At 34.2% G+C, this 71670-nt stretch overlaps 9 protein-coding genes, 1 long non-coding RNA gene and 1 other non-coding gene across 11 annotated transcripts; 10 read left to right on the top strand and 1 right to left on the bottom strand.

The window, feature by feature from the left end:
- Nucleotides 1–434: 434 nt before the first annotated feature.
- On the top strand, nucleotides 435–2020 carry LOC117127134 (uncharacterized protein K02A2.6-like). The gene has a single exon (XM_033276528.1). The coding sequence runs from the start codon at nucleotides 512–514 to the stop codon at nucleotides 1271–1273; it is 762 nt and encodes a 253-aa protein (XP_033132419.1). The 5' UTR covers nucleotides 435–511; the 3' UTR covers nucleotides 1274–2020.
- Nucleotides 2021–9870: 7850 nt separating this feature from the next.
- Nucleotides 9871–23362, top strand: LOC117125730 (myrosinase 4). Its single transcript, XM_033277475.1, has 13 exons — nucleotides 9871–10059; nucleotides 10186–10246; nucleotides 10364–10422; nucleotides 10520–10595; nucleotides 10717–10794; nucleotides 10883–10970; nucleotides 11095–11338; nucleotides 11446–11564; nucleotides 11702–11919; nucleotides 12002–12033; nucleotides 12151–12247; nucleotides 12338–12440; nucleotides 12525–23362. Exons 1-13 carry the CDS (start codon nucleotides 9871–9873, stop codon nucleotides 12691–12693), a joined length of 1533 nt encoding a protein of 510 aa, XP_033133366.1. The 3' UTR covers nucleotides 12694–23362.
- Nucleotides 14702–23362, top strand: LOC117127354 (myrosinase 4-like). Its single transcript, XM_033277476.1, has 13 exons — nucleotides 14702–14890; nucleotides 15019–15079; nucleotides 15197–15255; nucleotides 15353–15428; nucleotides 15550–15627; nucleotides 15716–15803; nucleotides 15928–16171; nucleotides 16279–16397; nucleotides 16535–16752; nucleotides 16835–16866; nucleotides 16984–17080; nucleotides 17171–17273; nucleotides 17358–23362. The coding sequence occupies exons 1-13, from the start codon at nucleotides 14702–14704 to the stop codon at nucleotides 17524–17526; spliced, it is 1533 nt and encodes a 510-aa protein (XP_033133367.1). The 3' UTR covers nucleotides 17527–23362.
- LOC117127355 (myrosinase 4-like) lies at nucleotides 19527–27384 on the top strand. Its single transcript, XM_033277477.1, has 8 exons — nucleotides 19527–19715; nucleotides 19843–19903; nucleotides 20021–20079; nucleotides 20176–20251; nucleotides 20373–20450; nucleotides 20539–20626; nucleotides 20751–20994; nucleotides 21102–27384. The coding sequence occupies exons 1-8, from the start codon at nucleotides 19527–19529 to the stop codon at nucleotides 21246–21248; spliced, it is 942 nt and encodes a 313-aa protein (XP_033133368.1). The 3' UTR covers nucleotides 21249–27384.
- LOC117127356 (myrosinase 4-like) lies at nucleotides 21398–22351 on the top strand. Its single transcript, XM_033277478.1, has 5 exons — nucleotides 21398–21575; nucleotides 21658–21689; nucleotides 21809–21905; nucleotides 21996–22098; nucleotides 22183–22351. Exons 1-5 carry the CDS (start codon nucleotides 21398–21400, stop codon nucleotides 22349–22351), a joined length of 579 nt encoding a protein of 192 aa, XP_033133369.1.
- A 2375-nt stretch (nucleotides 27385–29759) lies between the features above and the next one.
- LOC103832842 (probable histone H2A.1) lies at nucleotides 29760–30519 on the top strand. Its single transcript, XM_009108934.3, has 2 exons — nucleotides 29760–30018; nucleotides 30109–30519. Exons 1-2 carry the CDS (start codon nucleotides 29830–29832, stop codon nucleotides 30319–30321), a joined length of 402 nt encoding a protein of 133 aa, XP_009107182.1. The 5' UTR covers nucleotides 29760–29829; the 3' UTR covers nucleotides 30322–30519.
- A 5278-nt stretch (nucleotides 30520–35797) lies between these two features.
- Nucleotides 35798–39231, top strand: LOC103832844. Its single transcript, XR_004449948.1, has 2 exons — nucleotides 35798–36854; nucleotides 36965–39231. It is a non-coding gene; the product is annotated as an uncharacterized LOC103832844 (long non-coding RNA).
- Nucleotides 39232–45563: 6332 nt separating this feature from the next.
- LOC103832845 (protein PYRICULARIA ORYZAE RESISTANCE 21) lies at nucleotides 45564–46802 on the top strand. The gene is made up of 3 exons (XM_009108935.3): nucleotides 45564–45817; nucleotides 45979–46060; nucleotides 46162–46802. The coding sequence occupies exons 1-3, from the start codon at nucleotides 45806–45808 to the stop codon at nucleotides 46590–46592; spliced, it is 525 nt and encodes a 174-aa protein (XP_009107183.1). The 5' UTR covers nucleotides 45564–45805; the 3' UTR covers nucleotides 46593–46802.
- A 9689-nt stretch (nucleotides 46803–56491) lies between these two features.
- On the top strand, nucleotides 56492–59718 carry LOC103833213 (AP2/ERF and B3 domain-containing transcription factor At1g51120). Its single transcript, XM_033276522.1, has one exon. It carries the CDS (start codon nucleotides 57182–57184, stop codon nucleotides 58199–58201), a length of 1020 nt encoding a protein of 339 aa, XP_033132413.1. The 5' UTR covers nucleotides 56492–57181; the 3' UTR covers nucleotides 58202–59718.
- A 1749-nt stretch (nucleotides 59719–61467) lies between these two features.
- LOC117127611 lies at nucleotides 61468–61584 on the top strand. The gene has a single exon (XR_004450631.1). It is a non-coding gene; the product is annotated as a U5 spliceosomal RNA (small nuclear RNA).
- A 1854-nt stretch (nucleotides 61585–63438) lies between these two features.
- LOC103832846 (ETHYLENE INSENSITIVE 3-like 1 protein) lies at nucleotides 63439–64419 on the bottom strand. The gene has a single exon (XM_033277479.1). The coding sequence runs from the start codon at nucleotides 64417–64419 to the stop codon at nucleotides 63439–63441; it is 981 nt and encodes a 326-aa protein (XP_033133370.1).
- Between the last annotated feature and the right edge of the window lie 7251 nt (nucleotides 64420–71670).

Consider the following 71670-nt stretch of genomic DNA (forward strand, 5'->3'; position numbering starts at 1 on the left):
TGAACTACCTAGCCACAGGAAGAGAACCTTTGAATCTTGTAGGGTATGCCAAGAAGAAGTTCTACAAGGATGTGAAAAGATATTACTGGGACGAACCCTACCTCTACATTCTCTGCAAAGATCAGCTTTATAGGAGAGTGGTTGCAAATGAGGAGATTGATGGGATCCTTGCACAATGTCATGGATCATCCTATGGAGGTCACTTCGCCACTTTCAAGACAGTTGCAAAAGTATTACAAGCTGGATTCTGGTGGCCACACATGTTCAAGGATACACAAGACTTCGTTTCAAAGTGTGATTCTTGCCAAAGGAGAGGAAACATCACCAAGAGGAATGAGATGCCTCAAAATCCAATCCTTGAAGTTGAAGTGTTTGATGTCTGGGGTATTGACTTCATGGGACCATTTCCATCATCTTTGGCAACAAATATATCCTTGTGGCTGTTGATTATGTCTCCAAATGGGTGGAAGCCATTGCAAGCCCCACCAATGATGCTAGAGTTGTAATCAAGATGTTCAAGAGCATCATCTTCCCAAGGTTTGGAGTTCCAAGAGTTGTAATCAGTGATGGAGGTTCCCACTTCATTAACAAACTGCTTGAGGGACTTCTCAAGAAGAACGGTGTGAAGCACAAGGTGGCAACTCCTTATCATCCCCAAACAAGTGGCCAAGTTGAGATTTCTAACAGGGAGATCAAATCTATCCTGGAGAAGATTGTGGGGATTACAAGGAAGGATTGGTCTAATAAGCTTGACGATGCACTTTGGGCTTATAGGACAGCGTACAAGACACCACTGGGTACCACACCTTTCAACCTAGTGTATGGGAAAGCTTGCCATTTGCCAGTGGAGCTTGAGTACAAGGCACTATGGGCAATAAAGTTGCTGAACTTTGACATCAAGAGTGCCAAGGAGAAAAGGCTCTTTCAGCTACATGAGCTTGATGAGATAAGATTGGATGCTTTCGAGAACTCAAGAATCTACAAGGAGAAGACTAAGGCTTTCCATGACAAGAACATCCTGAAGAGAGAGTTTAAAGAAGGAGACCAAGTTCTTCTCTACAACTCTAGGCTGAAGTTGTTTCCAGGAAAGCTTAAGTCAAGGTGGTCCGGTCCTTTCAAGGTCAAGGAGGTTAGACCATATGGAGCAATAGTTTTGTGGAGCACTGATGGAAGAGACTTCACAGTCAATGGACAAAGGGTTAAGCTCTACATGGCTACTGCACCAGAGGAAGATGGGGTTTCAACTCCACTGTCTGATCCTACCCCGGCCTAATCTAAAAGGAGGCAAAGTCAAGCTCGAGACTTAAAACAAGCTCACTTGGGAGGAAGTCCCATGCGTATCCTTGTATATATTGCATTGGTGTTTTCACTTTTTCATCTTATTGCATAAAAAAAAAAAAAAAGAGAGAAAAGTTGCATGCAGGTACCTGATCGATTCATTTTTGGAGCAGGAGTCGTGTGTGGGAGCGAGGTCTCACAGCGACACCTCAAAGTCGCTCCAGCTGGGAGCGAGGTTATGGGAGCGACACCTAGAAGTCGCTCGCGGTTTCGTCGTTGGCTCGAGAAAAAAAATCATCTCGGAGCGAGGTCTCGGAGCGAGGTCGAAGGGTCGCTCCAGCTGGGAGCGACGTTATGGGAGCGACACCTCGGAGTCGCTCGTGTTTTCGTCGAAACGGACGCTCAAAAACTGACGCGGAGCGACATCCTAGAGCGACACCTTCAAGTCGCTCCAGCTCAGAGCGAGCTTTCCAGAGCGACACTCCAAGGTCGCTCGCGATTTCATCGACTCACGACGCGAGGAAACGACGCGGGAGCGACCTCTCCCAGCGACACCCTCACGTCGCTCCCGACCCGGTCCAGGTAAGTTTCCTAACTCTAAACCCCGGTTTGATTCAAGTAAACCGACCCTAGACCACCCTAAACCGAACCGGACGACCCTAAACCTACCCCAACCCTGCGACTCCAACTCTATCCCTCTCCCCTCCTCTCACAAACTCACAAACTCTCTCAAACTCATCCACACCAAAATCCCAAAACTTTCTCAATTCTCACCCAAATCAACTGCTTCTTGTTTCTAAATCCAAGCTTTCGCCCCTGTAGTCTATTCCTCACCACCCATTCACCATTTCCTTTCATCCAGAGCAAGGTATTGAGTTTTAAAATTCAAATTCGTAGGTCCATGAACCCTAGAATTTGAAAGTCGAAATTTGGTCCTGTTCTTGCTAGATTGTGGTGAAATAGACTAGGGAAAGTTTATCTATCATGTTGGGTTGTTGAATTAACTGTGAAATTGAGTTTAATTTGCACTTTGGCAAAATTAGGGTTCATGGATTTGGGGGTTTTTCGAATTTGACCTTAATTGGGTGTGTTTGCGGGTGCACTAGATGTGTTAAGATGTTACATTGTTGCATTGTGTTGAACTTGAGTTTAAACTGAAAAATTCATCTGTTAAGTTCACTCTTGCAAAATGTTCGCTTGCATTTTTTTTTTCACTTCCATCTACTTATCCCTTTCCAAGTTTGTAACTTTTCAGGTGAAAATGGTCAAGAAGACAAAGGGCAGGTTGGAAGCTGAGAGGCAAGAAGCCGAAAGTCAAGAGTTTGCACTAAGAGGAAAAGCGTTAACCAGCGAGCCAACTGGCTCAGGGACGCAGAGGACTGTGCGACAGCAGACGTTGGCTGCAAGGAAATCGAAAGAACAAGAGAAGAGGGCAGGGAAAAGTGTAGCAGTTCCCACCCATGAGGAAGGTGAAACTGAGAGTGATGATGAGCCAGCACCTACGAAGAAAGCCAAGATGTCAAAGGGCAAAGGGGTTGCTGTTGATCGAGACAGGGCAAAAACTCCATCTGTGGAGGAACTGTATGATCACTTGAAGAATGAGGTCACTTGGGCTCCAACCAGGTTCGCCGACCTCGATTTGCTGAAACAGCTGGGCCTAGAATCTGATATTGAGGCGATGCTGGGACATTTGAAGATGCCAAAACTCCTCACCATGGCTCATCCTTTCTACAAGGATGTCACTTGTCAGTTCTTATCCTCTCTTGTGGTCACCTACCACGACACGGCGCATGTGAGGCAAGGATGGGGAAAAATCACGTTCAAGGTCAATGGAAGGGAATACAACATGAACTTCAAGGACATTGGGAGGGTCATGGGGTTCCAAGACCTAGAAGACCACTCACTTCCCAAGTGTGAGAACCTCCCCACAGAGCTTTGGAAGTTGATCACTGGAAACAGGCACTCTACCGGGGCTGACAAGAACTCACACATCCGACACCCGTCTGTACGCTACCTCCACAGATTGCTAGTCCATGCTTTCTACCCACGGAAGCAAGCTGGTAATGTTACTGAGGAAGACATGCGACTGCTCTGTCCGGCTATCCGTCCTTACGCTCAACCTGGAGTGTTACCCCTTCCCAGCACTGATATCTATGCTACCTTTGGGATGGTCAGTTTCTTTGTGGGCCGTCTCGAACACTACAGAGACTGGGCGTGGTACACCACTGATTCGCGCCCAAAGATGGGGATAGGCGGAATGATCACACCACTGCTCCAATTTCTGAATGTTCCCTTGGGAAAGGACGCAGCGGGGCCTAGGTTCATTGATGGCACCTACTTGAGGATTGCCACCTTTTTCAGTGGGATGTATGGGAAGGACTACGTCTACCACTACTACTTGCAGGGCAAGCCAGTCGAGGTGGTTCTTCCAAACCGGAACCTGACGAGTTTAGAGATACCAGGAGCTGTCAGCTTCAACATTCCCCAGGAGTACTTTCTCGGAGAACACGGGCCTCTCGATCCAATTCAAGCAGCTTCGTCAAGGAGAAGGAGTGTCCCTACGCAACCTGACCCGCCTGTTGCAGACACGTCTGAGCATATCTATGGACCTCCGCGCTACTACTTCAAGCCCCATGACGGAGTCCTTCCCCCTGGAGCTCTCCGTGATGCTCATGACCACATTGGTCGTCTCCAGAGGTGGAACAAAGCTCAGGACAGAACGATAACAAAGCTGAACGATAAGTGCAAGGCGCTCAGCAAGACTGTGAAGAAGCAGGCAAAGACTTCAGCCAAGTTCATGAAGAAAGTAGCTGATGTCTTAACTAGGGGAGGAATAGCTGGATGTAGCTCAGCCGATTTCGCTTTCGCGAACACCTCAAACCCCCAGCCCCCACCCCCGCCTGATGCTCTTGGCTTCCCCCTCACTGCTGCGCAGCTTCAGCGTAAGTGGAGGAACCCACCCACTCAGCCTTCCACTTCCGGCAACAAATCCCCATCCCTCGCTTCTTCTGACAGTGAGCACGAGACTGTGTAATTATCCATAGGAGGTACTTCTTTCTCTCCCTTGTATATACCATCTCATTTTTTTTTTGCATATTAGTTTTCTTCTCGGTATCTCCTTCTTTCTTTGACAACACAGAGACTGTGTAACTCAAGTTTGGGAGAGGTACCAAGCATTTGATCATGTTTGCTTTGATTGTGTTTCATTTGAGTCATGCATTGCCACACCTATTTGCATTTAAAAAAAAAAAAAAAAAAGATTTTTCATTTAGTTTGCATCATTTGCACCATTAGGAGAGTCTAGAGCATATAGGTTGCATTCACTTGCATTGGGAGCAATGATTTTAAATGCCTTGTAAAGAACACTACGTTGCACCATTGAGTAGCCATGCACCTCTCGAAAAGACTTGTATGTTTCGAGCCTTGAAAACTCTTCTTGAAACTTGTTGATTGCTGAAACTCAGTCTTTGAAGCCAACTACAACCTTATTAGAAATGAATGAACTTAATGCTTCTTGCTTAGGGTCCCTTGTGTACTGAGTCATGGCTATACACACTGGAGTTGTCACATCTTTTATGCCAATCTTTTTGACAAACTCTAGTGGTAGACCACTCCCAAAACCTTTCCTTCCTTTTAAGCTTTCATTGTTTGATGAGTGAGGCCTTCTTCGGAAAGTCTTACATGCGCATAATGTTGAGAGTATCGGGAACGACAATGCTTGATCTTCATTTTTGCTAGTTTGGACACTCTTTTGTCTAGCTATAGGTGGGAGGGTGAGTGTTGTGATCATGATTTGGGAGAAATGAAAAATAAAAAGGATAGACTCTTTGTGCTTAAGTGAATTGATTTTCTGGGATAAGTAGAGAACCTCTAGCTCTAGTTTTGAAAAGTCTTGGCCCCCAACCTAAAAAAAATATATAAAAAAAAAAAAAAGAAATCGAAAAAAAAAAAAGAAAAGAAAGAAAAGGGGGCTAGCAAAGTTGTTAGGAGCTAAGAAATGTTTTGAGGTTGTAGAAAAATCCCTTGTAGATTTCAAAAAGAAAGAGTTAAAGCTCTTAGGATCTTTTGGTGAGAGATGTGAGTTGGGTTTGACATTTGGGAATGATCGTGTAATTGTATGTTTGGGAAAAGGGTAGAACAATGGAGATTGAGCATTGTATGCATGAGTTGGTCCCTTTCTTAGATATATTATGTGCAATGTCAAGGCTACTTGTTTTGAGAGTAAACCACCTTAAAGATCATATGTTTTGAACCTCTTGAATCACTTGAATAAAAGCCTTCCCTTACCCAACCAAATGACTTGGACCAACGGACCATTTGCAAGAATTCACCTGATGTTTTGTGCTTAATGAATGTGAGAGTTGGTTGATTTGAATGTGTGGATGCTTGATGATGAGTGTAGGGACAAAAGGAGTTGAGATAGGCCTAGAGAAGCTAGAGTGTAATAAGAGAGTGTGCTAATTATATTTGCTAGTGGTGTTTCTTTTGGCTATGAGCTCCCACCTTCAAATCTCTCTCCCTATGAGTTCTAGAAAGTTCACTTGTGGACAAGCAAAGAACAAGTTTGGGGGAGTTGATATCTTGCATATTTACATTGTTTTATCCATTTATTCATATGCATTTTCATCATATAGATTAGGACTTAGCCATGTCTAGGCTGCATTTTGCATGCATATGTCTCTATCAGGTATTTGAGTACCACATGGAGTTTCTGGAGACATTTGGGTGCATTTGGAGCTCAAAAGGAGGTGATTAGAGTGATCTTTGGACGAGCACTGCCGGAGCGACCTCTCGGAGCGACGGCATGAGGTCGCTGTGCACCACATCCCGGAGCGACTCATCCAGAGCGACTGCACAAGGTCGCTCGCGTTTTCACGTCTGGAGACACACATTTACACCTCGGAGCGACCTTCCAGAGCGACGTGCTGAAGTCGCTCCCGAAGCTCAGAGCGACCATACCAGAGCGACAGGGAGAAGTCGCTCGCGTTTTCATCACCCGGAGACGCGAGAACGAGCCCGGAGCGACCTCTCGCAGCGACACAGCGAGGTCGCTCCCGAAGCCTGGAGCGACTTGTCGGAGCGATGGGCTGAGGTCGCTCCGTGTTTTGTTTCTGCTCGAACTTGTGATTTCTCAAGGGCATTTTGGTCATTTCATTATGCACGTTTTTATTTCTAAACCTATGTTTTATTACTCTGTAAGCCACCAGGAGGCAGATCATCTTTGTTCTTAGAAAAACCACCAAAAACCTTTGGAAAGTGATCTCTTTGAATCAATTGATCCATTTTGTTATTGAAATTCTGTGTTCCTTTTATTTCCTGTATTTCTCTACATGATTAATCTGAAATCCAACATGGGTTTAAGAGGGATCATGGAGATTAGTGAGTAATCACCTTTTGAATTCATGGGTTAGGGAGATTAAGGGTGATTAGGTTAGAACTAGGATGTTTTAGTGTAGATCATTCATATTTCCTTGCTAGTAGAGTGAACATAAAGCATCTTCTGAGTTGGCCACTCAATTGTTGATCCTTAGGCATTTCTCACCCGAAAGGTGTTCGATGAAATGCCCGAGACAACTCTCCTAGGCTTTTAGCATGCTCTGCCAAAGACATTTGTTGTTAGAGATGCTAAGATAGCTAATAGACTTGTTAGTAATGATTGCTTTCATATATTCAACCAAAGACATTTGATGTTTGAATTGTGTTTAGTAAATGAACATTCATCTAGACATAGAGTTTGTTTAGGATTGCGTCTAAGCTTAAGGTTAATAGATTGATTGATCGTTTGCCATTTTTAGTTCGAAACTTGATCACCCGAGGTCTAATCCCTATATCCATGAGTTCTCTTTTCCAATAGTTAAGAAAGTATCATTTAGTTATTCCTTTTAATTAGTCATAGTTTAAGAACCCATCTAAATCATTGGTTGCACTTAGATTAAGTGATTACTTGCATTCTCGGTGCTTTGATATCTCTCAGAACTGGTTCGACAATCATTTATACTACAACATTTGTCTTAGGAGCCTTGAAAACTCCTAACATCACAGTCTCCAAGCTTTGTCTACTATCCTCCAGGGTTTCGTCAGATTCTAAATCATATCAAAGACAACTACCAAAACCCACTTACCTACATCACCGAAAACGGTATCTACATACATACCAATATAAACATGCTTAACCATGAGAATCCTACGTGCGTGTTCTTATTATATAATCTTTGTGTTAAAATTTCAGGAGTTGCTGATTATGGAAACTTAACGGTATCAAATGCTCTTGCCGATAACGGACGAATTCAAAATCATTGCAGCCATCTTTCATGTCTCAAATGCTCCATCGAGTGAGTTACAATTATTCCTACTTTATCATATATATACATACTACATATATCTTGATACGTTAACATTATTTAAATATATTACAGGGATGGTTGCAACGTAGCAGGTTATTTTGCTTGGTCATTGATGGACAATTATGAATTTGGAAATGGTTACACTCTCCGGTTTGGTATGAATTGGGTCAATTTCACTAATCCTGCTGATCGAAGAGAAAAAGATTCTGGGAAATGGTATTCTAGGTTCGTCGCAAAATAAGGGGAATTGATAGACAAAAATCAACCCCATATGTATCCAACCTTTAATCCACTAAGTACTGGACAATATAAATTATGTTCTTCAACTTATAAAAGCTTATGTGCTGTGTGTTGTTAATAATGTTGTAATAATTGGACCTTAACTCTTGGCCAAATCATAAATATATAAAAACATTTATATGACGTGCGTTGTACTTATAGCTTGTACTTTGTTTTATTTACCTTTCCCAAGCATAACATCTCATCATCTAGGACATGCATGCTCTCTTTTTTTGTTTTGGTAAAAACTACGAGATGCTCTTATTTGATCATTACCGCTTTTTTTTAACAAAATAGCCAAACCAAGGATATGCTGTCTAATTTAAGTGCCAAATCATATCATTTTGTGTTATTTTACTCCTCTCGTTTATTTTCAATTTCTAAAAAATGTTATTTTACCCGACCACAGAAACGCCACACATAGCTTCTCTATTATTTCCAGACATGAAATATGGAGGTGAAACAGTGTACCAAAATTTTGTCATGATAATAATAATTGATTGTATAAGATGCATCTGTCCTGAAATACTAGCGACTAGTAAGTTTCTTCATGCTTCTTATTGCAATTGGGAGTCCTAAATATCTGAGCGGGAGTTAGTCAATAAGAATTTCAAGTGAGGTTGCTATTTCTGGCATGAAGATCATTATGTGTCTTCCCAGCCATGTGTATAAATTATTTTATTCATGCTTATGGCTAAATTAACCTCAAACACTTGTGAAGAAACATTTTCAAAGAGACGACGGCATCCTTCTATGAGGCAGTCTAATTGTTTAAAACTTTCATTTATATATATATGTGTATATATAAATGTCTTTTTATAGATTTCAGCCGACCAAATTAATGAACTTTCATTTCACCTATTCAAACTAATACATATATATTATATGTGGTATATCATATGAGAATTTATTATAACATATATTGTGCAATTATTCTTATAGCACATTAGTTTAAATAATAAGTAAAATTATCTAAAATTTATTCAACCTATTTATACGTGATATTAAGTTTTAAAGCTATTTTGAATACACTATTGATTTTAGCTTATATCAAATCAATAATTTACTCAATTATTTATCATTCGACTGCTATGTATATGCAAAAACAATAGTTATTAAATATTGTGTTCCAAAAAAAAGAAGATTAAATATAAACCTGAACAATTTTTTTCCTAATGTAATTGTATACCTTGATCGATGATTAAAATAGATGGTGCAAAATTTTGAAATTTACTTTCAAAATAATCAAAATTAAGTTTACATTTGAATTAACTTATTCCTATTGAAACTTACTTTAAAACAAAACTAACTTCAACATAATACGAGCAATAAACTTGATTTAGGTATTTATTTACTATAAAACCAGAATATCATGTTCGTAGATGTTATAATAATAGTTAAACGTTAATTATACTAATACAGTCCCTTAGAATAGGGTTTGAAGTTTTGTATTCGACAAATCATATTTTGCTTAGGAAACAAAGATTGGGGCATTAATTATGAGTAGTATACATTACACTAACGTAACCTGAATCAGAACTTCGTTAAGAAATCTTGTAAATCGAATTGCACAATAGATGATACGTAGTCTTAGATCCGATTAAAAAATTACAATATTAACTATAGCTAAGAAACATATATTCTGAAGCATATATCTACAGGTACGTATCTTGTGGAGCTCTGTATGCGTATTATACACATAAGGGAAATATGATGAGCATGCCGTAGAACTCCATTAGTTATCTATTTGTTTATTAGGGATATGTTATTATTTTTATTAGAAAACAAGACAGCGTGAGGTGGAGACATGCATGCAAGATCAAATTGAAGTCATATATATTTACGTAACAAGTTTACTTGAACCCCATGCAAGTCCCATGCACTCAAACCCTTCTATATAAACCCCTCCAAGTTCATCATCCAGTCATAATCAAATTAGCCATTACACAAACTACAAAGTCTCTCAACCATGGCAGTTCCAAAAGCTCACTACTCTCTAGCCATCCTTGTCATTCTCTTTGTCGTTTCAAATTGCCAAAATGCCTGCAATCCAGAATGCAAGGCTAAAGAACCCTTCAACTGCGATAATTCTCTTACCTTCAACCGAACTGGATTTCCAAAGAACTTTACTTTCGGTGCAGCTACTTCCGCGTACCAGGTATAAATTTATATATCTTCCTCATGACCGTTCTTGGGCATACTGTTTTCTTATTTTTGTAGATAAAAGAATATTTTCGAAAAGAAAAAAATTTCCAATACAATCGCTTTTTATTTGTTCAACCAGATTGAGGGTGCTGCACATAGAGCCCTTAATGGATGGGACTACTACACTCATAGATATCCAGGTTATAAACCAATTAATTACCCTATTGATCAACATTCATTTGGACATATGGGAGAGTGTATATATAAATATTAGAAAGACTGGACATGCTCACATTTTTCTGTTTGTTATGGTACAGAAAGGGTTCCAGATCGCAGCTCCGGAGACGTTGCTTGTGATTCGTATGATCTTTACAAGGTGAGAGGCTATATATCTGTGTATACATATAGGAGACAGTTGTTCCAATTTGGAAATATTATTTAACTCTGGAAAAATTCATATATAATTTGAACAGGAGGATGTCAAATTACTGAAAAGATTGAAAGTTCAAGCATACCGACTCTCCATAGCCTGGTCAAGGGTCTTACCAAGTAAATACAGAAACACAAACATACGTCGCTTTTTCAGTCATGAATTTATATAATTGGCAAAATTAAGAGTTTTACGTTCTATATATATTTGACTCGTGAAATTTGTGATTATAAATTTTAGAGGGAAGACTGACTGGAGGAGTGGACGAGAACGGGATAGCATACTACAACAATCTCATTAACGAGTTAAAAGCTAATGGTAAATTGAAAATATAAATACTACTCAATCATTTGATTATATCTGTGGTATATATGGACGTTTAACTAACTTTCGTACGTGATTACAGGCATAGAGCCATTTGTGACTATATTTCATTGGGATGTTCCCCAAACTCTAGAAGACGAGTACGGAGGCTTCTTAAGCCCGCGTATAGTGTAAGTGCAATAACTAGTTTTTCTTCTTCCAAACTTGTCTTTCTTTCACTTAATTAGGTTCTATATATATGTACATTGCATGATCAGATCTATCTATAATTTAATATGTATGATACATGGACAGAGAGGACTTCAAGAACTATGCGGAGCTTCTATTCCAAAGATTCGGAGACAGAGTCAAGTTTTGGATCACTCTAAACCAGCCTTACTCTCTCTCATCCAAAGGTTATGGAGATGGATCATATCCACCGGGAAGGTGCACTGGCTGTGAATTTGGAGGTGATTCTGGAACCGAACCTTATATAGTCACGCATCACCAACTTCTAGCCCATGCAGAAGCTGTATCTTTATACCGAAAAAGATATCAGGTTCATCTAAAATAAATCTATTATGAATCTCTTTTTATTTTCCTTGATTAGTTCAATTTTTTTTGTGTGGTATATTCTTATTCTATAATCTTAAAAATATTATGCAGAAATTTCAAGGTGGTAAGATAGGAACGACCTTGATCGGGAGATGGTTTGCCCCGCTAAACGAAACTAGCGATCTCGACCAGGCTGCTGCAAGACGAGCATTCCAATTCTTCGTTGGATGGTACGTATATATATTCTCAATGAATTGACTCTCAAGACGCACACATATGTAGCAACTTAAAGCCTCTGTCACGATCATATAGACTTTTAAAAATATTGCATCACTAAGTTACAAAATTTCTTCTTGCATATATGAAGGTTCTTGGATCCATTGGTGTACGGAGAATATCCAACGATAATGAGAGAACTCGTTGGAGACAGATTGCCAAAATTCACACCGCAAGAATCAGATTTAGTTAAGGGATCACTTGATTTTCTAGGGCTGAACTATTATGTTACACAATATGCAAGCGACGCATCTCCTCCTCCTCAGACACACCCTAGCGTCTTAACCGATCCACGAGTTACTCTTGGATGTATGTGAAACCTTTTTCGTATTTAGTTTTATACATATGTTTCGGTTCATAGATCAATCATTATTCTCTTATTGTGTTTCAGATTATCGCAATGGAGTACCTATCGGTGTTGAGGCTAGTATCATTTTTAATTCGGAATAACATGTTTATATATATGTATCTACTTTAAGAGATTGCCACATTTATATAGTAACTAATGAGTCTCTCCTTTTTTGCTTTTTTCTTCTCCAGTCTCCAAGCTTTGTCTACTATCCTCCAGGGTTTCGTCAGATTCTAAATCATATCAAAGACAACTACCAAAACCCACTTACCTACATCACCGAAAACGGTATCTACATACATACCAATATAAACATGCTTAACCATGAGAATCCTACGTACGTGTTCTTATTATATAATCTTTGTGTTAAAATTTCAGGAGTTGCTGATTATGGAAACTTAACGGTATCAAATGCTCTTGCCGATAACGGACGAATTCAAAATCATTGCAGCCATCTTTCATGTCTCAAATGCTCCATCGAGTGAGTTACAATTATTCCTACTTTATCATATATATACATACTACATATATCTTGATACGTTAACATTATTTAAATATATTACAGGGATGGTTGCAACGTAGCAGGTTATTTTGCTTGGTCATTGATGGACAATTATGAATTTGGAAATGGTTACACTCTCCGGTTTGGTATGAATTGGGTCAATTTCACTAATCCTGCTGATCGAAGAGAAAAAGATTCTGGGAAATGGTATTCTAGGTTCGTCGCAAAATAAGGGGAATTGATAGACAAAAATCAACCCCATATGTATCCAACCTTTAATCCACTAAGTACTGGACAATATAAATTATGTTCTTCAACTTATAAAAGCTTATGTGCTGTGTGTTGTTAATAATGTTGTAATAATTGGACCTTAACTCTTGGCCAAATCATAAATATATAAAAACATTTATATGACGTGCGTTGTACTTATAGCTTGTACTTTGTTTTATTTACCTTTCCCAAGCATAACATCTCATCATCTAGGACATGCATGCTCTCTTTTTTTGTTTTGGTAAAAACTACGAGATGCTCTTATTTGATCATTACCACTTTTTTTTAACAAAATAGCCAAACCAAGGATATGCTGTCTAATTTAAGTGCCAAATCATATCATTTTGTGTTATTTTACTCCTCTCGTTTATTTTCAATTTCTAGAAAATGTTATTTTACCCGACCACAGAAACGCCACACATAGCTTCTCTATTATTTCCAGACATGAAATATGGAGGTGAAACAGTGTACCAAAATTTTGTCATGCTAATAATAATTGATTGTATAAGATGCATCCGTCCTGAAATACTAGCGACTAGTAAGTTTCTTCATGCTTCTTATTGCAATTGGGAGTCCTAAATATCTGAGCGGGAGTTAGTCAATAAGAATTTCAAGTGAGGTTGCTATTTCTGGCATGAAGATCATTATGTGTCTTCCCAGCCATGTGTATAAAATATTTTATTCATGCTTATGGCTAAATTAACCCCAAACACTTGTGAAGAAACATTTTCAAAGAGAAGACGGCATCCTTCTATGAGGCAGTCTAATTGTTTAAAACTTTCATTTATATATATATGTGTATATATAAATGTTTTTTTATAGATTTCAGCCGACCAAATTAATGAACTTTCATTTCACCTATTCAAACTAATACATATATATTATATGTGGTATATCATATGAGAATTTATTATAACATATATTGTGCAAATTATTCTTATAGCACATTAGTTTAAATAATAAGTAAAATTATCTAAAATTTATTCAACCTATTTATACGTGATATTAAGTTTTAAAGCTATTTTGAATACACTATTGATTTTAGCTTATATCAAATCAATAATTTACTCAATTATTTATCATTCGACTGCTATGTATATGCAAAAACAATAGTTATTAAATATTGTGTTCCAAAAAAAAGACGATTAAATATAAACCTGAACAATTTTTTTCCTAATGTAATTGTATACCTTGATCGATGATTAAAATAGATGGTGCAAAATTTTGAAATTTACTTTCAAAATAATCAAAATTAAGTTTACATTTGAATTAACTTATTCCTATTGAAACTTACTTTAAAACAAAACTAACTTCAACATAATACGAGCAATAAACTTGATTTAGGTATTTATTTACTATAAAACCAGAATATCATGTTCGTAGATGTTATAATAATAGTTAAACGTTAATTATACTAATACAGTCCCTTAGAATAGGGTTTGAAGTTTTGTATTCGACAAATCATATTTTGCTTAGGAAACAAAGATTGGGGCATTAATTATGAGTAGTATACATTACACTAACGTAACCTGAATCAGAACTTCGTTAAGAAATCTTGTAAATCGAATTGCACAATAGATGATACGTAGTCTTAGATCCGATTAAAAAATTACAATATTAACTATAGCTAAGAAACATATATTCTGAAGCATATATCTACAGGTACATATCTTGTGGAGCTCTGTATGCGTATTATACACATAAGGGAAATATGATGAGCATGCCGTAGAACTCCATTAGTTATCTATTTGTTTATTAGGGATATGTTATTATTTTTATTAGAAAACAAGACAGCGTGAGGTGGAGACATGCATGCAAGATCAAATTGAAGTCATATATATTTACGTAACAAGTTTACTTGAACCCCATGCAAGTCCCATGCACTCAAACCCTTCTATATAAACCCCTCCAAGTTCATCATCCAGTCATAATCAAATTAGCCATTACACAAACTACAAAGTCTCTCAACCATGGCAGTTCCAAAAGCTCACTACTCTCTAGCCATCCTTGTCATTCTCTTTGTCGTTTCAAATTGCCAAAATGCCTGCAATCCAGAATGCAAGGCTAAAGAACCCTTCAACTGCGATAATTCTCTTACCTTCAACCGAACTGGATTTCCAAAGAACTTTACTTTCGGTGCAGCTACTTCCGCGTACCAGGTATAAATTTATATATCTTCCTCATGACCGTTCTTGGGCATACTGTTTTCTTATTTTTGTAGATAAAAGAATATTTTCAAAAAGAAAAAAAAATTTCCAATACAATCGCTTTTTATTTGTTCAACCAGATTGAGGGTGCTGCACATAGAGCCCTTAATGGATGGGACTACTACACTCATAGATATCCAGGTTATAAACCAATTAATTACCCTATTGATCAACATTCATTTGGACATATGGGAGAGTGTATATATAAATATTAGAAAGACTGGACATGCTCACATTTTTCTGTTTGTTATGGTACAGAAAGGGTTCCAGATCGCAGCTCCGGAGACGTTGCTTGTGATTCGTATGATCTTTACAAGGTGAGAGGCTATATATCTGTGTATACATATAGGAGACAGTTGTTCCAATTTGGAAATATTATTTAACTCTGGAAAAATTCATATATAATTTGAACAGGAGGATGTCAAATTACTGAAAAGATTGAAAGTTCAAGCATACCGACTCTCCATAGCCTGGTCAAGGGTCTTACCAAGTAAATACAGAAACACAAACATACGTCGCTTTTTCAGTCATGAATTTATATAATTGGCAAAATTAAGAGTTTTACGTTCTATATATATTTGACTCGTGAAATTTGTGATTATAAATTTTAGAGGGAAGACTGACTGAAGGAGTGGACGAGAACGGGATAGCATACTACAACAATCTCATTAACGAGTTAAAAGCTAATGGTAAATTGAAAATATAAATACTACTCAATCATTTGATTATATCTGTGGTATATATGGACGTTTAACTAACTTTCGTACGTGATTACAGGCATAGAGCCATTTGTGACTATATTTCATTGGGATGTTCCCCAAACTCTAGAAGACGAGTACGGAGGCTTCTTAAGCCCGCGTATAGTGTAAGTGCAATAACTAGTTTTTCTTCTTCCAAACTTGTCTTTCTTTCACTTAATTAGGTTCTATATATATGTACATTGCATGATCAGATCTATCTATAATTTAATATGTATGATACATGGACAGAGAGGACTTCAAGAACTATGCGGAGCTTCTATTCCAAAGATTCGGAGACAGAGTCAAGTTTTGGATCACTCTAAACCAGCCTTACTCTCTCTCATCCAAAGGTTATGGAGATGGATCATATCCACCGGGAAGGTGCACTGGCTGTGAATTTGGAGGTGATTCTGGAACCGAACCTTATATAGTCACGCATCACCAACTTCTAGCCCATGCAGAAGCTGTATCTTTATACCGAAAAAGATATCAGGTTCATCTAAAATAAATCTATTATGAATCTCTTTTTATTTTCCTTGATTAGTTCAATTTTTTTTGTGTGGTATATTCTTATTCTATAATCTTAAAAATATTATGCAGAAATTTCAAGGTGGTAAGATAGGAACGACCTTGATCGGGAGATGGTTTGCCCCGCTAAACGAAACTAGCGATCTCGACCAGGCTGCTGCAAGACGAGCATTCCAATTCTTCGTTGGATGGTACGTATATATATTCTCAATGAATTGACTCTCAAGACGCACACATATGTAGCAACTTAAAGCCTCTGTCACGATCATATAGACTTTTAAAAATATTGCATCACTAAGTTACAAAATTTCTTCTTGCATATATGAAGGTTCTTGGATCCATTGGTGTACGGAGAATATCCAACGATAATGAGAGAACTCGTTGGAGACAGATTGCCAAAATTCACACCGCAAGAATCAGATTTAGTTAAGGGATCACTTGATTTTCTAGGGCTGAACTATTATGTTACACAATATGCAAGCGACGCATCTCCTCCTCCTCAGACACACCCTAGCGTCTTAACCGATCCACGAGTTACTCTTGGATGTATGTGAAACCTTTTTCGTATTTAGTTTTATACATATGTTTCGGTTCATAGATCAATCATTATTCTCTTATTGTGTTTCAGATTATCGCAATGGAGTACCTATCGGTGTTGAGGCTAGTATCATTTTTAATTCGGAATAACATGTTTATATATATGTATCTACTTTAAGAGATTGCCACATTTATATAGTAACTAATGAGTCTCTCCTTTTTTGCTTTTTTCTTCTCCAGTCTCCAAGCTTTGTCTACTATCCTCCAGGGTTTCGTCAGATTCTAAATCATATCAAAGACAACTACCAAAACCCACTTACCTACATCACCGAAAACGGTATCTACATACATACCAATATAAACATGCTTAACCATGAGAATCCTACGTACGTGTTCTTATTATATAATCTTTGTGTTAAAATTTCAGGAGTTGCTGATTATGGAAACTTAACGGTATCAAATGCTCTTGCCGATAACGGACGAATTCAAAATCATTGCAGCCATCTTTCATGTCTCAAATGCTCCATCGAGTGAGTTACAATTATTCCTACTTTATCATATATATACATACTACATATATCTTGATACGTTAACATTATTTAAATATATTACAGGGATGGTTGCAACGTAGCAGGTTATTTTGCTTGGTCATTGATGGACAATTATGAATTTGGAAATGGTTACACTCTCCGGTTTGGTATGAATTGGGTCAATTTCACTAATCCTGCTGATCGAAGAGAAAAAGATTCTGGGAAATGGTATTCTAGGTTCGTCGCAAAATAAGGGGAATTGATAGACAAAAATCAACCCCATATGTATCCAACCTTTAATCCACTAAGTACTGGACAATATAAATTATGTTCTTCAACTTATAAAAGCTTATGTGCTGTGTGTTGTTAATAATGTTGTAATAATTGGACCTTAACTCTTGGCCAAATCATAAATATATAAAAACATTTATATGACGTGCGTTGTACTTATAGCTTGTACTTTGTTTTATTTACCTTTCCCAAGCATAACATCTCATCATCTAGGACATGCATGCTCTCTTTTTTTGTTTTGGTAAAAACTACGAGATGCTCTTATTTGATCATTACCACTTTTTTTTAACAAAATAGCCAAACCAAGGATATGCTGTCTAATTTAAGTGCCAAATCATATCATTTTGTGTTATTTTACTCCTCTCGTTTATTTTCAATTTCTAGAAAATGTTATTTTACCCGACCACAGAAACGCCACACATAGCTTCTCTATTATTTCCAGACATGAAATATGGAGGTGAAACAGTGTACCAAAATTTTGTCATGCTAATAATAATTGATTGTATAAGATGCATCCGTCCTGAAATACTAGCGACTAGTAAGTTTCTTCATGCTTCTTATTGCAATTGGGAGTCCTAAATATCTGAGCGGGAGTTAGTCAATAAGAATTTCAAGTGAGGTTGCTATTTCTGGCATGAAGATCATTATGTGTCTTCCCAGCCATGTGTATAAAATATTTTATTCATGCTTATGGCTAAATTAACCCCAAACACTTGTGAAGAAACATTTTCAAAGAGAAGACGGCATCCTTCTATGAGGCAGTCTAATTGTTTAAAACTTTCATTTATATATATATGTGTATATATAAATGTTTTTTTATAGATTTCAGCCGACCAAATTAATGAACTTTCATTTCACCTATTCAAACTAATACATATATATTATATGTGGTATATCATATGAGAATTTATTATAACATATATTGTGCAAATTATTCTTATAGCACATTAGTTTAAATAATAAGTAAAATTATCTAAAATTTATTCAACCTATTTATACGTGATATTAAGTTTTAAAGCTATTTTGAATACACTATTGATTTTAGCTTATATCAAATCAATAATTTACTCAATTATTTATCATTCGACTGCTATGTATATGCAAAAACAATAGTTATTAAATATTGTGTTCCAAAAAAAAAGACGATTAAATATAAACCTGAACAATTTTTTTCCTAATGTAATTGTATACCTTGATCGATGATTAAAATAGATGGTGCAAAATTTTGAAATTTACTTTCAAAATAATCAAAATTAAGTTTACATTTGAATTAACTTATTCCTATTGAAACTTACTTTAAAACAAAACTAACTTACGAGCAATAAACTTGATTTAGGTATTTATTTACAATAAAACCAGAATATTATGTTCGTAGATGTTATAATAATAGTTAAACGTTAATTATACTAATACAGTCCCTTAGAATAGGGTTTGAAGTTTTGTATTCGACAAATCATATTTTGCTTAGGAAACAAAGATTGGGGCATTAATTATGAGTAGTATACATTACACTAACGTAACCTGAATCAGAACTTCGTTAAGAAATCTTGTAAATCGAATTGCACAATAGATGATACGTAGTCTTAGATCCGATTAAAAAATTACAATATTAACTATAGCTAAGAAACATATATTCTGAAGCATATATCTACAGGTACGTATCTTGTGGAGCTCTGTATGCGTATTATACACATAAGGGAAATATGATGAGCATGCCGTAGAACTCCATTAGTTATCTATTTGTTTATTAGGGATATGTTATTATTTTTATTAGAAAACAAGACAGCGTGAGGTGGAGACATGCATGCAAGATCAAATTGAAGTCATATATATTTACGTAACAAGTTTACTTGAACCCCATGCAAGTCCCATGCACTCAAACCCTTCTATATAAACCCCTCCAAGTTCATCATCCAGTCATAATCAAATTAGCCATTACACAAACTACAAAGTCTCTCAACCATGGCAGTTCCAAAAGCTCACTACTCTCTAGCCATCCTTGTCATTCTCTTTGTCGTTTCAAATTGCCAAAATGCCTGCAATCCAGAATGCAAGGCTAAAGAACCCTTCAACTGCGATAATTCTCTTACCTTCAACCGAACTGGATTTCCAAAGAACTTTACTTTCGGTGCAGCTACTTCCGCGTACCAGGTATAAATTTATATATCTTCCTCATGACCGTTCTTGGGCATACTGTTTTCTTATTTTTGTAGATAAAAGAATATTTTCAAAAAGAAAAAAAATTTCCAATACAATCGCTTTTTATTTGTTCAACCAGATTGAGGGTGCTGCACATAGAGCCCTTAATGGATGGGACTACTACACTCATAGATATCCAGGTTATAAACCAATTAATTACCCTATTGATCAACATTCATTTGGACATATGGGAGAGTGTATATATAAATATTAGAAAGACTGGACATGCTCACATTTTTCTGTTTGTTATGGTACAGAAAGGGTTCCAGATCGCAGCTCCGGAGACGTTGCTTGTGATTCGTATGATCTTTACAAGGTGAGAGGCTATATATCTGTGTATACATATAGGAGACAGTTGTTCCAATTTGGAAATATTATTTAACTCTGGAAAAATCATATATAATTTGAACAGGAGGATGTCAAATTACTGAAAAGATTGAAAGTTCAAGCATACCGACTCTCCATAGCCTGGTCAAGGGTCTTACCAAGTAAATACAGAAACACAAACATACGTCGCTTTTTCAGTCATGAATTTATATAATTGGCAAAATTAAGAGTTTTACGTTCTATATATATTTGACTCGTGAAATTTGTGATTATAAATTTTAGAGGGAAGACTGACTGGAGGAGTGGACGAGAACGGGATAGCATACTACAACAATCTCATTAACGAGTTAAAAGCTAATGGTAAATTGAAAATATAAATACTACTCAATCATTTGATTATATCTGTGGTATATATGGACGTTTAACTAACTTTCGTACGTGATTACAGGCATAGAGCCATTTGTGACTATATTTCATTGGGATGTTCCCCAAACTCTAGAAGACGAGTACGGAGGCTTCTTAAGCCCGCGTATAGTGTAAGTGCAATAACTAGTTTTTCTTCTTCCAAACTTGTCTTTCTTTCACTTAATTAGGTTCTATATATATGTACATTGCATGATCAGATCTATCTATAATTTAATATGTATGATACATGGACAGAGAGGACTTCAAGAACTATGCGGAGCTTCTATTCCAAAGATTCGGAGACAGAGTCAAGTTTTGGATCACTCTAAACCAGCCTTACTCTCTCTCATCCAAAGGTTATGGAGATGGATCATATCCACCGGGAAGGTGCACTGGCTGTGAATTTGGAGGTGATTCTGGAACCGAACCTTATATAGTCACGCATCACCAACTTCTAGCCCATGCAGAAGCTGTATCTTTATACCGAAAAAGATATCAGGTTCATCTAAAATAAATCTATTATGAATCTCTTTTTATTTTCCTTGATTAGTTCAATTTTTTTTGTGTGGTATATTCTTATTCTATAATCTTAAAAATATTATGCAGAAATTTCAAGGTGGTAAGATAGGAACGACCTTGATCGGGAGATGGTTTGCCCCGCTAAACGAAACTAGCGATCTCGACCAGGCTGCTGCAAGACGAGCATTCCAATTCTTCGTTGGATGGTACGTATATATATTCTCAATGAATTGACTCTCAAGACGCACACATATGTAGCAACTTAAAGCCTCTGTCACGATCATATAGACTTTTAAAAATATTGCATCACTAAGTTACAAAATTTCTTCTTGCATATATGAAGGTTCTTGGATCCATTGGTGTACGGAGAATATCCAACGATAATGAGAGAACTCGTTGGAGACAGATTGCCAAAATTCACACCGCAAGAATCAGATTTAGTTAAGGGATCACTTGATTTTCTAGGGCTGAACTATTATGTTACACAATATGCAAGCGACGCATCTCCTCCTCCTCAGACACACCCTAGCGTCTTAACCGATCCACGAGTTACTCTTGGATGTATGTGAAACCTTTTTCGTATTTAGTTTTATACATATGTTTCGGTTCATAGATCAATCATTATTCTCTTATTGTGTTTCAGATTATCGCAATGGAGTACCTATCGGTGTTGAGGCTAGTATCGTTTTTAATTCGGAATAACATGTTTATATATATATGTATCTACTTTAAGAGATTACCACATTTATATAGTAACTAATGAGTCTCTCCTTTTTTGCTTTTTTCTTCTCCAGTCTCCAAGCTTTGTCTACTATCCTCCAGGGTTCCGTCAGATTCTAAATCATATCAAAGACAACTACCAAAACCCACTTACCTACATCACCGAAAACGGTATCTACATACATACCAATATAAACATGCTTAACCATGAGAATCCTACGTACGTGTTCTTATTATATAATCTTTGTGTTAAAATTTCAGGAGTTGCTGATTATGGAAACTTAACGGTAGCAAATGCTCTTGCCGATAACGGAAGAATTCAAAATCATTGCAGCCATCTTTCATGTCTCAAATGCTCCATCGAGTGAGTTACAATTATTCCTTCTTTATCATATATATACATACTATATATATCTTGATACGCTAAAATTATTTAAACATATTACAGGGATGGTTGCAATGTAGCAGGTTATTTTGCTTGGTCATTGATGGACAATTATGAATTTGGAAATGGTTACACTCTCCGGTTTGGTATGAATTGGGTCAATTTCACTAATCCTGCTGATCGAAGAGAAAAAGATTCTGGGAAATGGTATTCTAGGTTCGTCGCAAAATAAGGGGAATTGATAGACAAATATCAACCCCATATGTATCCAACCTTTAATCCATTAAGTACTGGACAATATAAATTATTTTCTTCAACTTATAAAAGCTTATGTGCTGTGTATTGTTAATAATGTTGTAATAATTGGACCTTAACTCTTGGCCAAATCATAAATAAATAAAAACATTTATATGACGTGCTTTGTACTTATAGCTTGTACTTTGTTTTATTTACCTTTCCCAAGCATAACATCTCATCATCTACGACATGCTCTCTTTTTGTTTTGGTAAAAATTACGACACGTTCTTATTTAATCATTACCACATTTTTTAATAAAATATCCAAACCAAGGATATAATGTCTAATTTAAGTGCCAAATCATATTATTTTGTGTTATTTTACTCCTCTCGTTTATTTTCAATTTTTAGAAAATATTATTTTACCCGACCACAGAAACGACGTCACGCATAGCTTCTCCATTATTTCCAGACATGAAATATGGAGGTTAAAACAGTGTGCCAAAAGTTTGTCATGCTAGTAAAATTAATTGATTGTATAAGTTGCATCCGTCCCGAAATACTAACGGCTTGTAATTTTATTCATGCTTCTTATTGTAATTGGGAGTCCTAAATATCGCGGGAGTTAGTCAATAAGAATTTCAAATGAGGTTGATATTTCTGGCATGAAGATCATTATGTGTCTAAGTTCAAAAAAAATGATCATTATGTGTCTTCCCAGCCATGTGTATACAAAAATTGTTCATGCTTATGGCTAAAAACCTCAAGCATTTGTGAAGAAACATTTTCAAAGAGAAGACGACATCCTTCTATGAAACAGTCTAATTGATTAAAACTTTCATTTATATATATGTGTATATATAAATGTTTTTATAGATTTCAGCCTACCAAATTAATGAACTTTCATTTCACCTATTCAAACTAATACATATATATTATATGTGGTATATCATATGAGAATTTATTATAACATATATTGTGCAAATTATTCTTATAGCACATAAGTATAAATAATAAGTAAAATTATCTAAAATTTAATGAAAAATAATTATACGTGATATTCAGATTTAAACCTATTTTGAATACAATTCTATTATTAGCTCATATCAAATCAATAATTTACTCAATTATAAATCATTTGACTGCTATGTATATGCAAAAACAATAGTTTATAGATGATTAAATAACCTGATCATATTTTTTTTCCTATTGCAAATGTATACCCTTGATCGATGATTAAAATATATGGTGCAAAATTTTGAAATTTTCTTTCAAAATAATCAAAAATAAGCTTACATTTGAATTCACTAATTCCTATTGAAACTTACTTTTAAAACAAAACTAACTTCAACATAATACAAGCAATAAATTTGGTTTAGATATTTATTTACTATAAAACGAGAATATCATGCTCGTAGATGTTATAATAATAGTTAATCGTGTTCTTAACCATAAGAATCCTACGTGTTCTTATTATATAATCTGTGTTTAAAATTTACTGAAAAAATGTGCAAGTCAAAAGACCAAGGGGGTCTCGGTTTTAAAGACCTGGAAAAGTTCAATCAATCACTGCTGGCCAAACAAGCCTGGCGTGTCATGAACAACCCGAACTCTCTGTTGGCTCAGGTTCTCAAGCAACGCTATTTCAGTAATAGGTCGTTCATGGAGGCAAGGGTAGGAGCTCGACCATCCTTTGCCTGGCGGAGCATTCTTCACGGGCGTGAGCTCTTACAACAAGGTCTACTGAAATCAAAGGGTGATGGTGCGGATACTTTAGTCTGGTGAGATAAATGGATTGTCGATACAAAACCAAGAACCCCAGATTATAGACCAGGATCAGAGGTTGATATTTCTTTGAAGGTTTCTGATCTTTTGAGCCAACAAACAGGGGCTTGGAATCGGGAACTGGTCTATAGCACCTTCAGTCTAAGAGATGCTGAGACCATCCTGAAAATTAAGCCTCAACTTGATCGCCAAGATAAGATGATTTGGGGTATGACTAGAAACGGGGAGTATACCTCAAAAAGTGGATATGCCTTGCTGGAGGCGCTAGAGGAGGAGACGACTCAACCCACATCTAACACGTCGCCACTAGAAAATAAATTATGGACAGACCTGTGGAAGACCAATACGTCCCCTAAGCTTAAACATTTCTTGTGGCGTACGTTATCTGGAGCTCTGGCGGTAAAGGAAAGATTGAGGTCTCGGGGCATTCAGTTAGATACTACTTGTTCTTCGTGTGGAGTTGCTCAGGAAGACATTGGTCATGTTCTATTCCATTGTCGGTTTGCAAAAGATGTTTGTGTTAAAATTTCAGGAGTTGCTGATTATGGAAACTTAACGGTAGCAAATGCTCTTGCCGATAACGGACGAATTCAAAATCATTGCAGCCATCTTTCATGTCTCAAATGCTCCATCGAGTGAGTTACAATTATTCCTACTTTATCACATATATATACATACTATATATATCTTGATACGCTAAAATTATTCAAATATATTACAGGTATGGTTGCAACGTAGCAGATTATTTTGCTTGGTCATTGATGGACAATTATGAATTTGGAATTGGTTACACTCTCCAGTTTGGTATGAATTGGGTCAATTTCACTAATCCTGCGGATCGAAGAGAAAAAGATTCTGGGAAATGGTATTCTAGGTTCGTCGCAAAATAAGGGGAATTGATAGACAAAAATCAACCCCATATGTATCCAACCTTTAATCCATTAAGTACTGGACAATATAAATTATTTTCTTCAAATTATAAAAGCTTATGTGCTGTGTGTTGTTAATAATGTTGTAATAATTGGACCTTAACTCTTGGCCAAATCATAAATAAATAAAAGCATTTATATGACGTGCTTTGTACTTATATCTTGTACTTTGTTTTATTTACTTTTCCCAAGCATAACATCTCATCATCTACGACATGCTCTCTTTTTGTTTTGGTAAAAATTACGACATGCTCTTATTTGATCATTACCACATTTTTTAACAAAATAGCCAAACCAGGGTATAATGTCTAATTTAAGTGCCAAATCATATCATTTTGTGTTATTTTACTCCTCTCATTTATTTTCAATTTTTAGAAAATATTATCTTACCCGACTTTAGCCGATTTCCAAATTTCAAGTGAGGTTGATATTTCTGGCATGAAGATCATTAGATAAACGACTACAATATTCTTCGGGAAGTACAATTAAAAACGAAATCTGAATTATGATCTGAATATATCCAAAATTAGTTCAATATATTAATGTTTTATATTTGTTAGACGGTTTCAAGGTAATTTAGATACTTATGAGTATTTTAAAATTGTAAATGTTTTTATAGTTTATTGTATTTGTTTTTTAAATACGTTTTAGTTAGTTTAGGCAGTTGGAGAATAATTTATATATTTTGAGTATTTTATTTTGTTTTTAATGTTTTTAAAATAGTTTTGGCTGATTTCAGACATTGGTTATATTTCGACCCGAACATAATCTGGCGCAAAAAATAGTAGACCACAGATGAGATTTATGAGTATAGTACCAAAAATCTGAAAGTCCGGATCAGCCGAACCGAATCCGATGGGCCTACTGCAAGATGTTCCAAATTTGTGAGTAGTGAAAATGATCAGAGCGGATGGCTGAATCACTAGATAATTGATAATTCAAACACCCATGGAGTTTCAATGCACTTAGTGTTGTCTTTATGCATCATCTAATTGTCTCCCATGTAAAATAGAAAACACATGCAAGTATGCAACTTGATAAATTGAAGAACCCTGATTCAGTATTTACTAAAATCTCTCAACGATTCAATTTATTGGAGCTCTTGTCTCGTCGTAAACGTTTGGGCTAAAAACAAATAATCAAACTGTAAGAAGTTAGTGAGGGTATTCCAGGTGCTTCCACCTATGCAGTTTATTAAAACTGGAATGGAGAAATTATGTTTTTACCTCATTTTTGTACTATTTTCATATTTACCTTTATTGGAGGAATATTTTTACAAATATCTAAAGTATAAGGTTTCACTAAGTAGGTAAAAGACCCTTATATAGATATATAAAGATAAATAAATAATTTAAATAAATAGTAAAAAGAGTAAAAGAAGTTTACAGATAGTTTTTGAATTACATGTCTTTGAATTTGATTTTTCTTAATGTTTTCAATATTTTTTCAAAATTTTATTTTAAAATTGAAAATTTACTTTTGAAATTATTTTAAATTCCAAGTATGTATATATATTATATCTCTTAACATGGCTATGTTAGGCTCTTTAACTATTGTTGTAACTCACCATATGTATACCATGCCCCCTTATCCATATCTAGCTACTGATTATGCTACACAACTATCATTGTTCACACATCACATGTGGATTGGTGGATTTCTCATAGTTGGTTCTGCTGCGCGCATGCAGCCATTTTTATGGTAAGAGACTATGATCAAACTAATCGATACAACGATTTATTAGATCGTGTCCTGAGGCATCGCGATGCAATGATATCACACCTCAACTGGGAATGTATATTTATAGTCTTCCACAGTTTTGGTTTGTATATAGGGTTCTAAACCAGTGCACCCTAATTAACAAACAAGCCCTTTCGCACTCCTTAGTTAAGCCTAAACATATTAAAAACGAAAGTGCTAACGCGTCTTTATAATATTCAAAAAACTTTCGCCTTTATTGATATAAAACAAGCTTACTTACTGGCAACAATCACCCTTTTTTTTCTCAAAGTCAAGTTTCTCGCTTGTTTCTTTAGAAAGATTGCAGTCTTAGCAAAACAACTTATCCCTTTATACGAATCTTCCCTTTATTGAGCAAAACTCTATCTATATTTCTTCCCGGGATATTTTCTATAATTTCAATTCTATCATTTGTTTGACAGCTTAAACTAGGCTTCATTTTAGATAGGTTTTCGGTCTTAATCAAAATCGGTCAGGGGAGTTGGGTTCCAGGTGAGTGAGACAGGGATGAGCTCTCTGCCGGATTGAGAAGGGCAATGCAATACATTTTCTTACAACCAGAGGAGCAAAGCCTGTTAAGGTGCAAGTAGGATTGCTTATTGCTGGTCAGTTAGTTGCTTCCGGTCAGTTCCCTCTAAGTGAGCCTAGTAAGGTTGCACCATCATTATGGGAATGTACATGCGGTAGAAAAATTACGCCAATCTATTAAGATATGGTATGCTACAAGTGAATATTTGCGACAGGAAATGAATCCTAATTTTAGGATGACGGACCCTTTCAATCCAGTCCATATGATATCTTTTTCAGGAACTAGAGGAAATAAATCTCAAGTACATCAATTAGTAGGTATGAGATGATTAATGTCGGATCCCCAAAGACAAATGATTGATTTACCTATTCAAAGCAATTTACGCGAAGGACTGTCTTTAACATAATATATTATGTCTTGCTACGGAGCCCGTAAAGGAGTTGTAGATATTGCGGTCTGCACTCAGATACCATTGAGAGCATGTGCAGTGTTTTCTTCTGGTCTGGCTCACCAAACATTCACACAAAGGCAAAAGTTGTATGGCAGGAGATTTGCAAGCCAAAATCAGAGGGGGGGGGGGGGGGGGGGGGGGCTTGGCGTTCGTTGACTGAGTGACTTGTCCCCAGTGTTTGCCTTAACTCTGATATGGCGCCTTATGATTCTTTATGGGTACCTTAGACACAAGCCTATCTATTGCAAACACATAGTTTCTGGGATGCAGCCGACAAGTATGCTGGCTCCTAGATAGCGTAAGCTGTTAAAGCTTTGTGATATAGCAGCACTGTTCCTTCGAGCAAGGATTGGTAATGGTAAATCAACTCTTTTTTTGGTTTAATGATTGGCTAAATATGGGAAAATTACTTGATATTGCAGGTCCATCTGGTACATAAGTTCTAGGGATCCGCCGTTATGCCACATTTGTGGAGGCAGCATCGTCTGGAAGGTGGAACATTCGTCAGACTTGAGGATATCACCTACGGGCGATGATAGATCGAATCCACTCTGTTCCGTCCCCGGTAGATGAAGCTGAAGCAGACTTTCCTCTATGGCGTCATGGCGACGAAGACTTTTGACCAACTTTCTCTGCCACCAATACATGGAATCTGACACATGAGCACCATCATCGTGTACCTTGGAGCAAGCTTATATGGTTTACGCATGCAGTTCCACGCTTCTCGTTCTTTACTTGGCTACCTTTCAAAGATAAGCTGTCCACTGGTGATTGCACTCGAAGCTGGGGCATTGTCCAATCTTATCGTCTCTGCGGTGAGCCAAATGAGATAAGCGACCATCTCATCTTCGCATGTCCATTCTCGTACACACTGTGGACTGAGCTGGTGGGGTACCTTCTTGACACGAGGGATACTCCGGACTGTACTGACACAGCCTCTTTCCTTCTCTCCAACAGTGTTCCAAAGCTAGACCTTCCCTCTTGCGTTTGGTTTTCCAAGCAACAATTCACAGCATCTGGCGTGAAAGGAACACACAGAAGCACAAAAATGAGTATTGGTCTGTCTCTCAGACATGAGAATTAATATTAATAATTTGGTAATTTAATCAATTTTTCAGCTTAATAAATTTTGAAAAATCTTTGATTCAATTCGGTCACAAGATTGAAAAACCCATTAGACAAGAATTACATGACATTTTAGAGATAAATAATTTAGGCGAAATAAGATCATATTTGGAAATCCCTGAAAATTTGGAAGGATCAAAACCACAAGTTTTTGGGTTTATTCAAGATCATCTAAACAATAGGGTTAATGGATGTACTTTCAAGTTTTTTACCAAGAGGAAAAATGAAGTGATTATAAAAATTGTGGTAACGGCTTTGCCAAACCATGTAATGTCTTGTTTTCGTGTACCAAAGGCGGTAACGAAGAAGCTTACGAATGCAGTGGCACAATTTTGATGGAGTCCAGGTGGCAAAACTAAAGGTATGCATTGTAAATCATGAGATAAACTTTGCAGTCCAAGGACTATGGAGGCTTAGGTTTCAAAGATCTCACAGACTTTAATACAACTATGTTGGGGAAACAATTTTGGAAGATGGTGATGCTGAAGAATTTAAGACAGTTACTGTTATGTTTGCAACAAATTGCTCTCCGTTGGTGGTGAAAATGGTTTTAGAACCAGAAGAATTACCAGCATTTACAAGTTATTTGGAGGATATAAAATTCTTGAAAAAAGTTTCAACATCTCATAACTCATTCATATTCCACGTACACAAAATTCAAAGGTGGATAGTCTTGCACAAAATACAAAAAAGCAACCATCATTTTAGTTTGTAGAGTCTAAATGAATTTATTTAAGTTGCTGCTAAAAGAAAAACCAAAATTTCAGCTGGAATCTCCACGGTCAATTTAGAAACTAATCCAAGGGTATTAAATATCGATCCGCGTACTTTCATTCTATTGGTTCAGGCGAATCTAATAGAACTCTGTATATAATAAACTTGGGGGAAAGCATAGAGCGACTCATATCTCTCTCAATGGCGGGTCGTGGCAAAACTCTCGGATCCGCGGCTGCGAAGAAGGCCACAACGAGGAGTAGCAAAGCCGGCCTCCAATTCCCGGTGGGTCGAATCGCTCGTTTCCTGAAGAAAGGCAAATACGCCGAACGCGTCGGCGCCGGAGCTCCCGTCTACTTAGCCGCCGTTCTCGAGTACCTCGCCGCAGAGGTATGTAATCTTAAATTCTCGATCTTTATCGTTTAATTTTGTAATTAGAAAAGAAAAACCCTAATTTTTTTGGGGGAAATTTGAAATTAGGTATTGGAATTGGCTGGAAACGCGGCGAGGGACAACAAGAAGACGAGGATTGTTCCGAGGCATATCCAGTTGGCGGTGAGGAACGATGAGGAGTTGAGTAAGTTGCTGGGAGATGTAACGATTGCTAATGGAGGTGTGATGCCCAATATTCACAATCTTCTTTTGCCCAAGAAGGCTGGCGGTTCGTCGAAGCCATCTGGCGATGACGATTGATCAATCAATCAACCATGTTGTTCTTTTTCGTTTTTCGTGGGGGGGTTTTCTAGATTAGATTAGCTCTTTCTTTTACGTTTTCAATTGGATATGTTCATATATTGCTTCTTCAGTTTCTGATGAATTCAAGATTCTTACAGTTGTTGCGGTTTCGAGTTATGGAAGAATTGTTAAATTCGAATGTAACAATTCACAGTAGATTTGGGTTTTGTTTGATTATCGAAAATATAATTTTTCGATATAAAAATGAGAGAGCCAATGTTAAGTGACATTATAAGGATTTGAAGGAATGACAACAATTGGTAGGTTAATAGTGGACGACATCTGAGAACACGAGCTGGTTCAGTGATTACCCTTTGATTGATTGTGTGTTCTCTCATCAGAATCCCACTTACCCCTGGCAGATCGATGGTTCATCTAGTGTCATGTATCTTTTGAATCATGTGGGGTTAAAGATTACAGAGTTTATCACCTTTTTTTTTCAATTTGTTTCGATTGTTTTTTTATGACTCGGCTTTGGACTTTTGGGATGTTATATAGTATCTGGAGTACGTTCTTGTAAAGGAGGGGGACTTTTGGTTTCTTTTTTTAGAAAGTCTTGTTGTGTTGAAAAATTGGAGTGGAAGCTTTTCTTATCTCTGTTTTTACATGTGTTATGTTGTTTTTTTACAAAGTAGTAGAGACGAACCTAGAGGCTAAGGTTTTAGGATCTGAAGTTTTGTTATTAAGGGTTTAGGTTGATTTATTGGGACGATGCGATTAGCTGAAGAACTTCTTCTCAGTCAGAAATATGAAGATGATGATGAGATTGTGAAGATGGTAGTGAGATTGTTGCAGGGTAAGGATTGTGGAACAGCACCTCCCACAAACTCATTGTTACAAATTTTAATTCGGTACTTTGTCTACAAAAAGAAAAAGCAATTGATCCATTGATGTGTGTCGTGAATGACAAGTAACCGTTGCCAGTTGTGTCTTCCTTTTTGTCACTTGATTTAAATCGATTAGTTATCGAGTCAGCCTCCACTACAAAGGGTTTGCAGTTGCATGGAAGAGAAAAAAGGGCTTAACCTTCGGCTTCAAAAGCATTGTTTCCTCACAAAAAAAGAACACCTAAAACATTACGGACGACCACACATCTCAATTGCCAGGGATCATCTTTGTGATTCCATTTATCCATTCTGCCTATTTTGATTTCCAAAAAAGTCTAGGCATGGGCGTACAATCCGTAACCCCAAAGTCTGAGCTGGACCCAAACCGAAAAATCTGATTCGTACTCTTGAAATGTAAGAAATATCCAAATGGGATTCGTAGAGTGTTACAAATCATATCCGAATACAAAGTGTTATTAACCGAACCTAAGTATGTAATCCGAAAAATCCGAAAAACCAAAAAAACTCAAAAAAATCTATAGAAACTGCTCCGAATGTCCAAATTAATATATAATACAAATATTTGAAACATAAATATGTACTTTGAATATTCAATTCTATATTTATTTTGATATAATATCTAAAAAATATTTTAAATTTAAATAAGTATGTTAAATATCCAATTTTATATAAATAAGAATTTATTTTTTATTATTTGTTTTTTAAAATTTTAGATTTTATTTCGTGTATATCTGAACCAGTCTGATATAATCCGAATCCGAATGATATATGATTATTTTATAGATTTTGGGATGTGGCATAAATTAGAACCAATATCGATGTGATATCCGAATCTGACCGTAATTACAAATTTACTAAAATATGACTTAAGGTTTGATAAAATCTGAAATATCTGATTAACACTCCAAACGCCCATATGCCTACTAAAAACGTTTAAGTGAATATGAAGAATAGTCAATACTTTCTTGTTTAGATTTAGTAAACAAACAAACCATTTTTTCGTCTTAACTCTACTTTTCTCTTGTAGATTTGTAGTGTAACTTTAGTTTTTTTGGATTCGATCTTGATAAACTAATGTGGTTCACTGTACACTTATAATATACTTTTGAAGGTAAAATTTGATTGTTTCAGTTAATAAGAAAATAGTTTTCAGAAAAAAACTCTAACATCTGAAAGAGATTGAGAAAAAAACTTAACCTATCAATTTAAAAAGATTCATTTCATAACGTCACAAACAACGTTGACAGTAGACCTGACCAGCTTTGGCATATTTCCAAACCGTAAATAGTTGCTGAAGCTGTCCCTAATGCTAAAGCACTGCAAACAAGGTGCATTAATCACAAACCCGTGAACACCTTTAGGCCTAGATTTCCCAGAAGAATTATCGATAGACAAACTCCTCAGCGTAGGTACATTGACGGCATATATCTTCACATTTGTATAGGAGCTTCGTCTCACAACCAATTCTTCAAGACATGTGCATATGCTTAGAAGCGTTTTAAAAGACTCGTCGCATGAAAACCTAACTGATAAAAGGTGGAGATGTTTGAGGCAGGCCAAATCAGCATAAGGTGGAACATCCACGAGGCTTAGTTTCTCGAGTATTAGGGTTTCAAGTTGTGGACAGGAAAACAAGCTTTCAGGCAACTCGAATGAACTGTAAACCATCTCCAATCTCAGCTCTCTCAAAGAACGAGCAACTGCATTGTTAACCAAACGTTTGATGATTGTTTTTTTATAACATGGGTTCAGCTTGAGCTGCAAGATCTCTACTCTTGATCTTCTACTAATAAATAGCGCAAACTTAGAAACAGTTATAGCACGACCACATCGAAGTTCGTCATCATATCTGAATGTCTTGATCTCCTTCCATAGAGAGTGCCACCGTTTCGACAAGACACTCGTGGATACAACATAAGCAAAGACAGTATCTTTAACAGCAACTCATCTGGAAGTTCACAGATTAAATCTCTCTTTCGAATTTTATCACCCATTGCTTTGACAATAGCCGGATTATCAAAATCAAAGAAGAAACCCTAAACCCGATCAGTGAAAGAGCTAACCTTATCACAGATTCACGACTCTACTCTCTCTACCAATATTATTGTGTTTGTATTTATAGAGATGAATTCGCAGTGTTAATCCTATTCAGAATATGTTTTTCAGTTATATGTTCACAATTTTTTACCTTTTCCATTCTCAGCTAGGAAACAAAAAGGAGAAAACAAGATTTGTGTAGACCTTCTTACTTTTAAGTTTTAAGGGTTTACTAGATTCTTATTAGCCCATGTGCATAATTTTTATTTTTGATTTAAATATTTTAAATTTTGGATGTGAAAAGAAAAGTGTTATTTTCATTTTGATTATATTTTTAATATTTATATTTTTATTTGTAAATAAGAGTTGAAACTTTATTTCTTGATGTCAAACATTCAACGTTTGGATATGTATATTTGTCAATACGAACTCCAAAGACTCTTCTCATGGTTTCTAACATGTTAAGATCTTAAATTTTTAATATTTTTATAATATTATACTTTTAATTTGTGTCAGGATTTACCATAAGCGTGAGTCGGACAGTTGATCAAGGCTTATGGCCTATACTACAAGAAAACATGCTATTCTCGACAGAAAAATCCGTCAAAAATCTATCGGAAACATGTCTTCTGGACAAAATTACTTTGTCGAATCTATCTTCAGTTTCAAAATCATTATTTCCTCCCAAAAGAATAACATGAGAGATGTCAATCTAAGTACTATGTAGAAAGTTTACACAAAAGAGAGTCTAATATATAAAGAGATGTTCAACTCTAATTAGTACGAGACTTTTTAAGAAAGAAACCAAAAGTAAATCCATGTGAGCCAATTCTTTGGTCCAAAGTAAATAATATCGTACTAATCGGACAATAAAAAAATGGACATGGGCTTTCAAATTTTAAACAATTGGTATCAGAGCCAGATTGACGAGAAATCTGCAAGAAAACCAAAATACCTTTCAAAATATGAATTGGTACCTATCGAGTTAGAAATGGAAGGTATGTGGACACAAGATGAGTATGATCATTAGTTTGAGGGAGAAAATCAGAGATGTCCAATTTTAATTAGTACGAGAATTTTTAAACAATAAACCTAAAATAAATCTATGTGGTTAGATTCTTAGACCCAAAATAGACTATACCGGAGAATAAAGAGTTATACATGAGCTTTCAAATTTCCAACAGAACACCTATAACATTACGGACAACCAGACATCCCAATTCTGAGGGAAACATCTCTTTCTCTCTCTCTTCATCCCACCAATAATGTTGCTCTAAGTGAGTCGGGAAGAAAACAATATTTCTCAGCTTCTTATTTTCTCTTCCAAACACACTTCATCGAAGTTAAATTGACTCTGCAAGATATAGCTTTTCTCGCCAACACAACATTTTTTTAAACTTTGAGGATATAAACATAAGAACGTAGCTGGGTGAACATTTAACTGAGTGCGAATCCAAAGTCGACCTTCAGTTCGTCAAAAGCTTTTAACACAAAAAAAAATTTCAGAAAATGTTTGAGTGTTCTTTTTTTTTTTTTTTTTTTTTTGAACACGTCTGAGTGTTGTTCAATTTTGCCAGTTTTGTTGATCACACAACAACGACTGCATACAATGCTGTGACACCGATTAATAGCCCAAACATATCACTTAATTAGCCACTTGGCATCTATACTATACTAAAAGTTGCATATCCTCAATGCTCAAGCTGTCCACGACAGATTTTATATTCAGACCAATCAAAAGATTTCAAATTACCACGTCATTTCATCCTTCGTTCGATACATCTTACAACCGGGCCATTCATGTGGGCTTTGAATTGGACCATTTCAAGCCTATCTCTCATCGCAAATCGTTTCTGACTCTTCTCCTTCACTTTCATTGTTTCGTCGTTTCAACATTATGCAATTCGCCGTTATCAATCCACTCTTAAAACATTCAATTATGTTTCTATTCATTTCTTCGTGATTTCATTTCACCTTCTTTGTTTCTCTTCCTATATAAATTTATTCATCTAATCTTACATCCAACCAAAATCAACAACCCCATAAAAGAATATAAAAGCTTTGGCTATGGGATCTTTTAAAGCCACCGAAAGTTTCCCTTTATTCTATATTTTGCAATTTTTTATTGGATCAAGATGCTGATGGGTTTTGAAATCGTTCACAGACTCGATCTCTGTTTGTTGGTAGTTCTAGAACATTTGGAGCTGTTGAAGTTCTTGCTGTGGTGATATGAAGGCTCCTCCTCCAACACTTCTTCATCCCACCATATTCGCCCTATACCAAACACAATTTCTTGAAATATAAATGTAATGCTCCGACCCGCCCACGGCTAATGGGCCACCCACACCTGCTCTCTCGGCCCGTGGACCCCATCCCGTCTGACGGTCGGTCCGTTAATTTTTTCCAAAGGCTCGAAATCATTGTTTACTGACCCTGCAATCACCACCCGACCTTTTCCCATGCTTTGGCCTCACTCGCACGCTATCGCGAATCACTTCCCGATAGGTCACCCATCCTTCCACTACTCCAGCTCAAGCACGCTTAACTCTGGAGTTCTTTCAGGATGTGTTCCGGAAAAAGTAAGTCAACTTTGGTGACATAGGTAGCCAAATCAATTATCTTAAGCCTTTTTCACATATCACAACTCGGGATGTTACAATAAAGGTATAGATTATTTTAGAATTTAGAGATAACCTTCTGGGTTTTTGTTTCCATAATTTGGTTTTAGATCAATTCTTCAAAGCTGCACCTTTGGGCTATATAGTTTACAAATCATGGTTCTTCTTTTAATTTTTTTCAGCATCTCCGAACATAATATGATGTCTTGGTATCGGTTTCGTCCCAAAAGGTTCGAGATTTTTTGATTACCAATTATTATAAATAGCTGTAAAGATCATGACTCATGAGACATGTTAACTATGAACCAGTAATAATAATATTAGATAACAAAATCTTGCTTTAGTTAGGAATCTATGAACAAGTTTTGTCTTTTTCCATCTACATTGGAGTTCCCATGATACAAAGATATTTTTATGCTTGGTTAATTCTTATTTTTTTTAATCTGAATGTTTTCATGCATTAGCTGCAAGTTGTAGCATAGGTTTCTTTACACCAGATGGCGTTTAGAGTAGTATGTCAGCTAAAAAAATTGGTAGTGAGCTTTACACCAGTTCCTAGGTGTAACCTAAATCAATATCTTCTTTGCATAATTCATTAAGTCTTTTAAAGTGGCAGAAATATAAAGAAAAGTTGATGATGTGGGTCCCAGATTCAACTTGCATTCTCCTGCCGGTGTAGGATTTATTGATGAAGGGCAGTTCAAGAGGCCTTAGAGAAAATCACAATATAGCATATGCAGCTAAGCGGGGCTAAGGGAGGTTGCAAACAAAATTTGGGTATTGTGCTGAGCAATTGGGCGTTAAAAATCTGGTCAGTGTGCTTTTATACTTTTGGTCTGTATTTTGTATGGATGACAGTTCTAATGCTGCTTGAGTTGAAGGTTGATGAGTTGAAGATGCAAAGGAGGCGCCAGAGGAGAAGGCATTGAACTTTGTGTGTGCAATGTTAGAAAATCCTTATGCTGTTCTTCAGGGTTCACGACATATGGTACGACTCTGCAAACAAATTCATATTATAGACTCTTAAGCTGGATTTAGTACTACAAGAACAACTGTCCTCACATCAAGGCTGATATACTTTTTATTTTTCTTTGTCAGGCTGCAGTTGATGGAGAATGCAGTAGTTTCAACAAGTCCAACATGGTGATGGAGTAATAGACTTTTTTCCATCAGTTTTTGGAGTTAGTGGTAACATGAAAAGCCATTTAGCAAGTTTGAGTGTGTGCAATGGCTTCTCATTCAGAAGATAGAAGATAGAAGAGAAGAAGAGAAGAAACGTCTTCAAGTCACCTTCAATCTGCCTGAAAATTGCATGAATAGGCTAATTAGTGAACGCAGTGAACACTATCCAAGTGTTGGTGCAGTAAGTATGCTCAACTCTGGAATGAGCAATACAGGATGATGCACTTCATAATTTTTTTTGCCATCAATGGAAAAAGAAGCAAGATCCTTGCTAACTAGCAGAGCAAAGAGTCGGCTGCTTTCAGAGTATGGACAGGTTTTGTAGGACAAGGTGTCTGCAGGTCCATATCAAAAGAAAGAAATGTACATTAGCTCCTTAACTCAGATCAGGAAGCTGCACTACTTCATGTGTATTCAGTTTCAGTCAGAATATTAGTGATCATTGACGAGCTCGACACTACTATTTTACCGTGACCCGTCAGCTATATTAATTTAAGAATATCATTAATACTTGGATTTATTGATTCTTCAATATGAAAACAGTCAACTTTCATCTACTTCTAATTTGTTGGTAGTGCCGTATGGTCTGTATTTAATTTGTGTAACTTATTTTGATTTAGAATTGTTAAAGTTTTATAATGATAACTCCTAGACTTTATCTACGATATTTTCTTTTCCTTCCATTTTTAAATATTAGTTTTCCTACTCTCACAAAAAACCTACTAAATTTATTATAACATGATTTTTTAATTCTAAAAATTCCCAAAATTCAATCCTTAGAAATAAAAAATAGATCAGTTCATCTGATTAGAATACTAAAAACAATTGAGTACAAAACAAAAAGTGAAATAATAAAGACTAGGATAACAAAATATATCTAAATTAAAAAAAATAAGACACATAAATGTATACATAAATTCTATAAAATTAAATTATTAAGTGGACAATTTCAATCAATTAAAATAATACATATATTATATTCTAATAATAAACTGTTATTCATTTTTATAAAAAGATTATTCAAATTAAAAAAATTAAAAATTACATGAAATAAGCAAGGAAAAAATAATAAAAGTATAAAATTAATATTATTAAAAATAAATTAAATAATAAAACCAATGGGTAGTGTGGACAAAATCTTATATATACTAGGGGCTGATTTAGTTTCTCTGGTATATGCCACATAGGCAAACACTAACCAATAAAATCATAAAAATAATATTTTATGTATATATTAATAAGAAAGATTGCACCATGTACACAAAACATTCTCTCTAATTAGGTAAATATCCGAAATTTCATATGATGGTACCTTGATCGCTAAACACCAAATTTTACTTAGACCATCTTCAATGTATTATCCTATTTTCACATATAAAATAGAGAAACTCTATAATAGATTTGAGATATGCTCCAATGTATTTCTCTATAATAGCAATCTCTAAATATAAAGTAAAAAATAAAGGAATACTATTTTTTCCTCTATAAATAGAGGAAAATATAGAGATCTCTATTATAAAGAAAAACATATATGTGGGTTGGAGAACTTTCACTTCTAAATGCTATTATATAGGTGAAAATACCAATGTGTTGGAGATGCTCTTATAGGTAGATTGGTAATATCCATGTTTTTTGTATTATGAACCTATTGACTATTAATAAAAGATTAAAGCGATTATGTCAAATTAATACGTTCGATTTGTTTTCTAAATCTAAATATCAATCAATACAAATAAATAAAATTATCTTATATCTAGATAAATATGTGTTTAGTAAAAACAATTTTAATAAGTAACGTGCAAATAAAAAAACATTTTTTCAACAATGTGTAAGCATCAAAAAATCACAAAATGATGGAGATCAAATAATCTAGAAATCTATGAAAATATATTGAAAATAATTTTAGTAATCTATAAAAATATCTGAATAAATCACATTTTATATTAACTGAGAGATAAAATACATAAAAAGATAAAAAAAAAATGATTCTTGAACTCAAACGCAGAGTTTACTTTATGTATTGTACTCCATCCGTTTCATAAAGAATGCCACTTTGTCATTTTTCACATAGATTAAAAATATAACTGAAATGCATTTAAGTTCTTATTAGTTATACCTATTCAGCCAATAGTATTTTAGATAAACAGAATTATTTATAAAACTAATGCATTTGTAACTAATATTAAGCTGAAATTATATTGAAATTCTAAAATGACATTTTTCTTAAATAAAAAAAAGGTTAAAATAACACTTAATATGAAACAGATGGAGTATTAACTTCTTCTTTCTTTTTTTCTTTAGAATATTGTATTAACTTTCTAAGGTAATACGTAGTTTTACACTTCCAAATTTAATGTTATAACCAAAATCGACATCTTTGTAATCTAATTTGTCACTTTAATTATATAGTTACATTTGATTTATCCTAAATTAACAACTATGATATTGTTTATACGGATAAACAAACAGTTTCTTCCAAACAAATATATTGAACAACAAAGGAACAATCCTTAAATATATAAATATCAGAAAAATATTTTCAATTAACCATGTACGATATTGTTTTTTGATAAATAATGTAAATAACATATGAAAATTTATACTTGGTTCAACATTATTAACAAATTCATTTTCAAGAACTTCATAAACATTATTCAAAACGTTAAGAATTTTTATTTTAAAGTAGAATACAAAAAAAACATTAGTAGTACATCAACGACGCGACACATAAGAAGAAAATAACATAAAAATTACATTATCATCTTTGTGATGTTAGTCGTGTCACTCAGTTTTGGTTTCATATATTGTAAAACTAATTTATAAAAACAAAAGCTTTTTACTGAAAAAATCAAAAACTATAAAGTCATATTATTAGTTTACAACAGAAAAACGTAAACAATTATACAAATATCCAGTAAAATTGGTATAAGTATAATTATCAATATGTTTACAAAATAAAAGCAAATTCAAACACAAAATTTCACCTACTAATTTTAAAATAAAAAATTAAAAAATACATAAGTGTTCTCCATCCACTGATACCACAAATGCCCCTCCATTCAGTTACTAAAAGGTTTTTTTTATAAACAAATGTCTTTGAGTTCTCTGTGTAGATACTATATGCTGTGCACAAGAAAAGCCATAAAAAAGTGAACTTATTAGGGAAACCCATAAAAAATAAATGATGTAGAACATTATTATGATCTTGATTTTTTTTATCTGGTTTCGCCCCATGAAATAAAAGTAATTACATAATTATCATGATAGTTATATCTTTTATTGTTGTATGAATACAACTGATTTTCTTTCCACAATTAATATATTTGTCGGATGTTGAGCATTACATCCATATAGATTATCTAAAATCATACTCCATCTTTCTGTTTCATTTTATATGCGTTTAAGATTATCTCACACATATTAAAAAATAACTAATTTTATGTTAATTATATCCCTAATTAAGATATTATTTTGTTTGTATTTGATAATTAATAAAGAAAGAGAATATGAATAAACTGAAAAATGAAAAACATCTACATTTAAAATATAAAACGACACTTATAATGACATATACTTTTAAGTTTAAAAAATAATTAATATAAAACAAAGAGAGTATAATGAAAAGTCAGATAAAAAAAATACAACTTATAAAACCACAAATAAAAATGGAAACTCAGTACTGATCCTAAAACCAGAAACAATTTAAATAATTATGAATCAAACAGTTTCTTATAGTGACAACTCACATAGATAAAGATGAGAAATCAGATTATAAATAAGACTTAATTTTTTTTTTTTGGTTATTTATATTGGACATATATTTTAGATATTAAAAACAATAAAGTTTAGTTTTAAATAGTTTTAAAAATCATTTTTTTTACAATGCAGTAATATTATACATGTGTACATACTCACATAAAATAATATATTAATTTCTATTTTGAAAATAATCCGGGCGTAGCCCGAAAAAAGTTCTAGTCTTATTAAAAGAGTCTAATTTAAATACAGGGATGCCCAAAACTATATTTCTAAATGGAAAACTGTACGGCAATGTAAGCAGTACGATTAAACTATATTAGGCACATTTATGAACACACATTTGTAAAACGCTTCCTTGCCGGCCAAGTAAGCACTAGCCTAGACAAATATAACAAACTGAAAAACTACTAATAAACGACAAAACAATTTAATCCATCCTAAGAGTAAACTAAATGGAACAATCTGGAAAAAAGAAGTCCAAGTCTTAATTTACAATATACACAACTCCATTTACAAACTAAAATAAACAAAATATGCAACACAATAAACAGGGATTCAATATCATTTTGAAAACAAAGTATTTAACTAATGCGTCCACAATGAAACTCCTAACAGATTGTCATATCCGTGGCATGGACAAATCATGTAAGGATTATTACTAGAATATGAAAATTTTTGTTATCTTCCTTCAAACAAGATAATCATAAAACAAACATATGTATTTACATATTTTTCTTTTGAAACATAGATTTTACTTTATGTTTTAAGGTCATCTATATTTATTTTGGTGCAACTATCAACTATTTATTCTATTTTTATTGAATCAATCAATCACTAACCACTATCATATTGATTAAAAACAATTTTGAATTCATTAAAGAATAAAACATACGAACCCGGTGCGTAGCGCCAAAATACCACTAGTTTGATATAAAATTAACAGATGAATATTTAATAATAATAAATATTTGTGGAATTGTATATGTAATTATCACATTAACTTCTCCAACAGATATTATGCATATTATTCGACCTCTTTTTATTTTTCTCGTTATCATTTCGCGTTTTAAATTAATTTTTGCTAATATTTTCCTAATTTTTTACATATTTTTTGCCAATTATTTATTTATCTCTCAAGATAGTAATGCAAAACATACAATTAATGAACCAAAAATCCATCTTTTTGTTTTTGTGTGTTTGAATGATAGCTTTCCTAATTATGTACTAAACCTTCTAAAACAACTCGTTTTACAGATTCTTCAAGTTCTTTTAGATGTTTCTTAGATTATTCATGATATATTTCCTAAATATGTAATAATCCTTCTAAAACAACTCGAATTTGCAGATGTTTCTTTGTGAATGTGTCAGATAGTGGCACGTAAGCCAAATCAAGGACAAAGAAATATGGTGACAGCTCAAAACCGCTAAACTCAAGACCACAAATCCGGGTTCACAATACAAAATTGCAACATAACAGCAAGTGTCGATCTTGCTCCTATCAAGTCAACAGTCAAGACATACTTGGGTCGTCTGTGGGGTGTTATGGCAACCGTAGTTGTTATGACATCATTCATCAGCGATCATATCGATCCTGCTACTGAGATTAAGCAGCATCTGTTTTTTCAGAGTATTAATTGGCCTCTGATTAGATGCACTAACCCAACTCATGTTTCACAGCCGGTGAAGATAATGGACAATGCTCATAGTCACAGACAATGCTCAGAGTCAAGGACATGCTTAGAGTCAAGGACATGGTCATAGTCGTAGTCACATGTTTAATCCTTGTGTGTTAGGTTTTATACCTACATCTTTAGTATGTATTATCCAGAAGATTATATATACTAAGCTTTTAAGATATATGAATTGGTTTGTAAGGTCAACATTGAATATGAATTCAAGTGACGACTACAGAATTTGACATTAGGTGGACTTTGTCCTAAAAACAACTTATGGTTTTACCGAAAATATATTGCAATCTCTCTTATTAAATATATTTTTCTACTTTATCATTAAACCTACCTTAAATCACTAATACTCATTTGGTTATATTACTATTCATGTTTCAAAACAATATTATAATTAACCTTATGTCCGAACAATATAAAACATTAGATCTCATCTTCTCAATAATTTTAACAATTTTCTTTAAACTATTAAGAAAAATTAAACAATTGAAAATACAATAATTTATATATATTTTTAATAGCGGTTCAGATTGGATTTTGGTTTAAAGCGAAATGGAAAAGACAAAATCTTGTCACCATGGTAACCAATTTTTTTATAATAGCGTTTCAGATTGGATTTTGGTTTAAAACGTATGTGTTGTATAATAAAAGCTAGGAGATGATTTTAGGGCTAATTTGCCTAATAGCCATATATGGTGTGTAAATTAGGTAACTAGCATTGATTTTGACATAATTTAATGTCAGATATTTACACCACTTCCCAACCGGTTTTTTCCCTTCCCCTAACAAGTTTTCAGTTAACATGTATGATAAGAGATGACGTTTCAAGTTGCGAGAGTAAGAGCATATGGTTAAGAGTGGATCTCTAATATTCCATATGAAAGAAAGAAGAGTCATCCACGATATACATTAATTGACCATATATATATGCAACGATTATTCTATTCCATATCAACAAAGTATTATATGATTATGATCTCACCCAAAACCTCTAATACTAAACATTATCCATCTCCTACCCATAAATTAATACTAAACCTAAATCCCAACTTCAACCCAAACCCACTCCAACCCCTAAATACTAAACTTTAAATTTTAATCAATAAATCATAAACCCAAATATAAACCATAAATAAAATAATAAATTCAAAACCAAAATAAAATGGACCAAAAATAAATAACATAGTACATATTAATGTCAATGATTGCATGGAATAAGTTAATGCTGACCTCAATCAAACTCCCTCACGTTCTAAATACTAAGCCCTAAACTCTAATCACTAAACCCTCATCCAACACCCTAAACCCAAATATAAACCCTAAATCCAAATAGAATGTAAAAAAATAAATAACATAGAACATATTAGTGGAACTCAAATGGAATAGAACACAATAACAAAAAACTGTTCATCTTCTTCCACATGCGACATGAATACTAAACCCTAAACTCTAATCACTAAACCCTCATCCAAATATAAACCCTAAACCCAAATATAAACCTTAAACCCAAATATAAACCCTAAACCCAAATAGAATGTAAAAAAATAAATAACATAGAACATATTGGTGGAACTCAAATGGAATAGAACACAATAACAAAAAACTGTTCATCTTCTTCCACACTCGACATGAATTTACTTCAAATTCATATACATACATGTTTCGGAGTCCTCGTGACTGTCGCTTTTAGAATCCAAGAAGCCTCTTCTTTTCGTCACCGATTAAACCTCCTAAACCGGCCTTCTCCTCCGCAAAACTTCTCCGGGAACACAGACCGTAACGTCTTCATCGTTCAAATCTGCAGAAGAATCTATTCACTTTTCCAAATATAAGCAATGAAAAACATATCTACTGAAAGTGTGTGAGCAACAAATGGCCACATTTTATTTTGCATAGTCAATAATTGCAGCTTAAATTATTTGTTTCTTTGTAGGTTATACTGGTTGTTTTCAAGGGCAAAATAGCATTATTACATAAAATGGATTGGATGTATCGAAAAGTTAGGTCAAATAGCCATCTAGTAAATTATTCTTTTTTTTTTGCGTTATACGCCCCAATTTTCCATGATTTTATTATTTGGTATTATATATAATACTATGGAAAGAGAGTGTGATGTAAACGTAAGAGAGAGATGATATTATGAAAAGAGATTCTTGATGTTGATATATATCAAAAGCAAAGTGAGATAAGTCCTATTTATAGAACTCCAAAGTCGGTTCATAAACCGACTATCAACAAAATGAAAACATTAATTAATATATTCTCTAGATATTTTCTAATAGATAAGCATTATCTAATACTCTCCTTTGCTTATCTAATTTCTATTATGTAGTGCCTCGTTAAAAATCTGATCATGGAAAAACCTATTGGGATAAAAACCATGACAAGAGAAAACGAGTACACTTTCATAATTTCCCCCTAAGAGTAGTGGACCTAGCTTCCTTGTTACAGGTCACGCAAATGCCGCATTCCGATACCGTAGACGTGTTTTCGGAATATTTTTCTTGGTCAAAACATTTTTTCTGAACTTTTTAAAATGTATGGGGAGAAAGGCTGAAGAGAATGAAAGTGAACTTAATGAAGGGATATTAATTTTACATCACCACTAATTAACTGAACCAGTTAAGGTTGCTGTGACCATTATTAGCGCAAACAAATTTCATAGCAACCACCCGTTTGGAATTTAAAAAAAAAAAACTAAAATAAATCATAAACTAATGCTTTAAAAATAAAGAAAGCAAGAAATATCCAAGAATGATCTCAGTGTCAAATTATATCATTTCAGTTTTTATTTTAAAAATTTCAGGTCACAAAATTGGATTCTATCAACTCGTCCTTCTTTGATAAGTAGAATCTTTATGGAAACATCAAACTTAAACAGTCCTTTTACAGCCATTTCATCGACGTCGGCGTATTTCATTAGCACCACAGAAACATATGGATACTATTAGAGGAATTGGACCACTGAAAAACCGAGGCTACTTTAGTAATTGTCGGTTGTATAAGAATGTCGGCTTCTAACATTGAAGACACTATGCTTTCTTTGACAAAAAAAAAAAAGACACTATGCTTTCAGAAACTTCGAAAATATATTTTCCATACAAAATACACGTCAAAATATATTAAAGATATTCTTTTTTCTGGTAAAATATTAAAGATATTTTGATAAAACAGAAAGAAAGAAATAAACTTCTCTCTCTTTTTCTCCTTATTTCATTTGATTTGTATACCTTTATATAGTGATATTGAAGATCCTGCACGACAGAATATGCGCATAAAACTTTCGTTCTTGTGAGTTCGAGACTCCCAAGCTATGGCGGAGAAGGTACTTTATACTAATTTATTACTTTTTCGGATCTGAAATTTTCATATTACTTCTCTTATTTCTTATAAACTAGTAAAAGTGATTTAGTCAAAAAAAAAACTAGTAAAAGTGATCCAAAAAAACTAATAGTGATCAAATATATATATGATGAACAATAACAGGTTACGATAATGAAGTTGACGGTCGATCTAGCATGTTCCAAATGCTACAAAAAAGCCAAGAAAGCTATCCGAAAATTCCCTCGTGAGTTTCACTCTACCTCTTTGAATTATATTGTGGTTGAAAATGGTCTAAACTCCATCAATAATACGATTTTTTGGTTGATTTGCAAAAATAAAAACAAGAAATAAGAGACGAATTGTACGATGAGAAGACTAACACAATCATCATCAAGGTGGTTTGTTACGATCCTGAGAAGCTTATGAACAAACTCTGCTACAAAGGAGACCGTTCTATTAAGTCCATAGTGATCCTCGAACCACCTAAGCCGCCTCCAGCCCAGGCTCAACCTTCTGAGAAGCCCAAAGAGCCCGAGAAGGTTCCAGCTCCAGCTCCGGTTCAAGCCCCAACTCGAGTTTTTATTCAGGCTCCAGCTCCGGCTCCGGCTCCGGCTCCCCAACTGATGCCAATTAGTGCGTATCATTGTGGGCCGTACTATGAGGCCCAACAGTACGAGTATTCCTGGAGGCCCGTCAACGAAAGCTGGGGAGGTGGGCCACACCCACCACACTGTTGTCACGAAGTCACGTACCAACAAAGCTGCTCCATCATGTGAATGTGAAACCTAGAGACCACAGTATATACCAACAACTATATACACGAAGTTGTTTTTAATTTCTTCGTCTTGTAGTAATATTTATCTTTCGAGGCATCTTTCGACCACAGTACACACCACAATGACACAATATATGGTTTTGTTTTCTTGTTTATATTTCGTTTCTGGTTATAACTTATAATCTATGATATACCCTTTGCTTTGATGTTCCTTTTACCCTTGGTTGGAATAAAAGAAGACATTATCGCATTAAATTTGAATATAATGCTCCTCGTACTTGAATAATCCCTTATATATTAATTGAGGAACATTTGAAAAGATGTAACCTCAATTTTGTATTAATTAAAAGAGGCCCCAATGCATAGGTGGCACTCAATTAGGTAGTCAATTACATTCAATTGAAAAATAAGTAGGTCCACATTCGATTTTTATATATTGTTAGATACATAAGTTGGTCAAACTATATGATATAATGATATGATATGATATTTTCTTTCCTTAAATAAAACCTACGGAATTACCATAAATGACTAATATATATATGACAATTAATGAGTTTAATAATAAAGATTTGATAACAATGTATATCTCCTCCATCATTTTTTGTTTAATTTTATATTATTAAAATAAATTAAACAATCAAATTAGCTATAAAAATAAAATTTAGATTTTTTCGTATATGTCATATTTTGAATTTTTAAAAACGACAATAAATGACTAAAACTTTAAAATTATTATGTTAAAAATTAATGATCAATGGTTTAACATTTTTATTATAAGAAGATACACATGATTTTAAAACCATATGAGTAAAAAATATCATTTAATAATAAAATAAATATACACTATATACCATAAGATTACATAAATATTTTAATATTAAAACTTTCAATGAATTTTCAAGAACATTTATAAATTATAAACTTATTAAAGATTTCAGATTGAAAATTTTGTTATCGATGATTTAAATATTTTGTTATAAAACGATATGAACGATCATAGAACCGTATGATTATAAATTCTTATTTAATAAATAACTATACAAAATATACTATTCCTAGAAAAATAGGTTGGTCCATCTTAACTTATATTACACTTTTTATTAAACTAACTACCGAATTGATAAATAACGTACCAAAAATTGTTTTGCACTTTCCTTAAATAAAAACTACGATACCTAATATGATTAACGTATATGTGAAAATTAATTATAATGAATAATAAATATTTGATAACAATTTTTGTATCTTAGTTCTTTTTTTAATTTTATATTATTAAAATATATTTAAAAATCACATTAAATATATAATAAAAAAATTATAATTTTTCTTATATGTTATATTTTGAATTTTTCAAAACGTCTATAAATTATTAGAAATTTGAAGATCCCCACTCAGAAAATTTTGTGATCAATAGATTATTTTTTTTGTCATAATAAGTTACAAATGATCATAAAATTGTATTAATATGAACTTTTATTTAATATTATAAGAAGATACACATTATTTTAAAACCATATGAGTAAAAAATATCATTTAATAATAAAACATATATTTATATATATATATATAGATTATACTATATACCATAAGATTACATAAATATTTTAATATTAAAACTTTCAATGAATTTTCAAAAACATTTATAAATTATAAACTTATTAAAGATTTCACATTGAAAATTTTGTTATCGATGATTTAAATATTCAGTTATAAAATGATATGAATGATCATAGAACTGTATGATTATAAATTCTCATTTAATAAATGACTATATAAAATATACTATTCTTAGAAAAATAGGTTGGTCCATCTTGACTTATATTATATTTTTTATTAAACTAACTATCGAATTGATAAATAATCTACCAAAATTGTTTTTGCACTTTCCTTAATTAGAAGCTACGAAATTACCTAATATGATTAACGTATATATGAAAATTAATTATTATGAATAATAAATATTTGATAACAATTTTGGTATCTTAGTTCTTTTTTTTTAATTTTATATTATTGAAAGATATTAAAAAATCACATTAAATATATAATAAAAACATTTATATTTTTTCTTATATGTTATATTTGAATTTTTCAAAACGTCTATATATTATTAGAAATTTGAATATTCCCACTCTGAAAATTTTGTGATCAATAGATTATTTTTTTGTTATAATAAGTTAAAAATGATCATAAGATATAACGCATATGAATTTTTATTTAATAAATATTCATACTAAATAATATATATATATATATATAAACACTAATGATTTTTTTTTTTTTTTGACAGAAACACTAATGATTTAAAGCAACAAGATTGGCTGATCAATTTAGTCGTCCAGTTGAAATCTTTCAAAAGTATGTGAAAGACTAAAGTCAAAGTAAATATGGATTTAGAATAGTAGTTATATTTTACTAACCAAATACAAAAAAAAAACGAACCGAACCGAAACCAACCCGATATCCGGACACTACAAGAAAACACAAGTTTTACGAGGGCAGTTTTCCTCGTTACTTCGTCGTAAAAGCAGTGTTACGACGAATTAGCGAGGAAACCCGTTTCGTCGTTATACGTTTGTCGTAACGCATATATCCTCGCTAATTCGTCGTAAGTTAGCGAGGAAATAATTTCGTCGTAAAAGCGAAGGAGGATATTTCGTCGTAAAGACCACGTAAAGATTCCACGTAATGACGTCGCTAAGTTTCCTCGTAAATACCACGAAAAGCTTTCCTCGTAAAACCCACGTAAATAAATACTCGTAAAATTAACGTAAAGACCTTGAGAGCTTTCCACGTAAAGAAAACGTAAAAACCTTGATAGATTTCCACGTTATTTCCATGTAAATGTTTCCTCGTAAAAACCACGTTAAGCTTCCACGTAAAGAAGCCGCAAAATTAGCTACGAATTTACTTCGTTTCATTATTTTATAGAAATATAAAAAATAATAATTATAAATATAATTTAAATTATTTAAATTATTAATAAAATTAAAATTCTAAAAAAATCAAAACCAAAATATTTTATATATAAATAAGTTTTGAATTCATAATACAATAACCGAAATTAAAAAGAACTAAGGGTGGTCGTTAATTAATCGCCTCGTAGAATTCATCACTCCTCGCCTGAACATCCGCCTCGGCATGTGAGTCGTCGGTCGGTGACTGGCCTGGGATAGGATTTTGTTGTCGCATGGTCCTCAACAAAGTCGCCCATTCCGGATTTGTGGCCGCTACAACGTCCAAGAAGCCCTCGAGTCCACCCATACGAGATCGCAGCTGAGTAGACTCTATACGCAGCTGAGTAGACTCTCTACGCAGCTCTTCGGACTCCCTACGCAGCTGAGAGACTTCCTCATCCCGTCGCTGAACATAAGACGATGTCGCTCTCGGAACATCGTTGACGGAACCAATCCCCAACGTCCGTCCCTTTTTTTTAGGGACAACCTTAAAAACAAAAAATAAATTTTGTTAGTAAAAATTTAAAGTTAAATTAAATGAATATTTAAAAAAATTAAAATTTTAGAAAATTTACCTCCTCGTAAAGCTTATCCACTTCAGGTGTGGATAAGGTGACGGGTAATCCATCGGTGGACTGTTGGGTCAGCTGGGTCTGGCGTTCTTCAACCCGAGCAGCCAAATCGTTGTAGATTTGCTCGGACTTGCCATCTATAAATCGGCCCGCCTTGTTCTTGTGGGTCCTCTCGTAAAGTTGCATAAGAGACGGGAATTCTCCCGTCTCTTTGGCCTAAAAAAACATTTAAGAAAGTTGTTAATTAGAATATATATAAAAATATACTAAAAATTTAATATAATTAAATTTTTAATTACCATTTCCAAACGGACACCGGCGTGGGGTTTTTGGCCCGTAGTGTGAAGCATCGGCCCGTTCCCGTGCTCATCGACTGTGTTACGGGAGTTAGAGCAAGACTGGGCGATTCTAATGGAATCAGGAAGACGCCAATATCGGATGAGGCCATCCCAGACATCCGTGGTGAGCTCAGCGGGTTTGCCACGCTCATACCCCTTCACGATCCAGTCACCCTTCCAGTTGGAGACCGTGTCCAACAAGCGAACTTTCGCCTTCGCTTCAAACTTCTTTCTCACCCTCTCAGTGATCCCCAAGGCCCAATTATATTTTTGCTGTTGGAAAAAATAATTTATAATTAGTTTTTCAGAAAAAAAAATATATATAAATAATAAAAAAATTTAAAGATATATATTTAATTAATAGAACTTACAGCGTAAATTTTGAACCACGTCTTTCTGACGTAGTGGGGCGTCATTTTCCAGTTCGGATGTGCCATGGAGAAGTAACCTTTTATTGTATCGGTTACGTCCGATGCAAGACATTGTCAATCCCCCACCTGAAAAATACAAATTTAAAATATAAATTATTTTTTAAAGTTATAAAAGAATTTAAAAAGAATAAAAAAATAATGAAACATACCATAAAGTTCCGTCCGGTCGGTCGGGGTCGATGACTGGTAAACCTTCTCTGCCTGGCAGACGGAGAATGTCCTCTACGGTGTACTGCGAGTAAGGAGCACTCGGAGGCACCATCAAATCGGGATGAATCTCGCCCGCGGGCATCGGAGGTGCCGGCATCGTAGGAGGCACAGGAGGAGGAGGCATCTGGGGAGGCACGTGAAGAACCGATGGTGCACTAGAAGAAGGAGATCCAATGACTCTCTGAGTGTACTGAGTCTCGGGGACAGTCTCCTGACCCGAAGAACCGGGAGCTGAAGAAGACGACGGGTCTAAACGACTACCCGGCTCACCGAACATCTCTCTGTAATGGGCAGTAAGTCTACCTTTTCGAACCTGAGAAAAAAATTTAATTTTTTAAATTTTCGTGAACATATACTTCCCAACATTATCCACCTAATCAACACTAAATAACATAAGATCCGTAAACCTATCTAAATTCCCTATACTAACCACCTAATCTATCCTAAACTAATCAAACTAGAGAGGAATTAGAGAGACTTACCATTGCTACGAATTAGGGAGGAAGTGGAGAGGAAGTAGAGAGGGAGAGGAAGTAGAGAGGAAAGACGGAGGGAGCTCGCTCGGGATATATATAAGATTACTTGTCCTCGTAAATTCCTCGTAAACTTACGAGGAATTACAGAGGCCCGCGTTTTCAGTTACGACGAAATAGCGACGAAATACAAAGGCCCGCGTTTTTGTTAACGACGTTTTTACGACGAAAAGGGTTACGTGGAATTAACGAGTTAACCAGTTACGAGGAATTAGCGAGCCTTTATTTTCTATAAATACCCACAACTTTCCTTCTCAAACCACACACACAAACTCACAAAACACACCCTATCTCAAATCACACTCCTCACCAAAATACTTTTCAAATTAGAAATATTTGAAAAAAAAAAGAAGAAAAGAAGATATTAGAATTTATGTGGGTGAGACTTAAGTCTCGCCACATATAATTCCAGTATCTTTTTTTTTTTCTTTTTTTCTAGTTTTTATACTATGAGGAAGTAGCAAGTCCCGCTTTTCACCAATTTAGAAAATTTGGAAAAAAAGAAGAGAAGAAGATATTTGGAACTCATGTGGTCGAGACTTACGTAAGTCTCGCCAAATGTGATTCAAGCATCTTTCTTCTCTTCTTTTTTTTAGTATTTTTAATATTTTCGTCGTAATATCGTCGTTAGTTTACGACTCTTTTACGACGATTTTGGCTTACGTGGAATTAGCGTGCCCCGCTTTTTTAATTTCGTCGTAAAGTCCTCGTGGCCTTACGAGGTGTTTACGACGAAATCATCCTACGTGGAATTAAAGAGTGCCTCCTTCGTCATTTACTTTACGTGGTATTTACGTCAATTTACCTTACGAGGTCTTTACGACGATTCGGTCCTACGTGGAATAAACGAGTGCCACCTTCGTCATTTACTTTACGTGGCATTTACGTCAATTTACTTTACGAGGTCTTTACGACGATTCTGTCCTACGTGGAATAAACGAGGATTACGTCGTACATTCGACGTCAGATTACGAGGAATTAACGAGCAGTACGTTTAAATCCCTAAAATCCGAAACCCCAAACCCCAAAACCCCATATTCCTTATCTTCTACTTCATATATTCCAAACCCCATCTTTATTTTCATTCCAAACCACAATTCCCACATTTACTTATTTATAAAACAAACTCCCACAATTTCTTATTCATAAAACAAACTCCCACATTACCTTATTCATAAAACAAACTCTCACATTACCTTATTCATAAAACAAACTACACAAAATCAAATACATCAATCGGATACATCGACATTCTCGTCATCACTAGAAATATCATCATTTTCATTAAACTCGTCTTCTACAGCTTCGTCTGTGGCATCATCGGTAAGATCTTCGTATTCGTGATTATGCGGATCAATGAGAAGGATGTCATCAACTTCTTGTTCAGGTTCCTCGACTTCATTTATCTGTTCTTCTTGCAATGGTGGTTCTTCTCCACTGATGATTCGTCCTCGAGGTGTAACTTTGATCACTGCTAACCAATTTATACCCGAATCTCTCATCCGAGGGTATGGAAGGAAGCTAACTTGGTCTGCTTGTGAAGCTAAGATGAAAGGCTCGAATTTGTTGTACCGACGTCCACCGTTGACATCAACTACACCAAATTTGTTAGACCGAACACCTCTGTTGACGACGGGGTCGAACCATTCACATTTGAAGATGACGCATTTCAGCTTCAGTATCCCTGGAAATTCGACTTCAATAATCTCCGTCAAGATCCCGTAGAAATCTGTTTCCCCTTTCACACATATTCCATAGTTACTGGTCGCCCGCTGTCTACCATACTCATATGTGTGAAAAGTGTAGCCTCGTGTGAAATACATCTGTGATGTGGTGACCTTTACAAGTGGAGATTGAATTACTTCGTGTAACCACTTAGGATAATCTGCATCGTCGTCATAATCAACCTGCAAAAATAAAGAGAACATTAAAATACAAATCATGTATGAAAAAATAGTTTGAGTTATAATACCTGATTCCGCAACCACTTAATGAAGTGCTGATCTTTCCTTTTGTCTACGTCACTTGTGGATATACCAGGAAATATTTCTTCGACTTGAGAAACAAATAGGCTGTAAAATTAATCACATTTCATAGGAATGAATCTCTTGCAATTATATAATTAATTATATGTGTTTTGAAGTGTCCATATAAGTTACCTTTCAAAATAACGCATCAATGGATCCTCGCAATTGAGTAGAATATAGGTGTGTGCACTATGAGCGTCTTGTTCACTCGACCACCAAACCTCTTTAGACTTCCCACCGAGTCGTCCAATCTGGCTAAAGATGTCTGGAACACCAGCAACTGCATATGTTGGCGCAACTCCACCATCATCATATCTTCTTGGAGCTCTTCTACGGGTACGTACTTTTGACGCAAAGTAGTACGATGTGAAGTGAGAAACTTCTTCCGTCAAACTTCCAGCAATTATAGAACCTTCAACTTTGGTGAGGTTCTTTGCTTTTCCCTTCAAATATTTCATGGCTCGCTCATACTGATACATCCATCCGTAATGTACAGGTCCACGAAGCAATGCTTCATATGGGAAGTGGACAGCTAGATGCTCCATGACGTCAAAAAATCCAGGAGGAAATATCTTCTCCAAGTTGCACAATAAGATGGGAATGTTCTCCTGAAGCTGTTCTACAACTTCTTCTTTAAGAGTGCGTGTGCTCAGATCCCTGAAAAATGCTCCAATGCCTTTTATATTCCAAAAACAATTAAACACATTGTTAGTCGTATATTATTTTGAAAACTAGACCGTTATAAAATTATTGTGATATAAAACACTACGAACCTGCAAGTGCTTCATGTACGTTTGTTGGAAGTAGCTCCGCAAATGCAAAGGGCAGTAGTCGTTGCATAAAGACATGACAATCATGACTCTTCATCCCAGAGAACTTTTGACCCTTTTCAACACATCTAGAGAGATTTGAAACATACCCATCGGGGAACTTCACTTCTGATGCCACCCAGTTGAACAACACCGACTTTTTTTCTGAAGACAGTCTGAATATCGGAACAGGAACTTGTCCATTGCTTTTAATATGTAACTCGCTTCTTGAGCAAATATCCGGCAAGTCTAACCTCGATTTTATGTTGTCTTTTGTCTTCCCTGGGACATTCAATATTGTATTCATGATGTTCTCAAAGAAATTCTTCTCTATATGCATCACATCGAGGTTGTGTCGCAGAAGAAGATCCTTCCAATATGGCAACTCCCAAAATATACTCTTCTTGTGCCAGTTGTGATGAACACCGTAAGAATCAGGCATATTACGAGGGACATGCCAATTACCACCCCAACGAACTGTTTCGTTAGCTCCGTAGTAGTCGATTTGTGCTTCAATTTGTTCTCCAGTTAGATATGGTGGAGAAGTGTCTCTCACAACCCTTTTGTGCCTAAACAATCAAACCAACTTGTCATACGTCCTCGCATCGTAAAAAAGACTGGCCACAATGAATATTGTCTCCCTGACATTCCGAACGGACTAAATCCATCTGTGCATAATCCGAGATACACATTCCGGCTATTGCTAGCAAAATCCGGATGTACTTTGTTGAAATGTTTCCAGGCTCTTGCATCTGATGGATGAGTCATCTCACCATCCGTCTGAGTATGCTCGGCATGCCATCTCATCTTTGCAGCAGTCTGCTCTGATTGATACAATCTTTTCAATCTGTCTGTTATTGGTAGGTACCACATCCTTTGGTACGGTACCCTATTACGTCCCCGTCCTTGCGGTTTGAATCGTGGCTTCTTGCAGAATCGACATACTTCTAGCTTCTCATCATCTCCCCAATAGATCATGCAGTTGTCGATGCAGACATCTATCATCTCCGAAGGCAACCCAAGACTATAAACTAATTTCTGAATCTCATAATAAGAATCAGCAGACACATTGTCTTCCGGCAAATACTCTTTAAACAAGTCCGCCCATTCGTTCATGCAACTTTCAGGTAGATTGTGATCAGTTTTAATATTCATCATTCTAGCAGCCAACGACAATTTAGAGAGACCTTCTTTACAACCACTGTAAAGTGGTTGATTCGCCGCGTTTAACATTCCGTAAAACTTTTTTGCATCTATATTAGGTTCTTCATCTTCATCATGAGCTACGAATGCATCAGCTACCATATCATGAACCCTATCATAATCTACCATCTCCTCCTGATGGTAACTATGTTCATTATGCAAATGATGATTAACCGGTTCTTCCTGAAAATTGCTATTACTACTACTAGCTTCATTCTGATCATAATTATAACCTTCCCCATGTTGAAACCAGATATAGTAATTTGGCGTGAAACCTCTATTTATTAAATGCTTCCAAACATTTTCACGGTTTGCCAATTTCGAATTGTTGCATTTCCGACAAGGACAGAACATCTTACCACTTTCTTGGGCGAGCGGTGTTGAATCAGCTTGGTGCATAAATGTCTCCAGCCCCGCAAGGTATTCTTTCGTCACTCTCCCGTTAGCATCTCTATGCATATACATCCAATTCCGCAACTCGTAAATAGTCCCAGAGCCAGCCATTTTTTTTTCTTTCACGTTTTTTGTTGTTGGTGTGTTTAAAATGATGTTCCAACATCCATATTTATAGAAAATTTCGAATCTGGTAGTTGTAATTTTACTATGAAATTACGACGAAAATTAATTGTATGGCCAAAAAAAAACGTGAGCCACCTACCAAGTTGGTGGATTCAAAATTTCCTCGTTAAGTACACGTAAAATATTTCGTCGTAAAGCACTCGCGAAATTTACGTGGCTTTTACGAGGAAAAACTATTTCCTCGTAAAAGCCACGTCAATTTACATCGTCTTTACGACGAATATTTTTTGTCGTTACCTTACGACGAAATAACGATGCTTTTCTTTCTCAACGTACTTTCCTCGCAAAATCAACGTTTCTTTACGAGGATTATTTTTCCTCGTTAAAATTCCTCGGTAAAGATACGTTTTCTTGTAGTGGGATTGAACACCCGTAATCTAAATGAAGCGAAACTATTGTTTTATTCTCCAAAATATAACAAAAATAATAACTTAATCCCGCGCAAGGCGCGGGTCTTATCCTAGTATGCATGTAAAGAAACTGTCAAATGTTGATCAATAGTTTTTTCAGATGTAACAAGAACCAGAAGAAAAAAACAAGAAACCACATAACATGATATGATGATATTAGAGCAGCTACAAATGTCTAAATTAAGACAAATTTTTTTTGTTAACATCAATATTTTCTGTCGTAATCCTTAAGGAAATTTTTACCTTTCTAGCAAGAAAATAAATCTGACAAAAACGAATCTGATTAACAAGGTAACTTACCACTAATAGCTTCTGGTGTAATAAAATACTCTGTCAAAAAACTAGAAACAAGAACAAGTATGGAAACTGTAACATTCTAAAGAATCAACGATAATGATACAACATGTAAACATAATATTGCCTTCAAATCTCTTCTTCAAAATACTCTATTTTCTTTTTGCTTTTCTGCCTTAAAAACCTCTCTGCCTCTTCGATTTGTTTTGTTTTTGTTTCTTTTCGCTATGGTTATCCTCCACGAGATAAGCAATGAAGCCAAGACCACAACGGAGGCTTCAGGCTCAAGTAACTCTTTCTTGCGTCTCGCCACGAAACCTACTGTGTCTACAACCACAAGAATTGCCTTGTCCAACACGGCGACAACAAAATACAAGGGTGTGGTTCAGCAGCAGAACGGTCATTGGGGTGCTCAGATATACGCAGATCATCGAAGGATTTGGCTCGGGACATTCAAATCCGCTGCTGAAGCCGCCGCTGCTTACGATAGCGCATCTATCAAGCTCCGAGGCTTTGACGCTAACTCGCACCGGAACTTCCCTTGGTCTGAACTCACGGTCCACGAACCGGACTTTCAAATCCTCTACACGACAGAAGCTGTGTTGAACATGATCAGAGACGGATCTTACCATCACAAGTTCAGAGATCATGTCATGTCGAGATCTCGGATGGCCAACTTCAACATCGTGGAATCAAAACAAGAATCAAACAAGTGTTTCTCTTGCACGCAACTTTTCCACAAGGAACTGACACCGAGCGATGTTGGGAAACTGAATAGGCTTGTGATACCAAAGAAGTATGCAGTGAAGCATTTACCTTTCATAAGCGACGATCAAGAAGAGGGTGAAGCTGTGGAAGATGTTGAGGTTGTGTTTTACGACAGTACGATGAGACAATGGAAGTTTAGGTATTGTTACTGGAGAAGTAGCCAGAGCTTTGTCTTCACCAGAGGATGGAACGGTTTCGTCAAGGAGAAGAATCTCAAGGAGAAAGATGTTATTGTCTTTTACTCTTGCGATGTACCGAGTAATGTCAGGAGATTAGAAGGGCAAAGAGACAAGTTCTTGATGATTGATGTTGATCACAAGGGTTTCGTGGCTCCCAAGGAAGAAAACAAAATGGTTCATAATAGGTCTGAGGGAGAAATGAAAACAGAAAACTTCTTTAACTCGAAGTTAGAAGATGAAGAAACCAAGCAAGAGGAGAAGAAAGGAGGGTTTATGCTGTTTGGTGTTAGGATCCAATAGCTACTTTGGTATTAGGGACTTTTTTTTAGTAACTTAATTATAGTTTGGTCATGAATTTTATTACGTAGCCTTTTGATTTACAAGAAACTTGGTGTTTTGGTTTTGATATTAAACGTTAAGTACTACAATCAGATTTTTTTTTTGTTTCTTATCTAACTAAATAACAATCAACAAGTTCCAGACAAAGCATTGCATCACAATTCACAAAGGGAACCATAGCAAACCAATCAACAGAAGAAAGAGTACAATGTTAGAGACATATATATACAACATTTCACACCAAGCAAATGACTCTTACAAGACACTTCTGACTGAGATATGCTTTTGAAAAAGCTTAGCTAAGGAGTGGAAAGTTAAAGATGTGAAGTCTAGAAGAAATGTTGGACCTCATATTAATTCTCAAACAAAAATGGGATCTGTACCAACGCAGTGGCCCAGTGGTTCTGTGGAAGCTCGGTACCCTGGGTTTGATCCCCGCTGGATAAAGATTACGGAACCGACTCTTGTCATTGGCCTCCGGGATTAGTCAGGTCTTTATAGCCTAGTTGACCGGGTCATAAAAAAATGAGGATCTCAAATAATTGTTTTTTCATTGCTTATTCGAGAATTATATGATTTTAATGGTGAATTTTCTTCTACTGCCCGTATAAATTGAAGATAAATTTTACACTGCACCCGGTAAAACTTTCGTCTAGCTCCGCCACTGTCTTCAAAATGTTTTGTACCTCCTCTGGCTGGACGCCTGATAAGCCTTGGGAGTTTACTATCGCAAGAAGAAGAATGTGTTGAGAGGTGGAGAAGAGGAGCAGGTCACAGAAGAGGAGATGACTGCTGACGTGTATTGAGAGTTGTTATGAAACCGTTATAATCCGTTAGGAGTCTGTTACATATCATGGAGTATAAATAAGAGTTGTAAAAGGAATAAGGGGGGCTTTTGACTATTGTGTAGTTGGATCAAAGACTAGAGGTCTTGATCGTTGGCTCTTGACGTGTGAGACGTCTTGAGAAGATCTTGTATTGGCTTGTATCTTTGATCTGTAGAGTACAAGAGTGGGAGGTTGGGCGGAAATTCAATAAAACACTTATAATCTTTTATCATTTGGTGCGGTGAGCCGCTCGGACTTCGCGATCGAGACGATGACGAGATTGGAAGAATCGCTTCAGCGGATTGGGACGTTGGACACCACTGTCGACGAGTTGTGTTAGACGCCTTCACCGGGCCTTGTACGTTTTCTGTAGACTGCCCTTTTTCCCTTCAATTCAGTGTCCATAGGTCCCAATCAGGGATGTTAACGTAGGTTAAAATAACCCAGCCCAGCCCAACCCGCAGATAACCCAACCCAGTTTATACCCAACCTGCAAAAACCCAGAAACATCAAGATTGAAATCCAAACCCAAAAAATAACCCAATAGGGTATAGGGTTACCCATGGGTACCCAAAGTATTATCTTATTTACTCAAAAAATATTATGTAAAATATTAATATCATTAATGTCAGTTTTAATATATAAATAAGATTTCGCAATTTTATAGAAAAACTTGTTTTAGCGCAAAAACTCGTTTACGCCAAACGGGAAAACCCGTTTTCGATCGGAAAAACTCGGCTTTGCGGTTTCGGCAGGAAAATTTGATTTTCCGGTTTTGGCGGGAAAAATCATTTTGTGATTTTGGCGGGAAAACTCGATTTTGCGATTTTGACGGAAAAACTTACTTTGCAGTTTTGGCGGAAAAACTCGCTTTTGCGATTTCGACGGGAAAACTCGATTTTTCGGTTTCGGCGGGAAAACTCAGTTTTTCGGTTTCGGCAGGAAAACTCGTTTTGCGGTTTTGGCAAGAAATTTGGGTTTTGCGGTTTTGGCAGAAAAATTGGATTTTGCGGTTTTGGCGGGAAAACTTGTTTTTGCGGTTTTGGCGAGAAAACTCGGTTTTGCAGTTTTGGCGGGAAAACTCGGTTTTGCGGTTTTCAGTCGGAAAACTCGATTTTAAGGTTTTGGCGGAAAAACTCGGTTTCGCGGTTTTGGGGTTTTGGCGAGAAAACTCGGTTTTGCGGTTTTGGCGGGAAAACTCGGTTTTGCGGTTTTCAGTCGGAAAACTCGATTTTAAGGTTTTGGCGGAAAAACTCGGTTTTGCGGTTTTGGTGAGAAAACTCGGTTTTGCGGTTTTGGCGGGAAAACTCGGTTTTCCGGTTTTCAGTCGGAAAACTCGATTTTAAGGTTTTGGCGGAAAAACTCGGTTTTGCGGTTTTGGGGAGAAAACTCGGTTTTGCGGTTTTGGCGGGAAAACTCGGTTTTGCGGTTTTCAGTCGGAAAGCTCGATTTTAAGGTTTTGGCAGAAAAACTCGGTTTTGCGGTTTTGGCGAGAAAATTCGGTTTTGCGGTTTTGGTGAGAACACTCGGTTTTGCGGTTTTGATGGAAAAACTTGGTTTTATGGTTTTTGCAGGAAAACTCGGTTTTGCGGTTTCGGTAGGAAAACTCGATTTTTCGGTTTCGGCGGAAAAACTCATATTTTGGTTTCTGTGAGAAATTTTATTTTTATGGTTTTGGAGGAAAAAATCATTTTTTGGTTTTGATGGAAAAAACGTTTTTGCAAATTTTATATAATTTAATTTAAATGGTGAAAATATAATAATATAACTGAAAACCCATGGGTAGACCATTACCCTTTTATATTTACCCAACATAAATATGGGTTTCAAAATTAATACCCATGATCGACCCAATAAATCTTAGACGGGTAAAAACCCAACCCGTTATTAGTGGGTTTGGGTAAACCCATGGGTAATTGCCCATGTTAACATCCCTAGTCCCAATCTGATCATGCTAAGTGTTTAAAACAAACATGTAGTTAAAACATAACATGCTCAGCTTTTAGCAAAGTAAATGTTGAGAACTCACATTGTGAAACAGCCACATTATGCCAAAACTGTAGACCAGACAGCAAGCCCAGGACACTGCGGCATTTCATCAGCACCCATCTCTATTCCCTAAAGGCTAAAGAAGACGAGACTCATTGACCAAAGCATTAACAAACTCAGCTGGATAAAGCCCCAATTAGCAAATTAGCAAACAGAAGAAGACAACGATCTATGTTTAAATTTAAGCCCAAGATTATTTTGGCACAATACAGCCCACGAAGAGTTTTAGATATGTAAGCACTAACCGCTATAGATCTTTTGTTTTAGAGTCCCACATCGAAACATTTAGAGCAAGTAGTAGAAAGAAGTCGCGTTATAAATACAGACTTATTGTCCCATAGAAAATCACGCAGCCATGTGGTGAGCACAAAGCGAACTATTCTTTCGCCTTTTACTAAAGAATACCGTGTGCTCTCCATGCTAAGTGGCATACGCCTATTTTTGGAGGGTCCCGCTTTTGAGTGGGCCCAACAACAACTAAGTTAAAATTTCATCCGGTTTAAGATATAAATTATCAACCGGTTCCAGTTAAATACTTAGGAAATTTCAGTTGATTGAACCAATTCCGCGGTAGGTTCAAACATATGTAACAATTTTCCCATTTTCTTTTTTTTTTCACTACCATTAAGTCGTCAAGTATAATGAAACATAATAGTTAAATTATTTGTGAAAACCATTCTGGTGTCATGATAATTTAGGCCTGACACATTTATTCGAACCGAACTGAAAAACAAGGTTTGCATATTATACTACTCCTTCTGTTTTTAATTGTAGGAAGTTTTAACAAAAAAAGTTTGTTTCACAATATAAGTAATTTACATATTTCAATGCATCTTTTTCTTAATATTTATTGGATATTGTGTGACCAATGAAATAATGTTAGATTTTTAATAATTGGTTGAATTTATTGATTAAATGATACTTTTTAAAAACTAACAACTTTCTTAATATTAGTGCTTTTAAGTAAAACTACTTATATTTTAAAACAGAAGGAGTAGTTTTTATATTGATGAGAATCTTGAAGAGAAGTAATTCAGAATTAGCCGCTTAGAACCCATCTAAACCAGCCCATTATTTATATGATTCCGTATGCCAACTATTAAACAACTTATTAGAAATACAATACTCCCAAATAACAAGGGCGATTGGTCTATGGTCGATTCAGTAAAAAAAAAGTAACTTCAAATTGATAGTCGTACCTCGTGAAAAATATTATTAATATTCCAAAAATTACTACACAACTTTTTGTTTCCGAAATAGTGTAAAAATAAGTGCTTCGAAAACATATCTATAGAACCAAAAAATCAGAACCAGAACCAAACTGAACCAAAATCAAACCGAATAGATACCTTAATTTCTATAATATAGTTTATATATTAACTATAGTTTTAAAATAACCAAATAATTTAAAAATATTGTTTATACGCTAAAATATCCAAAAAATGAATTATTAAGATAGTTTTTATCCAGAATATTTTAAATGGTCTGAATTTATTTCTTAAAACCCAAAAAATCTGATTGTTAATCCAGAAAATTCTGGGGTTTTGCCTTTTAACCCAAATTTAACCAAAAAACCGGAACCAAATAGGTCTGGTATTACTTTAGATATAAGCTGATTTTCAATTTTGTTACCGAGCCGAAAACTAAAATAACCGAAGCAGAACCAAACCAAACTTTCTAAATTCCGTAACGGATCCTAAACCTCTAGAACCGGCATAAACAAACTAGAACCGAACCGAGAATCAAAAGAAACAAACTGGAACCGAACCGAAAACCGAATGTTCATGGCCAAATTAGGGTATCATAGGGCAGCTTTGAAACATTTCAAAATTTCCTTAAATGTTTTGTATTAGTTGGCTTATCGCTAATTAAGCCTTTTAAAATATTCGATTGTATTAATCAGCAATGGAATAGTCTAAAGTACAACTGTTTTGTTTTAAATAAGTGAGAACTAAAGATATGTGATAATTTTACAGAAAATTAAAAAACAAACAAAAAACAAGATTTGTGATTGCATTATATTCAGAAAACTCAAGTTTTATTTCTGAAAACAGTAATTGACCATTTATTTGGTAAAGATGAGAAGAAGAGATCGTACCATATATATCAAGTAAAATTTAAGACGAACCATATAAGTTTTTATGCTTCTGTCCACCGTCGAACGATGCCATATTCAACGGTGGAGAACCAAACATTAAATCAAACCGTTCTTTTGTTGTTGTTGCTTGACAACTTCATTAAGTCTTCCACAGAACTCCTTTCGAAAATGTTTCCTTCAGTTCTACCGAAATGCCAATGTTCTTGATGATTCTGAGCTTCTGGCTAAAGGTTCACGCTTTGATTTCCCTCCACTAAACAAGATTGGTTCCCATTAATGTTTCTGTCGTGCATAGGCATCACATGGAACTTTGATGATGCAAAAAGGCCATTTCGGTTTCGACAAATCGGTTGGTTGTTTTCTCTTGAATTCATGTCTTGAAATCCAACATTAATCTCAAAGTTTGAAGTATTTAACATGTTCTCATGTTTTGAGGCCTCTTCTTGGTCAATTACGTTAAACCAAATGTCCTTTTCTTTAGTAGTCATCTTATTCCACAAACTTTTAGTTTGAGTAACAATCTCACGCATTGTACCAGGAGACAAATGCTTGATAACTGAAGTCAACACACCAATTTTCCATGACTTCTTCAGATCGTGAGGCTTTTTATAAGGCGGTGCCGGACCTTGATCTTTTGGCCACCAATACTCTTCCCCTGTAGGCCACCATGGCGGTCTAACTCTTTTCTCAAAAGGAAACCGTCTTTGTGGAGGATCACAATGTGGCATCAATGCTGATAAAAGCCATCCAAGAGTCGGATCTTGAAGATCTCTTAGCAATTTTTGAGATAGTTGATTTGCAATATTGTTACCCTCTTCATTACTCTCACAAACCATATTATTTGATTCTTGGTGCTTTGCTATAGCAATTGGACCATTAAGGTCAAACCTGACCTTATCTTTCCACCATTCTTGAAGATTATGAGAAGCACTTATTATAGGTTTCCCGTTCTGGGGAATGATCCCGTAAACAAAGCCTTGTGCGTTACACACTTCCATCATCTTAAACATGCACTTCGAGATCAGTTGCTCATCATCTCTTTCTTTATTCTTGCTACGTTCCTTAAGACGTTGTAGGCGCATTCCTTGCCTCCATATCCTCTTCTCAAGCTTATCCACATCAAACTCATCATCGGTGTGGCCATCATCATCGATGATTGGTTGCGGCTGTGAGAAGAATAAGCCCGTGTTGCTACGCATTCCCATCTCGCTGGACACCACTGTAACTCTCGACAAATGTATTAATAGAACCAATACACAAAGAGAAACACTCACTAGAATTTTGAATAGACAAAACCCACAATACACATAAGGAACAAGAGGAGCCGAGACCGAGTGATATACCTCAAAGTGTGTTGTCTCTGCCACTCTGTTGATGAAAAAAAAATATATATATATATATATATGTGCATATATATTAGTTCACCTGATCAAATTATTAATCATATATAGTTATGACATAACTAGAGGATTTTGTATTTACTCTCATGGTTACAAATTTGCTTAGAGATTTTGGTATATATCTTTCCTTGGAAAAACATTAAAAGAGAGATTATCCAAAACAATCTTGGTCAAAGTTGTATACCCATATTTAAATTCTTTTACTTAAAGACTCTCTCTATAAGTTAAAAAATCCAAAAATATCTCAACATCTTAATATAATCTTTTTTAAAATAAAATAAACCATTCATAAAGACATGAATATCATATTAGTTTATATGAATTTCTCATGATTTATTAAATAGATAAGAATCCTTTTGTTTATCATTTCTTCTGTTTTTTGTTTTTCGTTAATGAGATACTATAATATAAAAACTTACTGTTTCTGATAAATTTTTTATATTTTTATTTTAAATATTTTTTTTTTGCATTTCTTACTAATTGTTTCTGATAAAATTGTAATTTTTAAAATATTAGCTGTGAGTATTAGCTATAATAATGTAGTATTATTGGTTAGTCACACTAAAAAAATTAATAATAAAAAATTCATGAAAGATATGGATAAAAATCTCTAATCAAGTTTTTTTTGGCAATCAAATTCTTTTGGATTATGCTTTCCAATAATTTTTAATTTGTTGAAAAAGACCGGATAATGTTTGAGAGTATGAACCCGACGTGCAATAATATCTAGCTAAAAATATATGCTATGATTTCAAACCGCATATATTTTCAAAAATGCACTTTTTAATATTGGATATATGTAACTTTAATTTATTAAAAAATGTAATTATCAGAAAGATGATACAAAACGATATTATACTAACCTCACATATATATATTTTTTTAAATGCACTTTTAAATTTTGGATATATGTAACTTTAATTTATTTAAAAATGTAATTATCAGAAAGATTATACAAAACGATATTATACTAACCGCATATATATTTTAAAAAATGCAAATTTTTTTGCAAAAAAATATAATACAACTAGATTTCACTTTTTAATATTATTTCTTCTAATTATAATATGAAAAATTGTTTGAAATACACTAAGTTGGATAACATTTTTCAAAAAGAGACTCGATCACAAATATTATAACATTTGGATTTAGAGTTATAATTTAGTATTTAGAGGGTATGGTTGTGTTTATCAAATCAGAATTCTCCCTTATAGTATGAAATATCTGGCATACAATTCTTCATAAATAGTGAGAATAACTTTTAGGGCTAAGCCGTTAAATATTACAAATAAATTTATCAATTCTAAGTAGAGTAATTTGTGAATTAGCATATTTCATAATTATGAATGTAAAATTATGTTTATGTAAACTAAAATGACTTATATATAACAAAATGATATTTCTGTCATACATTTAATATATATATCGACACATTTCAAATTCTGATATTTAAAAGTATATTTATATACATAAATAATAAATTAAAAATAAAATGACTTTTTGGTACTCATACGGGTTGAAATTAAAAAAAAAGTATATACATAAAATAATGATTTTACACATTTAAAATATATCTTACTTCAGAATAAGAAATAAACATATAAATTCGTTGTTAAAACGGGCTTAAACTCAGTTACATTTTGATTACAAAACTAGATAACCTAAAAATGGCATTTACAACAAAATTACTTTCTCAGAGGCAATTACAGCAAAATTCCTTCCCACTACCACCAACCAAACAAGTATACTTTTTAGTTATAAGTTAATAGCAAAAATATGCAAATTTTCAATAGAATGGTCACTTTTTACATCAGATTATTATCTTTTTTCAACCACAACTTATGAGTGTCAAAAAAAACCTAATTCAACAGAATCAAATTAGTTCATCCGGATAATTAAAAATTAATCGCAGAGGGTATGTGACTATGATAAACCGGTTACATCAATTAAATGAGAAACATTATAACTTTTTACATATGACATATGTCATCAGTAAAATAATTCTTATAATCACTAAGAATTAAGTTAGTCCACCTAAACATATACTATAATTTTTATTAAACTAATCATAAATTAATTATTATTTTTCAAAAATATTTTTTTCTTTTTTTTTTCCTTTAAATAAAAGCTACGGATTTACCTAATATGATTAATATATATATATATTGTAATTAATTATGTTGAATAATAAATGTTTGGGAAAAATATATCCTACATCATTTTTGTATAATTTATATTATTAAAATAAATTAAACAATCATATTCACCATATAATATATGTTATATTTGATTTAATTTAAAAATTACTTTAAATTATTTTTTTTGAAAAGTCTCACATTATAAAAATTATGAACAATGGTTAAATTTTGTTTTATAACAAAATATAAATGATCATAAAACTATATGAATATAAATTTTCTTTTAATATATATATATATTAAAAGTATAAATATTTTAACACTGTTTAAATTTAATCATAGACTATATAAAAATAAATATTTTAGTTATTTAATTTATGTTGAACAATTATTGAGAACTTAATATTTTAGTTTCACAGTTTTCACTGAATTTTTAAATACGATTATAAATTACTAAAATTTTATGGAAAATTTACATTGAAATTTTTGTTTTCAGCAGTTTAATTTTTTTTTATGTGAAATACAAATAATCATAAAATTATATGAGTATGAAATCTTATTTAATAGATAACTATATTAAAAAGTATATTATATATGTAAGTTAATATCATTTTAAATTTAACTATATACCAAAGAAAATAGGTAAATATGATTGTTTCGGCTTATTTATCATAATAAATTGTTTATATAGAGAGTGATTATTTTGATTTATTTGTTTGTATCAATTTAATTATATATGTAATAGTTACATCGTCTCAATTATTCAATATATACTTATCATTTATTATTATTATTATTTTTTTTAACAGGAGGTTCAAAGGTGACCCGTAATCCACACGTGGTTTTCGTTTGCCCAAAGGCCCGTAGTATGCACGTGGTTTCCGATTGCCAACCATCTAATCCCCCTGGCCCGGAACCAGCCGGCACTAATACCCATTACCCAAGGACCCAACACCAATGCCGCGATTAACTTTAAACTTAGGGAGATCGTATAGCATTCCGTGGCCACAGAGCCCACCACACTGTGGTTTCATTTATTATTTTATAATATGTAAAACTGCAAAATAAATAATGTGTACGTAAAATAATTTGTATAACGAATGTTTGTTCTGCGCAAGTCAAGGCGCAAATATTAACCTAGTAATAGAATATTGACAATAAATCCAGAGCCCTGGTGGAGACTTAATGCTTTGAATTGGTATGCATGACCAATTCACATTATGCAGTTCATTAATAATACATATTATATTGTATTTTGTCACCATTCAGCTATTTAGTAGCAGAACAAAATTAAATGTATAAAATAATAAATACTATGGTTTGACCTCCACGTCGTGCATGTATTATTTTTATTGTAAATATATATTTTTAATAATTACCGTGAATATTTTAAATATATGATTTACATATTAGTCTTATATATTACATAACTCTGTAATCTTATTGTTTTAAATTCTTTATTGGGCACTATTAATATATAATGATTTGTTGTATTCAATAAAATTTGTTATTGATTATTATTACATATTAATATATTTTCCATTTTGGTACCGTAAATTCAGAATCTGAAATAATCAAATAGAAAATCATGTATAAAATATTTTTAAAAAATTTATTCAGTTTGCATACAATACATTTTAAAATTTATTTAATTATATTATATAAATGATATTTTTAGGATATTTTATGTTTTCATATTGTATTTGAAAAGTATATTTAGCATCTACGAATACAGTATATTACATGATTTTATAAGTAAATACATTATTCTGCTTAAGTAGCCCATCCCTATTATTTTAGTAAATTTTATACACAGTATCATCTGTCATATTTTTTAAGTAAAATTTATTAATATATGATTTTTTGATGTTATGGTATTAAGATTTCTGATCTTTTTGGTATTAAATTAAGATTTCAAAATATCATAACTGTTTTAATTCTTACAGCATAAGCTGTTTTTTTTTTTCGTTTTGTAAAAAAATATACTTTAACATCTATGATTTTATCTTTCGTAAATGTAGAATATTATCATTATGAGTTTGAAATACATATTACCAAAATTGTATATTTGGTCAAGAGAAATTTAGAAAATTAGACAACTATTTTATTTTGGAAGATTATATGACTTTTGAATCTTTTTGATACTAAATTAATGCATTATTTTATAAAAACATTATTTGAAACTTTTGGTAAATTGTTTATATTTTTCAACAGATTTTGTTATAGTTATAAATAAAAAATAATTTATTGTTAAAATTGATTTGTTATTAATATGTTAAATTAATATTAACACTTCAAAGGTTTCTAATAGCATATTTTTTAAATAACACATTAAATAAATGTTAGTTATATAATTTATATTTTGTATATAAATATTTTTATATAATACATTGTTGTGAGTTTCAAAATAATTAAAATAAGGGTGTTTTTCAAAACCAACCCATATTTTCAAGTCAAACCCAAAACCAACCCTTTTTTTTTTGTCCATACTATTCATCAATAAAATTTCCATATTATCCTTATATTTTTGAATTATTCACAAAATTGCCATTTTATTTATTTTTTTATTAATTTCGAAATTAACAAAAAACCAAATACACCCTAACAATTTCTTCTTATTTACAAAAATGCCATCATCATCAATTTTTTCAACCACCATGAACCACCATTTTTGAGCTCTAAAACTCTAGAATTCAATTTTCAACCACTTTTTTTCTCATTCTAACCCAAAAAACTACATTTCTTCTCATCTCTTCTACATTTCCATCTAAAAAACTCTCATAACTATCATTTTCATAATCATAAACTTCATATTTTCGAGTTTCTTCATTAGTGAATCGTTAAAGATGCTTTTTTTTGCTCATATTTGGAGTTTGGACGGTTGAAAAGGTTGGAAACGAGCTTTACACATGAAAAAGGTAACTATTTACATGGTTTTCGTTCTTTTTCAGATCTGTGTCGCGACGGTAGACTGTTTTGTATGTCTACGCCTCCGTAGAGACTTACGATGCAGTCTATTTGTCAACGCACGGGTTAGTTTTGCAATTGACCAGACAATTTTTTTTTCTAACGCAGACTTCCCCAGTAGTCTCCGTCTTTACCTTTGACAACAAAAATAAAATTTTCGGTAGACTTACTAAGACGTCTACCTAAAAGAGGTTAGTTTTTCATTTGACCGAACTTTTGACTTTTCAAAATAGACTTCAACGGAAGTCTACAAAATGTAGACTGCCACCGAAGTCTATAAAAGGTCAGTTTTGCATTTGACCAAAACTTTGACTTCGTGGAATAGGTTAGTTTTGTGTTTGACCAAAAAGTTTAAAAAGCAATAAAAAATTTATTAAATTGTAGACTTCATATGCAGTCTTCTTATCTTAAAAAAAAAATGTAGACTGCGTATAAAGTCTACTTTTTTATTTTGGTCAAATGCAAAACCAACCTGTCGGATTTGAGAGTAGACTTCACAAGAAGTCTACACACCCGTAGACGTTCATTTCAATCTACTGATTTGAAGTCAAACTTGGTCAATTGCAAAACTAACCTCTTTCAAAAAAAATTCAAACATGTAGACTGCATATGAAGTCTAGTTCTGAAAGTCAAATCTTGGATGAATTCTGGTCAATTGCAAAAAGTAACATTTTTAAATTGTAGACTGAAATGAAAGTCTACATGTACAAAATCACAACTTTTATTCAACTATAGAAAGCAACCCGTAAAATGGTCAATTGCAAAAACCAACCCAAAGAGTAGACCTATTTGACAGTCTACGTCTGTAAACTGAAAAGAACGTCTACATCTTCAGAGACTGAATATTAAGTCTGCATAGAAAAATCTATAAAAATGTGAATTTGTGTATTATTCATTAAATTTTTCTAGTTTTTTTGTTTGACAGTGTGTGTTAGTTAATCCTAATGGGTTTGAGTGATTTTGAAAAGAATTTTTTTAATAATTATGAAGGTATAATTCATTTAATTTGACAATGTTGTTAGCTAATAATTGTAGACGTATTTGTAAGTCTTCGTTTATAGTTTTGCTAATAAGGTTGAACTTGTTTTAAAGCTGAAGTCGGTGACTGTGGAATATAAATTTACATTCTCAGCATATAAGACAACGAAAACTCTGTATGTGGCTAAGTATCGTGTTCAAGGATGTGGTTGGAAACTTAGAGCGAGTGTGAAGCATGGGTCAAAGACATTTTGGGTGACAAAATATTCGAAAAGGATGAAGAATCGGAAAGGTTGAAGAATGTTCCTTGTGCATGATGGCTGTACACATGGTAAACTTCTTGAAATGACACAAGAAGATTATGATCTGGACAACAAAATTGAGAAGATGTGCTAACCTATTCCTTACCAAACATCATTTAAAACAAATGACTCTGAATAGGAAAATACTCCTCTTATGCCAGTCACGAATAATCGACAAGTACGGAACTTGATCGAGTTATCTAAGACACACTTTGTACGCCTTTGTGTATCAAGCCTGCGCCAAATACACTAAATTTTTTTGGATTGACTATATTTTAGATAATAAGTGTAGACGTTTTTGTAAATCTACAAATGTAGACTGCAGTTGAAGTCTACGTCGTAAATTCTATTAAAAGTGTATTTGTGTATTATTCATCATATTTTTTCATGATTTAATTATTTTACAGTGTATGTTAGTAAAATTTTAATGGTCTTGGATGAATTTCACAATTTAATGTGTTATAATTATACACTTGATACTTATTGCAAATTGTTTTGATTAGTGTTATTCTTGAAAATTTTGGGAAAATTTTGTATAGATTTTCTTCTTCTCACATGTGTGTTAGTTTTTATTTTAGCTTATGGTGGTTTTACTTGTTTGGTTGGTTAGATCTTGTGAAAAATTGATATCTAACAAAAAATTAATAATATCATACAAGTGAAAACAACTA

The sequence above is a fragment of the Brassica rapa genome, chromosome A08 (assembly GCF_000309985.2).
Source record: "Brassica rapa cultivar Chiifu-401-42 chromosome A08, CAAS_Brap_v3.01, whole genome shotgun sequence".
NCBI lineage: Eukaryota > Viridiplantae > Streptophyta > Magnoliopsida > Brassicales > Brassicaceae > Brassica > Brassica rapa.

Bases quoted from the DNA above. Each gene is read 5' to 3' on its own strand.
- LOC103832845 (XM_009108935.3), top strand. The intron at 46,061-46,161 runs GTGAGTTTCACT...AATAAAAACAAG, and splicing joins AGCTATCCGAAAATTCCCTC to AAATAAGAGACGAATTGTAC.
- LOC103832846 (XM_033277479.1), bottom strand. From the start codon at position 64,419: ATGGGAATGCGTAGCAACACGGGCTTATTCTTCTCACAGCCGCAACCA.
- LOC117127354 (XM_033277476.1), top strand. From the start codon at position 14,702: ATGGCAGTTCCAAAAGCTCACTACTCTCTAGCCATCCTTGTCATTCTC. The intron at 16,172-16,278 runs GTTCATCTAAAA...AATATTATGCAG, and splicing joins TATACCGAAAAAGATATCAG to AAATTTCAAGGTGGTAAGAT. The intron at 17,081-17,170 runs GTATCTACATAC...TTAAAATTTCAG, and splicing joins TACCTACATCACCGAAAACG to GAGTTGCTGATTATGGAAAC.
- LOC117127355 (XM_033277477.1), top strand. From the start codon at position 19,527: ATGGCAGTTCCAAAAGCTCACTACTCTCTAGCCATCCTTGTCATTCTC. The intron at 20,080-20,175 runs GTGAGAGGCTAT...TAATTTGAACAG, and splicing joins ATTCGTATGATCTTTACAAG to GAGGATGTCAAATTACTGAA. The intron at 20,451-20,538 runs GTAAATTGAAAA...ACGTGATTACAG, and splicing joins TAACGAGTTAAAAGCTAATG to GCATAGAGCCATTTGTGACT.
- LOC103833213 (XM_033276522.1), top strand. From the start codon at position 57,182: ATGGTTATCCTCCACGAGATAAGCAATGAAGCCAAGACCACAACGGAG.
- LOC117125730 (XM_033277475.1), top strand. From the start codon at position 9,871: ATGGCAGTTCCAAAAGCTCACTACTCTCTAGCCATCCTTGTCATTCTC. The intron at 10,060-10,185 runs GTATAAATTTAT...TTGTTCAACCAG, and splicing joins CAGCTACTTCCGCGTACCAG to ATTGAGGGTGCTGCACATAG. The intron at 10,971-11,094 runs GTAAGTGCAATA...ATACATGGACAG, and splicing joins TTCTTAAGCCCGCGTATAGT to AGAGGACTTCAAGAACTATG.
- LOC103832842 (XM_009108934.3), top strand. From the start codon at position 29,830: ATGGCGGGTCGTGGCAAAACTCTCGGATCCGCGGCTGCGAAGAAGGCC. The intron at 30,019-30,108 runs GTATGTAATCTT...ATTTGAAATTAG, and splicing joins TCGAGTACCTCGCCGCAGAG to GTATTGGAATTGGCTGGAAA.
- LOC117127356 (XM_033277478.1), top strand. From the start codon at position 21,398: ATGAGAGAACTCGTTGGAGACAGATTGCCAAAATTCACACCGCAAGAA. The intron at 21,690-21,808 runs GCTAGTATCGTT...TTTCTTCTCCAG, and splicing joins GAGTACCTATCGGTGTTGAG to TCTCCAAGCTTTGTCTACTA. The intron at 22,099-22,182 runs GTGAGTTACAAT...AACATATTACAG, and splicing joins TGTCTCAAATGCTCCATCGA to GGATGGTTGCAATGTAGCAG.
- LOC117127134 (XM_033276528.1), top strand. From the start codon at position 512: ATGTTCAAGAGCATCATCTTCCCAAGGTTTGGAGTTCCAAGAGTTGTA.